Raw genomic sequence first — 72,089 nt, 5'->3', positions numbered from 1 at the left:
AACAAACAAAGAGAAATAATAAAAAGGGGGGCCGACAGCTGGGCCCCACATGGCAGTGGGCGCCGGCCCAGCTCCCATCCCCCCTTCCTCTGCTCTTGCCCTGCGCGGGCCAGCGCGCGGCAGCGGGCTTGCGGCGGCTCTGCCCTCGCCGGCGATGGCCGGCCGGCGGCGTGGCTGGGCTGAGCGGCGACCAGGACAGCCGGGGGTGCGGGGCGTGCGTGCTGGACAAGGGCGCAGGGGCGCACGGCAGCGGCAGCGGCGTTCCGGCTGGCGTGGTGCAAGGTGGCGGCGGGAGTGGGCGGCGCGAGCTTCAGGGAGGCCAGGCGGCGGTGGGGCACACGGCGATAGCGCACGGCCCCGCGCAAGGAGGACCGGCGGCATGCGCGGGCGGCGCGTAGCGCGTCCGCGATGGCGCGGCGGCAAAACGGCGGCGGCGGCCATGGATTCGGGTGGGGAGAGGGTCGGGGAGGAAGAGTAGGGCGCGGCCGATCTCACCATGGCTCGATTTGAGCGGAGGAGGTCCGGAGGGGGTTCATCGGCATGTGAAGGCGAAGCTCCAATGGTGGACGGCGGCGGCGGCTTCGATTCCGGCCGGGTGACGGCCCAATCGAAGTCGGGGCGGTGCTGCAGCGGTGCGGGGTGAGGTGGAGGAGGTTGGGCGCGCGGGATCGAACTGCGGCGGCGAGGGTTGGCCGGCGCGAGGTCATGCGGCGGCACTACACGGGCTCGGCTCCACTCGCGGTGCGAGGAAGGAGAATGGCGAACCAAGAACGGAGACGGCACCTCGATTGGATAAGGACGCGCAGCACGGCGTGCGTGGATCGTCGACGGCCGATGCGTGGAGGAGGCGCCGACGGCCACAGTCGCCGGTATGGCCGGCGTGCGACACCGTGGCGAGCACAGTAGAGAAACAGTGCCCCGTTTGAATGAATTGATTTGATCTTTGACTAGATAAAACTCTAAATTTCATATAGCCACTTGGAATTTGGCCAAAATTAAAGTTGTAGAGGAAAAGAAGATCTACAACTTTTGTTTTGGGCGAAAGTTGATTTGGAGCTCGGATCATCGAGAAAAACTGGGTCAAACATGGCTAAAACAAAGATTACTATGCGAACACGATTAATGCTAATGACATGGTTAGAACATGATTAGCGATTAAACATGGGATTAGCGTAAAATTAACACAGGAGTGTTACACATGACTCTGTCCAGGTGCAATTCTTATCCTTCTTGAGCAGCTCTGTCATGGGCCGGGCCACCTTGGAAAACCCTTCAATGAACCTCCGATAATACCCAGCTAATCCAAGAAAGCTTCTGATTTCACTAACATTGGTTGGTTGTTGCCTGTTGGAGACTGCTTCGACTTTCTCAGGGTCCACTACTACTCCCTCTGCGGTTAGAATATGACCAAGAAAAGCTATTTTTTCAAGCCTGAATTCACACTTTCTGAATTTAGCATAAAGCTTATGTACTCTCGGTTTTCCAATACTACCCGTAGAAGTTGCTCGTGTTCCCGAACACTCTTGGAGTAAATAAGTATGTCGTCAATAAAGACTATGACAAACTTATCTAACTCGTCCATAAACACCTTGTTCAAAAGATTCATGAAATATGCAGGTGCATTGGTGAGTCCAAAAGACATCACCGTAAACTCAAACTTCCCATAACGGGTGACAAAAGCTGTCTTTGGAATGTCACTTTCTCTAATCTTGAGCTGAAAATATCTTGACCTCAGATCAATTTTGGAGAAGTACTTGGCTCATTTTAGTTGATCGAAAAGGTCATCAATCCTGGGGAGGGGGTACTTATTCTTGATGGTAACTTCATTCAGCGCCCGGTAATCTACACACAACCTCATACTCCCATCCTTCTTCTTGACAAATAGGACTGGGGCTCCACAAGGCGACGAGCTTAGCCTGATGAAGCCAATTCGTTGTAGTTCTTTCAGTTGCTTCTTTAGTTCTACCAATTCAGAGGCTGCCATCCTATAGGGTCTCTTGGCTATAGGAGAGGTTCCAGGGACAAGATCGATGACAAACTCTATATCCCTATCTGGTGGTATTCCGGGAAGTTCTTCAGGGAAAACATCTGGGTATTCGTTTACTACCAAGACTTCTTCCAAGGACTTGGCTTCCATGCTAAACACCATTGGGTCAGATCCATTTCCCTAGGTATGGCAGGTCACTCGTACTCCTTCTAGGTTCGTTAGGTGTACCACTTTGTTAGTACAACCTATGAGACCATTGTGTCGGCTTAACCAGTCCATTCCAAGGATCACGTCTATTCCCTTAGACTTAAGTACTACTAGGTCTGCTAGAAATTCTACCCCACTTAAATTGATCCTTACCTGTAGACAACCCAATTGACACTTGATGTCACCTCCAGGCGTCCGGGTTAATAGGGGTGTTTTTAGTAGTAATGTAGGTATATTGTGCTTTTCCACAAAACTTGAGGATATGAACGAGTGTGATGCTCCAGAATCAAATAGTACTATTCCAAGAGCTGAGCTGACTAGGTACTCACCGAACACTACGCCCTGAGCTCCTTGAGCCTCCTGCGCGGTGATGTGGTTGACGCGGGCTCGTCCAAATGACTACTGGGGCTGCCTCATCTGCTGACTGTTGTTGTTGGTGTTGTTGTTGTTGCGGATGGGCACTCGGTTGGCACCTGACAGAACTAGCCTTGGTCCATTCACAGAGTTGGAGAATGCTGATGTAGCAGGCTTGTTCTTGGCATATGGGCAGTTAGCAATGAAATGTCCTGTCTCTCGGCAGTTGAAATAGGCCCTAGCATTGCTGTTGTTGGTGGTGACTTGGCTGGCATTGCTCTTGGGGGCCTTCATGGTGTTCTGGCTTCTGAACTGTGTGTTAGGGGATTGGGATCCCGTCACTTGTGACTGGGTCCAATACTGCATTGGGGCCTGATATCTTGGTGCCATGTAGCTGGAATTCCTTGGTTTCTGGAAGCGGTCCTGCTGGCGGGCCTTGCTTTCTAGAAACTTGCACTTGTTATCCTTCCTTTCTTCCGCTTTGGCTCTTTCTGTGAGAATGGCCTTGTTCGTTAGAGTGTTGAAGTCCGGGTAGATCTGAGGGGTAAGCAAGGTTTTGAGTTCTGGGTTCAATCCCTTCTTGAACATGTCCTGCTTCTTTTCATCATCGTCCACTCCCTCTGGTGCATATCGGGCCAGTTCCATGAACTGGTGGGTGTACTCTTCAACTGACATGCTTCCTTGCTGCAGTGCACGGAACTCATCCGCCTTGCGCTTCATGGTGGCCGAGGGGATATGATAGCGGCGGAACTCCTTCACAAATTCCTTCCAAGTGATGGTGGAGGCATTTTCGGCAGCGGCACAGTAATTCTCCCACTAGGCTAAGGCGGTCCCGGTGAGTTGGTGGGCTGCCAGGAGAACTTTGTCTCGATCTTGACATTCGAATGGCTCGAGTTTCCTCTGGATCACACGCAGCCAGTCGTCTGCATCCAAGGGGTTGATGGATCCGGCAAAGGTGGGCGTCTTGGTCCTCAGAAAAGCTGTCAGCTTGTCATTCATGGTCTGCTCTCGTGGCCGCTTGTTGACAAGGGCATTGGCCAGTGTTTCCAGTATGAGGGTCTGGTTGTGTATTATCTGTGCCAGGTCCCCGAGGGGTGGTGGTGGTGGCAGTGGCACTTCTCCTTGATTTTCTCCTCTATTCTGGCTCACTTCCTATTCTTCTTGAGGAGGGTTCTGTCCATTAGGCTGTACTCCTGCATCAGCGGCCGCAGGGGTCCGGTTGTGGGAGGCCCTCGTACCGCTTCGGGAAGCCATCTGTAGATTGAGTAGAGTTTTTCTGAGATTGGGATTAGGATTAAGTGATGTTTAAGTTGTTTAATTCATATTTTTAAAAAGGCATAATCCACCTTCCGCCAAAAAGTACACAGTCATACAAATAAGCAAACAACAAGCACACACAACTTTATTACTACAAGGGAGGGTACAATACGGGGGCAAGACTAAAACGTGTAACACACGTCCGGGTACCGGTTCACACTTAAGGGTACAAGTTAAGCCAAAGGGACTGGGAGGGTATAACACTAGGGTGGCGTCGGGTGTTCTACTCGTGAGGCGAGCCTCCTTCCGAGGCGGAGTGTGCGAGTAGTCCTTGCTCGCCGTCCTCTAGGTTTCCATTTTCCAAGGGTTGCGCAGCAACTTCTCTTTCAACGGCGGCAGTAGACCCTTCAGGATTCTCGGGTGGAGCTTGTGGGCTTCTCAAGAGTGGTCCCCATCCTATGACGGGCGTCCCGAGTAGAACATGGTCTTCCCCAATTGCCGGGACTGGCGTTCCACTTCTAGTCCATTCTTGCATACGTCGGTCCCGGGCCTGCCTGAGGCTCTCCTGGGCGACCGCTTCGCTGCTGACTGCGGCTGCGGCTCTTGCCTCGGCTTGGGCTGCCCGGATCTGTTGCAGTCTTACAGCGAGCTCTGCTTGCTCGGCTCGATGGGTCTGCTCCCTCAGGATGCTGGCTTGCTCATCAAAGAGCTGATCCAAGGAGGCTTGGTAAGTAGCCACTTGGTACAGGGGGTCTTCTTCATGGCGGCGCCATTCCAGGCTTCTCATACGAGCTTCCCTAACTGGGGTTCTGATGGCCGGAGGGAGGAACCTCATTGGTGTGGGGGCTAGGTGTCTTTCAAAAATCCGGCATAGATAACGGAGCACCTTTCTGATGGCCAAGGGATAGGTGTCTTGGTGCCTAAACCCTGTGGCGGTCACTCGCCATGGCTGGATGTCGGGGTAGTGGTCACTTCTGGCGATGACCAGGATCACCCTACAGCGGAGGGTACCATGGTGCTCGTACTCTTTGCTGTAGTACCTTGGGCGTTCTGTAACGCCAAGGCTTTCTAGGGCATTGATCAAGAGGCTGGGGAAGCCAGGTGCAGCTTGGCAATTGCCCTGGGTCCATCCTTCCTCAGCCATCTGAAAACAAAGATAGGGTGAACAAATTTTGCACAAGTATTTGGATACAAAAGGGATAGATGGTACTTATTATTACAATATGGAGGGGTACAGTTTCCATGGATACATGATTATTAGGATAGGGGTTCTCGCTTTGAGTACTACTCCTATCATGGGGACTCTTCCTCGATCTGGATAGGGCACTTCTTTGGTGGAAGACACTGCTCTATCACATTATCTTCGGTCTGAGTACCTCTATCCCAATAGGTTTTTTCGGGTTCTTCTTCTATCCACCCTCCTACTCCTTTGTGAGCCTCGTGTTCTTGCCATTGGGCTTGGAGAGTGGCTAGGGAATACTCGGCTCGCACGGCTCTAGTCCGTTGTTCCTCAATTTCTTGGGTTGCCTTTTCTGCCCTATGGATTTGGTGCTTCAGTTGTGCCGCCTGTTCGCGGTAGAGTTCATCCAGGCCGGTGAGGTAGATGGATAGGTGGGAGACCGTATCTTCTAGGTCTTCTTCTTCTCTTCCAAGTCCTCTCATTCGGGCAATCCATGAGCGTCCCCTTTCTCCAGTAGGCGGAAAAAATCCCATAGGAGTCTGCTGAAGATGATGCCTGTAGATCACACGCAGACGTCGCAGGGCTTTTCGGGCAGCTTTTCGGTAGGTGTCTGGGAAGCGAAAGCCAGTGGTGGAGATGAACCAGGGATCCACGTCAGGGTAGCGGGTGCTCTTTCCCACAAAAATCATCATGTCACACCGAAGAGTGCCCCTGGAGTCGTACTCCCGGTAGACGTACTCTGGTGGGTCCACCACTCCGATGCGTTCCAGGCTGAGTATCAATAACTTAGGAAGGCCGGGCTCTGCGTGGCAGATTCCGCCACTCCATCCATTGTCAGCCATCTGGAACAGAACAATAGTCAATGGTGAGTGTATGAGTGGAAAAAGGATTAAGCAAAGAAAGTAGTAATGTGGAAAGGCTCGAAAAAGGAGTCTCGATCCTAGGGTCACGTCCTACGGCCAACCTATGGCTCTGATACCACCTGAAACATCCCCTCATAAGAGAAGACTTAAAAGTGATACAATATCAGCCCGGGAAGCTGATAACACTTTTATTACATCAGATGGTACATCATCGTACAACTCTACGCAGAGGTGGGCAGTGAAGCGCCACTATCGTGAGGATAACAACTAACATCGTTTGTAACAGCCTGAAAATTCATACTCAAAAATCATTTGAATTCAAGATTTTTTTTAAAAAATCTAATTGCATAAACTCTTTCTTGAGCTCAACTCCTTGTGCGCCTAACCTTCCTCAAACTTAATCATCATTGTCTCTCACACACACTTGAACCAATCAGCATCCCATTATCTCCTAATCTCTATTTCTCTCTTCATCAAGTGAGCTCACACGTACCCCATCCACACATGTAGCAGCACACTTAAGCATGCGCATGCAGCCACTTGCATGGATCCGGCTTCATGGACCAAACTTTACACCACTTGCTCTCGAGGTCACTGAGACGCATCGGCAGCATGCACGCGCACACTCGGAACAGCGTCGCCGGCGTCTTTTACTTCTTGGCCTCACCTGCCTGTCACTCGCGACCACGTGCACCACAGTTCGCTCTGCCGCACCCGTCACCTCACCACAGTTCGCTCTGCCGCACCCGTCACCTCGCAACAATTCCCTCTGCCGCACCCGTCACCTCGCCACAGTTCGCCCTGCCGCACCCGTCACCTCGCCGCAGACCGCCGCGCATCCTGCTGCCGGCCACCAGTGCGCCGCTCCACGCCAACCAACCGTCAAGCACAGCGCCACGTGAGGCCGCACATGCCCGGCTGCATCCCCATCCCTGGCCTATAAAAGGCGATGCCAAGTTCTCTTCCCCGCCGCGCCATCCAGTGCTCGCTAAGCCTTCCCGCTCCACTAGCTAGTCCACCGCTCACAAGAACCAAGAGTCGTCCCCTCGCTCGAGCTATTCCCGGTGAAGGTGAGACCCATGGCAGCTTCTCTCATCAACTCCACACATCCCCATCGTAGCCTCCTCTCCTGAGCCGAGCTCAATGAAGCTCAGGAAGCCACGGCCATGGCTGCCACACGGCCGGAGCCGACTTGCGCCTCCCATGCTCGAAACTGCCAAACCGGAACCCCCTCGGCCTCCTCTTTCTCCCCATGTTCTCAGTTTCTTTTTACGATGGTCGTGCTGCCGTTTGGCAAGCTGCAGAAGCTTCACGTGCCTCCCATGGTGGCCAATGCAGGGAGCACGAAGCCCCTGTATGTCGTGCCCTTTCTGTTCCTTTCTTCTTGGGCCAAGGTGTTAATCACATCTAAAAGCCCAAGTACAGATAACACATGCTCAGCCCATCACGTACAAACCATGCCCATGATTTGAGCTGATCCATTTTATTTAACCACCACACCCTATATTACACTTCTCGTATTTCACCCACCCAAGCTCCAATTCAATTAATTCTTTTTCCTAAATTTTTTTCTTCTAAAATCACATACTATCTATTACTCCTATTTTATTTCCTTTCCTATCGAGCGCATTTTATTTTTATATGTTGTGCTTGTTTGTGTGCCGTTGTGCCGTTCTCGCTCGTAGCCGACGGAGTGACTGAGGAGGAGAACGCCCAGGAGTTTGGTGGACAGTACCGCGAGCCGGAGTACGTAGAGCAGTACTGCGAGCTGGAGCCCGAGAACGAGTACCGCGAGCAGGAGCTCGACTTTGTGAACGGCAAGTTCAATCCCGCCCTTTGATGCATATTTTGTCCTAGTTTTTATAAACACAACCTATTGGCCTATTTTATAAAATTGCATATGTTTTGCCTGATGAAAACATGGTTGGATAGCCACCCCTTGATTTTTTATAACCATTCCTTGACCACCTAGATTAATATCTGAATGTGATTTGTTTGGACATTTATCGCTGCTAGAACGCTTAGGACCTTATACACGGTACAACTTGTTTTATAAAGAAAATGCGTGAGTGTGTGTGGGAAGGGAAAATGTGGAATTTCGAAAGATGAGTTTAGACGGGATGGATGACACTTCTGTGTGATTTGCCGAATGGTGTACTCGAACCTGTGTGGTTGAGCAAGGGAGGGAGATATCCATCTTGTCATAGTTAAAGACCGAGTTGGTGTGTCATCTTGCCTAACTCTACTATCGTGCAAACCACTCGACCGTTGTTTGGGCAACGGCTTAGCATATACCCCACTAGTTAGTCTGATAGCCATCAGGAGGGCTGAGAGCAACGGGTGACCAAGGAGAAGGGATAAGCTCTGTGTGAATGATGCCCCGGTTAAACCTCGGTGATAGGTCGATGACCCCTTAATGGATCCCGTGGTGGCTAGTCAGGTATAGCTAAGGTGGGTAATGGCTTTGTTGGTATCTGCACCGACACCAAGGTGATCGTGCTGTGGTACCCCGCTTGTGGGTAAAGTTGCACACCTCTACAGAGTTACAAATCTATTCGAATAGCCGTGCCCACGGTACTGGGCGAGTTATGGTTTGGTCACACAACTAGTGTTTCTTCTGGAAATGAACGGGTTGGCGTGAATAGTTTTGGGAAAAGTGTCCGGTAGCTGTGCCGTGTGCTACGGCGGACGAGGAGTCCAGTAGCAATTTAAAACTGGGATCCTGTGTGGATCAACCCCATACGGTGACAAAAGAATTACTCTAAGAAAAATCTTTTCAAATAAACCCATGCATAAAATTAGCTTTCCGCAAAATAAACCCTAGCCTTATCCTTGGTTTATCATGTGCATTATATTATGTTTAAACCCCCTCCGTGGGTGTGGTTGGACTTGCTGAGTATGTTTGTACTCACCCCATTCTTAATTTTTACAGAGGAAGATCCAGACTTCGTTCCTGAAGACGTTGAGTAGAGGTTCTGTCCTGCACCCAACCTTGCCTGTGGATAGGGTCACCCGCAGGAAGTTCCGTATGGCGCAAGACTCTGGCGACCCCCTCTTAGTAGTTAATATCATTGTGTGGGTGTTAGTTGTTATCCTCGCGATAGTGGCGCTTCACTGCCCACCTCCGCGTAGAGTTGTACGATGATGTACCATCTGATGTAATAAAAGTGTTATCAGTCTCCTGGGACTGATATTGTATCACTTTTAAGTATTCTCTTATGAGGGGACGCTTCAGCCTAGCAGTATCGTTGACACCGGCGCCGCTATTGGCCATGTATAGGAGGATGACGGCCGCAAAGGCGGCCACTTTGTGGCCACCCGCGACATTGAGCTCGAGATTCTCATCGAGGAATGGTAGGGGTGTGATGACAGGTCCATAGAAGACGACATGCATTCCAGTGATGAAGCAGGCCTGCAGATTGTCAACTTGGGCCAAGCAAGGAAGGAGGGTGTGGTAGCCATCAGGGTTGTCCCACACCATGTTGTCGAACAACCGCTCTACGGAGATGCGCTGGCTAACTTCAGTGTTGCGGCACACGGAGCACATGAAGTAGCAGGTCACCCAAAGTATGTGGAGGTCGTCCATTAGGCATACCGAGGTTGCAGCAAGGTGGCCCGTCATCTGAACGACCAAATCGGCAGGGAGATCCACTAATGACAACTTGCACTGCCTTGCCACCATGAGTTCCGGCATCGACGATGTTGCGGAACCAAGAGCACGAGACGAGGCCATTACCCGAGAGTGTGGATGGAGTTGCGGCGCGTGGACGGCGATGTGCCGAAGAGCTAGATAGGCATAGCAGTGAGTCATGCGATGCTCGAAGAGGAGGCGGTGGAGGGGGCTGAGCGGGACTACAATACGAGTTATTGAAAGAAAAACCCTCGCTTGGAGCTCTTGAATGCGTCATTAGGAGGTTTAGGCGGCACCATGTATTGGGGGGAATGCCAACCACGTTGGGAAGTCGCGGGGTACAGGAAACCCATCGTAGCCTTTCCAACCTTTCCGAGCGATTCTCTCTGATCGTTTCAACTGGGGCTGGCCCATGTTTGATCCTTTGGAGTATATTCATTCTGAAAATGGAATAAAGCACGTCCAAATTAAATACATTGAAATTTCTAACATCGTAAATATGTTCTAATTTCTAATTTTTTAGGATAAAACAAGATCATGGTTATCAATGATACACATATATATTTAAATTATTGGATTCACACATATATTTTTTGGGAACCTCAATAGAAAAGTGGGAATAGGAACTGTGGCATGGGGAAGACCAACATTTATTTGCTTCAAAGAGCATGCGATTAAGGAGCTGGGCAAAAACACTCGAGTAGCGCGGTGGTGGATATCAACCGCCAAACTGGATTTGACCTTGTTCAATCCCATGCATCACCAAAATTTTTCCTCCATTTTTAGGGCTCTTTTGTGACACCTGTTTTCACAACGGGCCTTTTCCTCTTCCTGGGATGGATCGAGTAGATCTTGGTGGCTCACTTAAACCTGGGTTGGCTCCATAGTATTTTCTTTTCGGGCCTGACATTGAAAGAGACACAGACCTTATTATCTGCAACCACCACCATGACACGTGGCTACGATGTGGACAAGCTGGATCGGGCAAGCAACACGTGCCTGACTAGCTGTACCCACCACACGCTCTGGGGCCCACATTAACACGTGTTAGCCACGTCAGCCTACTGCCCCCACCCCCACCACTCATACATGTGGATGACCAGGTCCCACCTATGCAGACGATCGAGTTCCAGTCAGCACACATGGCTTCTAGGTAGACATGTTGGACCAGTCAACCGGGACGTACAATTACATGTGTTAGCCATGTCAGTCTACTTGGCCTGCACTCATGCACATGGATGTCCGTGTCGCACCTCTCCAGTGGACCTGCGTTGACATAGTTGGCCCACAAGCCTGGGACATGGATCAGTGAGTCCAGGTCGCTACACGTGGCAGCCGGTCTGGTTCTATGACGTGTCATGGTCAGTGTTGATGGCCATTATTTCACATTTGACAATCAACTTCTTGGAAACAAATTAATCTTTACACTATGTTTCATTCATATTTTATTTAATTCTAATGAGTTTCACAAGTTTTGGATGAGTTTTGATTTCAGGAGCAAATGTGCCAAAATTGAAGGAAAATGGGTAAAAACCTAGGCTGCTCGCCCTCTCTGTTGACGCTCATTACAAACCATTTTTGAGCGTCAATATGATTAAAATAAATAGATGAACTTGCATTTCTTACACTCATGTCGCTAATAAATTACCAAATTTCACATGTCCCTCTAGAACTTTATGAGTGCAGGTTTTAGCTGAAAATGAAGGGCAATCATACCCTTTGATCCAAGGAGCAAGATGCCATCCAATCATGCATCACCATACGAGCATTACATGGATTGGAGGGCCCACCAGTGAAGCAAACCGACTTAAGTTGAGCCATGTCAGCAACCAGGAACAAGAGGGCCCACAGGATAGTGTCTCGGCCAAAGAAGAAGGTAAGTGGGGCCAACCCATGGTCGGCCGAAGGCCAATGGGCCCCACTGCCTTTGAGCTGCGACATGGCAGCTCTACATTGGTCCTCCATGTCGATTTTGGGTGATTCCACTCATTTCTCGGGCACGAAGCTGATGGTTCCCTCCTATAAATACAAGTGGAGGGGCTCCAAACGAGACACACCAAGAGTTTCAAGATCAACACTCCAACACAAGATGTAGCTCACATCTTCACTTGTAGAAGTCTTAGGGCTAGTAGAATTTAGGTGTGGAGTCGTAGTTCAACGTCTCAGGGTCTTCATGAAGAGTTCAGTATGTCTTATATCTTCTCTTCATGTAGTTTCCTAAGTTTGTACTAGAGTTTATTCATTTATCTAGCATATTTGGTTCATATGCCTTGGCATTGTGTGTATGTTCCTTGTCATGATTTATCTGTGAGTTGCTTGATTCATATGCTGGTTGAGTGCTTGATTCATGGCTTTGCTTCATCCCCCTCATATCGAGCGCTAAAGAACTAAGACTCCAGATAGACATGGATGTCCTTGCGCAAGGCTAAAGTGGTTTTCGTTAATGCAGACGTGGTGTTTGGGTTAATGACTATGTTTGAGTGCGACTCTTCCCACGGCTTGTAGGGGTAGCCTGCAGCTGGTGACAGCCCTGTTAGAGCCCAGTAATCCTCCATGTTTGGGTAGAGTGGTAGGAACTCCATAAAAAGTCGTCTGGTTTGGTTGGATTTGTCTTGCCAAGCTAGCCCTATCCATGTCTCTAGGCTCAACCTTTGTGTATGAACAAATCAACCCAGCATAGTTCATGAATGTTAGCTAATAAATTAACTCTTGTTATTCTTGTCCTCTCTCTAATGCCCTGATGTCCTAAGGTGAGTGTGGTTGAGTTGGTTTCTCTTTTGTCATACTACCCCTTTTATCGTAAACCATTTACCCCTGCTTAGCTTCTGAATAATAATTCATAGCATTTTTCATAACTTAGTAAACTCTTTACACAGCCGCCTTCCCTGCAGAAATATAAATGACACCTCGGGGTACTCTTGGGTAAAATACTATAGCGGTACTTCGTGCGCTTGTGGATTTATTCGTGATATGCGAAGTGCCCGACACTTGGCGTTCATGGGCGTTGCCGTCTGGGATCACCCAAACCTAGCGGTGATGTTGGTGAGCACCAACACTCTCCCAGGCTGGCCAGCCTGGGTCCTCCACACAATGTGCTAAGGGGCACACCAACATTACCTGCTTACAACTAACGCCAAGTCATCTATCGGCCAAGAACCGACCCTAAAGTGCTATAAATAGATCCTCATCCTCACTTGTACACACACACATACCTCAAGGAACTCTTCATTCTTCACTTTCTTGAGTAGGTTAGTAGTTTGGGAGTTAGAGTTAAGTCGAGCTTGTCTCGGATTTCGAAGTCGTCAGAAGTCTGGTATAGCTCTTGTATCTTTCTTTTGACTTTATTAATATAAGTTATCCTCTTTACTTTTCTAAGTCAGCTTTACTTTTTGCATTTATTTATCCTTCCAAGTCAGAGTGTTCAGCTTGTGCACGGAAGTAAGTTTCTCTTTAGCATTAGACTAACTTATCTTTCTTATTTTTGGGATCTAATCTTGCGAGTTTTCTCGCCCGGACTAGAGAACTCAAATTAGTTCTCTAAGTTGAGGGGGATTTTTCTTGAAGGCCTTAAGAGAAATCCTAACGCTGAGTACGGACGTGGTGTCTGAGCTCAGTGTAAACTAGAAAGTGTGTTCCACCCGACGGTACCGCTGTGGTAGGCGGCATGTGCTCAACTAACATCGGACTCCCTTCTCATCCTAGTTTGAGTCCTTCTCTAAGGCCGCTGAAGTAAGCTCTAGGTTTCCGATAACTAGTTAGATGCTAAGTTTGATCTATAGAGGCTAGCTTGATAGTTCAGAAGTGTATCAGATTTCTTTTCTCGCTCGTTGTCCTCCTAGCTGCTACCTCCTTAAGGCGTTGAGCCTCCCGTGTGTCAACGGTCATTGTCTGGCCACTTATCTTATCTACCTATCTGGCTTACCCCCATCAAGTTAGTCGGTTGATTTAACTAGTACGGTTGTCAATCGATTCATGATATTCTTTACCTTTGCTTCCCTGAGGAAAATTATGATACCCTAGAATACTCCAAGATGAAATGCTACAGCGGTGATTCTGTGTGCTTGCGGAATTCATATTATATTGGGCATAAGAAACACAACAATCAACACAGGTACGGGGAGTTGATGGTGCACCATTTTGTGATAATATAAGATGTTGTTTTGTGACGCTCGTTTTATTTTCATCATAGTTCTGCAGGGGCTAAAGGTTGCACCGATGAACTATGACCAAACAGATGCTGTTCCGTGACGCGCTTTTCACTTTCTTCACGGTTGCATAGTGCCTGAGGGCTACCGCCGAAGATATATGACGAACCTGTGATTTTTGTCATAGATGTGGCCTCTTCAATAACGAAGTTTCAGAACATCACGCGCCAAACATCATTGAAGCTACTATTTCTACTGGTACAATCATCAGATGCTGAGTCGCCTCTTCATTCTTTTTAGTAGTGGGAGATTAGGTCAGCTGATTAATTATGGTGGAATGCCACTCTAGTTCATCTCTCCGCCCAAATTACTTACATAAAATATCATTCTAGTTCATTTTATCAACTTTCTAGATCGATCCAATGACCCAAATATATATAACTTGCATCCCTAATTATCTCCTAATAAAGAACTGAGATCAAGGTCACATGCATAGTCAAGCCACCACACCGGGAATTACATAATTAATCACAAGCAAAATCGAAAGTAAATTTCTCTTCGGTGGACAATTTTGGCCCAGACTATGCGATTCAACCGACCACCATGCTATGTTGGCGCCTTCGCGGTACGGTGATACGGTGATAAGATAATAACTAATCTAAAAGATATACTCAAATGCTACTTTTACATTTTGCATCATGTCAAATTACAACCAACCGTACGTGCCATATCAATTAGAGCCATAGTGAAAGTAGATTAGATCAAGCCAAACTTACTCTTATCCCTTACAATGTGACATATATACGTTGTAGTCATGGCTTCGCCACTACCTATCTTGCAGTGTTCTTCGCTAATGATCTAAGTAGCAAGCAAGAAAACCAGATAAGCTTGTAGTTAGTTGACACCAACCAAAGATACCACAAAAGCACTAACTGAATGTATGAAAACTTCAGAAATAAAAACCTATAGTCTAACCACCATAGATTTCGTAGAAAAGATCAACGTATGATGATCAACTTCAGAAATAAAAACCTATAGTTGAAAGAAATATAAGCTACAAATGTTAACTTCAGGGAGCAGCTATTAGATAAGCAGGTCTTTGGTCCATATTGACTTGCGAGAGACCTACCTAAAATGCACAACATGAAGCAAAGCACCACCAGGTAATTTGAAAGCCCAGTGTAGGCTGGCCTCGTCAAATATTCCCAGCAGCCCAGCCTATTTTTCTTTATATAGGAATTAGCCCGATTTGTGGTGAATCACAGTATCTATGTGAACGGCCCAGATTTTGTTGGGCCCATATATCTTCAACACATCACAAATTTAGAGTGCATAATTTGTTCGGTGGAAAATAATTTGATCTCCTTTTCTTTTGTCACAGTACTCCGGAATCAAAAGAAAAATCAGTTAACGACCTTTGGCATCACATTTTCACAGGGTTAACCATACCATACTTCCCACACACCTGAGTCGGACCCCTTGGCTTCATCTTGTCCAATCAACTGGAACCTTTATGCACAGTGCATGCCAGGGCAAAACGGGTATATCATCAATCAGTGTCCTGGAGATAGCATCAACTGGTGGCGAGGTCAATTCTTGCAAATGTTAGAATTCTTTGGAACATCTAGGTTTAGATCGAGCAGGTAAATTAGACTTCTTTACATAGATGAATACCTTTCGGTGACCACCGTTACCGCCTGCCATGGCGCCGCCGTGGAAGGGTGACGAAGTCGCGGCGCAGGGGCTGATGTAGCAGTGGTAACGGCGTGGTCGACGGCGAGATGTGTAGGGGTGCCGGTGCGCAATACCGTGACCCCCAGGAGACAACGACGAGCTGGTGGAGCTTCCCGCCGCTTCAGCACATCCCTAATCGGCTAGGGTTTCTGTTGGTGGGTAAAGGGCGACGAACTTTGGACATTGTGCCACTGACCCCCCACCTCTTCCTTTTATATGTGTGCTGCGCGTCAGGGGCCCACCAGCCTTCCACAGGCTGGGCACCCCCGATCAGGGCGCGAGTCAAGGCCCGTTTGGTCCGTTGGGCCCAAACGGTGGAGATCAACAGTAACATTCTCCCCATTAATCTCATCTTATCTTTTAACTTATCTCAATCTTTACTTTCTCCATTCTTAATTGTTTATCTACCTACTCATCACGGATTAGTGCATATGAGCATGCCTCATCGTCACGGTCAATAGCCGATGGACTTAACAGCTACAACACACCTCTCGGTTCTGAAACAGATACTTTAACTTTGGGCCCTTTATCGTCCGGAAAACATAGGCTATACCACAAACTCATGTCGACTGTGTGTTCTCTGTACACACTGGGCGGCAAGCCTTTAGTAAGCGGATCCGCAAAACACTTTTTGTCATTTATACTCACAATGCATTTCATCATGATTCCGGACTTTCTCCTTTACAACGTATAATTTTATGTCAATGTGTTTGGCACCACACTTCACTCGTTGTCATAGGAATAAAAACTATTTAAATGGTTATCGCTACTGTCAACCATTATCAACTCCGGGTACAGGTTTCCTTAACCATTTTGCCTGTCCCTGGGCCTCGTATCATGCTATACCATGTCTTTGCATCACATTGATGATAACTGTTTCATTTTGGAGCTTTTCCACACAAAACCTCCAAGTGTGAAAGTTAGCGACAATTGTGGATTTCGCTACACATTCCACATGTTCTACTTTTGTATTCACAATTTTTTGAGAGTACTTGATCTTTCCAACTTAGCACGAGGCCGACATTCTCAATTTTATTCCAGTGATCTATATCTGAACTGAACTTTTGCCAAAATAACCCGGATAAACAAAATATGTTAGGGTAAGTTCTTTACTTGCGCGCCTATAAAGCTTCCAGCAGCTGAAGCATTTGGAATTATTTCCATTTCACATTGGTTCTTGGAACACTAAGGTTCCCAAAACTATTACCCTTGACGATAGGAACAAGCATGAGTTTATTCATATGCATACTTCATTTCTTTAGAATCTTTTCCAAGTATGCCTTTGTTGTAACCATAATACCCCTTCCTTTTATCTCGATGGGTTTCAATTCGTAGAATGAAAACCCATCACCGAGATCAAAATTTGAGGACAAGAATTCTTTATCTATAACAATATTTTAACACCACCACTAGAAAGTAGGATGTTATCTTCATTTAAGATGAGGAAATCAGATTTCCCATTCTTTTACTTTGCTTAAAACTATTGTCCTCCTCAATCTCTTTAAACCCAAAATTTCATACTGTTTTATTTAAACTTTAGATACCACCGTCTCGTGGCATTCTTCAATCCATAAATGAATTTACTATTGTGGTATCCCATATCTTCTTTCTTATCTTTGACTAAAACTTTTATTACTTACTTCATCCACATGATCACGACATGCAAAATCAAGTAATTTATTACTTTGTATGGGAGTACCTTTTACTCATTTCACTTTAAGAACTCAACAGAGTCCTTTATTTCATATGACAGTTCTTTTCCTCATTTCACTTTAAGGACTCAACATAGTGCTTTATTTCAGACCTTTTTGCAAGTCACGCTCGCATATCATTCTTATCTTGAGGTTCGTATGTGAATTTTCGTTCTTCTTCAAACTCATTGAGTGCTAAATCACTGTGACACAATAGAAGTGCCCGATAAATTCTAGAATAGCAAAGCTACTCCAAACTTTTCTCCCAGTGTGGGATAGACTAGCACATGAGTCATCACAACTTTCTCCCACCATGCAAGATTAGCACTATGCCAACTTTACCCTGTCATGCGGGTATTATTTCATACTTTTTCCAAACATAAATGTCAGGATTGCTTCATATCAAATTCAGAAATAAATATGAATATTTCATGACACACATGCTTAATCCGACGTTGGTCAAATTAAACATGTATGACTTATCACAATTTTAACTGAACTCAAAATGAATTCTTCTTGATCGAGAGAACATAAGAGAATTTCCTGAACTAAGCTCTTATTGCTCTATCTTCTTTTCTTGGATCAATATCCACGAGTACTTTTCTTTTCAAGCCATTCTTTACAGAGATCACATTCTCTCATGCAATGGCCTTCTTTCTTTCTGAGTCATAAGTACCCAGTACATTTTCTTTCGTTCTTTCAAGAAGAACATCATGGAAATCTTTGTCTGAAAAAAAAATTAATATAAGTTCTATTCTATATCACCGTTGGGCAGAAATAGAATAATCTTTTAAATTAATTCTGTATCACCGTTGGGCAGAAACAGAATTAATGTATGGAAAACTCAATAAACTTTAAAACCATATATCTGCTCCTCAAAATTAAATTCTCCCGTTGGTTCGAATTTAATTAGAGGATAATCAACTTTATTGCAGCGCAAACTAGAAAATACATTTCTCTAGTTTTAGAGCAGTTCTTTAGCTATTCTCTGAAATGGTTACTTTGATGCAACATTTACCAGAGACCTTAAACTTCAAGGTATGATTCATGAAAAAATTATAATAATGTTATCATCAATGTTGGTCAGAAAATAACAATACCATAATTAACTTTAAATTTCTCTTCCGTGAGAAATATCTTTGTGATTCCAGTAATGCTCAACTTTGAGACTTCAAATGGCAGAATAATGTCAAAACTCAACTTTTACTTTAAACAGCGGAAGCTTTTCTAAAGAGTAAACTTTAAATGTGATTTTTACACATAGGGAAAAACTCATCTAAGACTTTTTAAACTATCTTCAATTAAATCTTCTCGTTGGTTCCGATTTAATTGAAAGATAACATCACTATAGCAGTGGAAAACTTTTTCATTCTATATGGCAGCGGAAAACTTTTCTTTCTTTTCAAAAGTATTTATACTTCTAAACATTTGTGTGCACTGATTTGTTCTCTAAACAATTTATCTCGTTGGTTCAAAATTGAGTAGAGAATCAAACTATACAAAATTCATCAAAGAATTGCTTTTGAAAATGGGCAAAACCATTTAAAATTTTACTGTGCAAAACTTTACTTTGCAGCCCAAACCAAAATTTGGCCTGCGGCCCTTTATTCTCTTTACGTGACGCGCACCACGCTCGGCCCACGCGCAGCCGGCCCATTCTCGGCTTTTGGCCCGTGGCCGAACTGGCGCACAGCCGCACCCAGGTCCCAACCTGGGCCTGGGCCGGAAAAGGACCTTCCCTCCTGGGCCCAAAGAAGCCCAGTAATCGGCGGCCGCTCCTGGACGTTGCCCTCCGTGACTTTCGCGGGATCAAAAAACCCGATGATCGTCTTCTCCACTGAAACCCTAGGTTTCATTCCTTTCTTTCCCTTTCTCTTGCACAGCCGCCGCAGACGGCCAGTGCGCGCGCGCCGCCAGCGTCATGCCGCCGCGCTGCTCGTCCAGCCACAACGCCATGGCCGGGATTGGAGGCTTCTCTTTCTCTTCTCCGTACTCTCGCAACGACGCTGAGGAGCTGCGCACTGTCTGCGGCTGGAGGGGAGTGGCTCCGCCGCTGCGGGGCCCTTCGCCGGCGCACGCGCTCGCTCGAGGGTGAGCGCGCCGCCATTGAACAGCCTTTGTGGCGGTGACCTGATCCCCAGCGCGCGCTTGAGGAGTGGCAGATAGGGTCTTTTCCCCGTGACCGTGACCGGTGGTGGTGCGCGAGCACAAGCCCCGGTTCCGGCGATGCGGCGTCGAGCGGCGGCTCGGCTCATGTTCCCGCCGGTCAGCTTTGCTTTGCTAGGGTTAGGGTTACAGATCGAGTTCGATCTCTTCTTTCCTCTGTTTTATTTCTTCTTCGATTTGATATCGAATCTCACTTTCTTTCGTCTCTGTTTCTTTCGACTCGAATTCGAATGCAGCGCCATTTCGAATCCTGTCTTTATTCTCTGATTCGCATCGAGATGATGCAGTTCTTTCAAATCCGCCCCCAAGTTTGATCTACTCGCTAGATCGGCTCTTGATACCATTGTTAGAATTCTTTGGAACATCTAGGTGTAGATCGAGCGGGTAAATTAGACTTCTTTACATAGATGAATACCTTTCGGTGACCACCGTTACCGCCTGCCATGGCGCCGCCGTGGAAGGGTGACGAAGTCGCGGCGCAGGGGCTGATGTAGCAGTGGTAACGGCGTGGTCGACGGCGAGATGTGTAGGGGTGCCGGTGCGCAATACCGTGACCCCCAGGAGACAACGACGAGCTGGTGGAGCTTCCCGCCGCTTCAGCACATCCCTGATCGGCTAGGGTTTCTGTTGGTGGGTAAAGGGCGACGAACTTTGGACATTGTACCACTGACCCCCCACCTCTTCCTTTTATATGTGTGCTGCGCGACGGGGGACCACCAGCCTTCCACGGGCTGGGCACCCCCGATCAGGGCGCGAGTCAAGGCCTGTTTGGTCCGTTGGGCCCAAACGGTGGAGATCAACACTAACAACAAACAGTATGAGCAGCTGGTAATGTTCGAAACGGCAAACAGTATGAGCAGCTGGTAAGGGTTCGAGTAGTTCTAATACGGATGTTCGCATTTTTTTAAATTTATTTTAGAATTTAACCAGACTTCATCTTTTACCAGTTGACATCGAGACGTTTATGGTGACTTCATCAATCTCGACCAATTGCTGACTCAGCCTCTCAAAAGTGCTCATAGAAATAGAGTTAGGTGCGTGAGTTTATGTACGTGTATTGGAACGTCAGCGTCTCCATTAGTCTATTGTGTTCGGCAAAAAGAAAACGGTACGAACGCACCCAAAGCAGAGCACTGCAGTGTGCAGTAGTACTAGTGGGGGTCCAGAATTTTGACACGTCACGGCAGACGTCTGCTTGTACGAGCACGACGTGAGCAGGTGACGACGATGCGGCCGTCGCTGGTTGCGCGCGCGCGAGCGTATCTCCAAACGTTGGCCTCTCGCGGCCCGCCGTCCTCGCTCGGTCCGTCGCAGTTTCGTACTTGTCCGGCCGAGCGCCCCGGGATGCCGGGGGCGACTTGGGTAGGCGAGTAGCTAGCGTGCAAGCCGTTGAGTTGATGAGACGAGGAGGGACGTACGGATGGGCGTTCGTTGGCGTGCCTACGTACCGGCCGGCCGGCCGGCACGGAGCGAGGCTCCTCCCTGGCCGTCGTTCGTGCTGTACTTTGTATTCATGGGTGAACAGTAAAATGAGTCTGGTGCTACAGTATCCTCTGCAGTACTGTTCATCATCTGCAGTTACTTGTGGTTGTCATCCATTCCTCCAACCTCACTCTGTAGTTGTTTTCATCTCGTTCCGGATTGTGGTTGTCACATTGTTCAAGAGCTTCTGGTACTGCAAATTTTTTTTTGGAACAGCTTCTAGTACTGCAATTAGGTGGCAGTGGAATGTGAGGCCTGAATTTCTTATTTATTATCGACATTTAGACAGAAGTTACTCATCCGTTCTAAATTATAGTTTGTTTGACTTTTTTATCTCAGATTTGACCACTTGTCTTATTCAGAATTTTGTGCAAAATATTACTTTTTCTATTGTGATTTGCTTTATCAATACAAATTCTTCAAAAGTAGCTTAAATTTGACTATGGTTACATAAATTTTTTTAGTAAGACGAGTTGTCAAACTTGATCAGAAAATTCAAACGAACTATAATTTTGAACGGAGAGAGAGAGTACTTGAAGCATAGAAAAAAATATTACTCGTAAGGAATAAAGAAAAGGTTTTCGAGCTACTCAAGTGTGGACCTGGGCTTTATGAGTCAGACGCCCTGTGCTCGAGCTCGATCTCGTATTAAAAGAAAAATATGAAGTATACAAAACGACATATATTTAAGATCGGAGTGAAAGATCAGTATTCTGTCTAATCTTAAATGCGCGTCGCATTTACAGTTTTTCTTACAATTAATATATCACATTACCTTTACTTTTTTTATAGCCAATTTCTCGAGAAAAAAAGGAACATATTTTCCTCTAGACAATCAATTGATCCCTCAAATGAAAGAGTAATACCATCTCAAATAATACCTGTACAATATCACATATTGCACACATACTAATGATAGCTAGAAATGACACATAAATCTAGCTAGAGATAAAGATATGGTGTGAAGCCAATTTTATATGCGTAAACACCCAGATCCCACTTGCATTGCCCTGTTTTAACCCACTCATAATCAGTGGCCCGGCGCTGCCCTCTTTACCAAAAGCCGGGGGCATCTCCATTTGTTCGTCCGGCAAAGCCTCCTCGTCAAGCTTCGTAGAAAAGCAAGCCACCGGCCGGCCCGGTCGGAACCCGAGCCCAACGTCTCGGAGAGCCTTAAACCCCCGACCCAGACACAGCCTCTCTCGACCCCCATTCCATCCAGCCGTTTCCAATTCCACCCCAATTCCTCCCATTCCATTCCATTCCGTTTCATTTCCACCCCCTATTCGTTCGTTCTCCTCCCCCGATTCCGGATTTCGATTCGATTTGAAACGGGCCACGGAATGCACGACCGATCCCAGCCGGCGGAGGCCGGCAGCGGCGGCGGGGGCGGGCCGGCCGGCGAGGGCGGCGGGAACGTGGATCGGGTGTTGTTCAAGAACCTCGTGGAGATGGTGCCGCTCGTCGAGTCGCTCATGGTGAGTGGGTGGCGCGCAGATCTCGCCGGGGTCCGGGGGCCAGTGGCGCGGCCGTTTGATTTTGCTTGGGGCTCGAGCGCCGTTTGACCGCTGTCCTGTGCTGGTTGCTCCTGGCTGCAGGACCGGAGGGCGAACCCGTCCTACTCGCGCCGCGCCTCGCTCGTCTACACGCCGGCGCCGGCAAAGAAGGTTCGCTGCGGGGCCTCCATGCCTTCCCCTCCTTCTCCCTTAATTAATCCTGCCCTGTGCTTCTTTCTTGGACCCCGTGGATTGGTCAATTCTGTTCCAGTCCCTGTTGCTTATGTTTCAATCTCTAATACCTTTTTTCTACCTTAAATTGCGATTTTTCTTCGACTGTCCCTCTCCGGTGTTTAGTTACGATTACCCCCCCCCCCCCCCCCCCTCCCCCTCATGGTTTCACAATGGTAGTTTCCGTAGATCTTGTAAGCTTCGGATGTTTTGTAGTCTCGCTGGCGATGATTGATACAGCTGAATCTTCAATGAATGTGATTCTCCTGTGAAATTATCGTGATAATTGCTCTTTGGCTTTGGTAGCGATGTTACTTAGAACCTGAGGATGGATGGTTCATTCTTACAGGCGAGCGATTTGAAGAGCGTCAAGTCCCCACAGAGCGTGTCTGCAAAAAATCGGAGAGACCCGGTTGATGCAGCCAAGAAGAGCACCTCCGATTCCAACGGCGAGAACGGCTCAGTGGTGCCGTTGTCTCTGTCGGGGGCTGAAAATAAACCCAAGGATGAGGTTGCCATGCTGCGTGAGCAGATCGATGACCTGCAAAAGAAACTGCTTGAGAAGGAGGAGGCGCTGAGGTGTGCTCAGAGCTCGGTGAATGAGATGAATGCGGCATATGCGACTATTGATGAGCTGAGGCGCCAGGTGGCTGAGAAAGAAGCTTTGATCAGATCTACCAATTCTCAGTTGCATGATGCAAAGGTAAGCTGCTGCCAACTGCTCATAGATAGTGATTTACTAGTGCTCTGAAAGTCTGAATCAATGAGCATGGTAATACCTATAAACCTGTAGAAATTCGATATTTTCCTTGTAACTATGACATAAAAAGGAGTGAGATACCACCCACCATCAAAGTTGGCATTATGTCATTTCCCTCGGAATGAGAAAACCATGTTCTGAATAGCAGTGCACAAGTAATGAATGGTCACCCACCTTACAAGCTTTATGTATAAGTGTTCATGTACCTGATTTTACGAACAATTTAAATGGATATGTAAACACTTATACAGTAACAAAATAAGTGTACTGTACATATTTCCTCAACATAAAAGGGAGTTCCTAGCAATTATGCACGGCAGCAGCTTTTAACAAAAGATTTCACAAATTTCTTGCTGTTACTAGATTTTTTTAACAGAAAAAATGGCCCAACTAAACAAGCAGTGTTATCCTAAACGCTAAACGCTAAACGATCGGTCAGCTTCCGTTTAGTGTGTAATCGGACTACACGGGTGTTTAAACGGGCTAAAAACGGATTAAACGGGATTAAACGGATTAAACGGCCAAAACGGCCTACACAGCTGCCTACTGTGTAGCGTTTAAACGGCGTGTAAACGGTCTACACGGCTGTTTAGGAAAACAGGGTAAACAAGTAACATCATTACCAAAGCATATAATCAGCTTCTATTTAGTTTGACATAATGGATAAAGGCTATAACAACCTCTATTTAGCACAGTAGTATGAGGGTAAGAACATCCGTCTCAATGCCTCATGCATAAATCCACCTCAAGTAGTATTGTCTTACATTGCATTCAACCATTCACACTTCACACACACATAATTCTGCTGGTGTTTTACAATGGCAGTTCGAGTTCGAAACCTGGGTTATTGTTTAATGGCATTATGTGCTGTTTGTGAAAAGTTTCTTATCCTTATTTTGAGTAAACTGCAAATCAGCTACGCCTGCTGTTCTGCACATAATTGCATCACACTTGGTACAATTCTAGCTGATTTGATTGAGACATTGGGTAAATTAAAGTGTAGTTGTTCTTTTGCACAAATAAATCATTTTGTGGGTTGTAAGTATTCCCCTTTCAGATGATTTATATATAGTGATTTTCTACTCACACATGCTATGCAAAAATTTTAAATATTTTTTGCTTAAGATGCTAAAATAAAATGCTTGTGGGTTTAAATGATGCAAAAAGCCTTTATTTTCATCTTTTCTCTGTCCTTCCACAGATTATGCTCGCGGACAAACAAGCTTCTTTAGAGAAGTTGGAATGGGAGGTACAGATGTCGAATAAAAAGGTAGAAGATCTTCAAGGAGATATGTCCAATATGGAATTTGAGATAAGCTCATTGATGGCATTATTCAAGAAAATTTCAGAGAATGTTTCAGGTGACTGTTATGATGGCAGTATGCCATCATCATATGAATTAGAGGCACTTCAATCAACGGTAAGCACACATCCTGGAAGTACCATGGACCTACTTGAACCATTAAAATTAGCAATAGAATGTTAGATAGTGTTATGGGTTTTATAGTTACTCATTGCTTGTTGCTGACAATCTAATTGCATTTTCTGAAATGTGACCTGCTTTTAGAAACACTCTGGCGTTTACCACTGATACTTTTTACTATCAATCAGTGTGAGGGGTTCTTCGTCTGAAAATTTGTATAATGGAATAACATTTTTCATCTTGCAATATTGTTGTTGATGCTGAATATGGAAATATTAGCACAAAGAAAACTGAGTAGATGCTTTCCCCAAGCATTGACTATATCAAGCTAACAATTATTAATTTGTTCTCAGACTGAAATCGACAAGATTGAGGTTGACAAGATAGAGCAGGAAAGGGTAACATATGCTGAGGCTCTCGCCGCTGCAAGAGAGAACCCTAACGAGGAGCACTTGAATTTAGCTGCGGAGGCACGGTCGAGGCTGCAGGTCCTTGTCCTATAATCCCCCTTCTGATTGTAAGTGTATGTATGATAATGTTGAACTGCTGATGTAAATTGTAAGTGTTGTCTTGAGTTGAGTTGAGGTGCTTGTGGAATCGATCTGGTGGTGATGGATTTAGCACTGGAAACTGGCTGTTATTTCATTTTGTAATCATATTTATTCAGTCCTGAGCCCTGTGTTGTCTATCAGGAAACTTCAGTTATAGTTTAGACTAGAAAGGCCCGCGCGGCAAAGAGCCGCGCGGGGCTTGTATTTTGTGTCATAGATTCGTAGTTCATTCATATACTAGTTATGGTATATTTTGGACATTCTATCGTCGTGTCACTATCATTTAAAGAAATATATTATTTTGGGTATTCGAAATAGGTCATGACTTATTTTTGCTATATTCATTGTGGTGAAAGGAGGGCAAAAATTATTTATTAGGTAGGGCAGAGCATAGTTAGCTGGAAGCTTATTGTATTTGCATGAGGAGATTTGAACTTGCAATCATGTGGCAATTAATAGGCGTGATGGTATTTCTTTTAAAGAGAGCAGTGATTATATTAAAATATGGCACGTTATTTTGGAGATAGCATGAGAACCTATAGAAGAATGGTGGTACCATATTATATTTTTTTAGCAAAATAGGATCGTATGTTGAATGGATTACAAAAACACTTTGAATATACAATTTTATTGGGTAGCGAAGCTTTAGTTTTTTTTGAAATTTTGAGAAACTTTTATATTGAACATTATTTAATTTAAAGATGTTTTGGTGTCCAAATTGTGGGTAGAATGGATCGCACGTAAGCATTTGTGCAAACTAATTGCGAAAGCATTTTGAATTTTAAAGTTTGCTATACAACAAAGTTATAGTTTTCAAACTTTTGACCAAATTTTATGTTGAAAAACTTTTGTTTTTGATGCGTTTTGGTGTTAAAATTATATACAGTATTGCTCGTGAAGAAGTAACGAATGGAACGAGTAGTAATTTGATTCAATGAGAATCTGAGGGTTTTTCTAAACTAAATCTTGAAAGAGGACCAGGACGGCAAGTTGATTTTATAAAAATTTAAGGTTTTATTTGCAAAGTTTCTTGAACAGGGAAGGTTGGACTGCGGATTGATTTTGATAAAAGTTGTGGGCTTTTTTGCAAAATTATCTGTGAGAGAGGGGACTGGAGTGTGGGTTGATTTCACTAAAGATTGACGGTTGTTTTGCAAAATGATCGGGGCTCGCATGCTCTAGGCTATCTGCCCAACCGATCCGACGGCCCGAAACAACCGGCGACGTAGCCACACTGGGTTGCCTTCTTTTTGGTGGAGCGATCAGATATAGTAATACCTGAGATAGTATTTAAAGATGTGTGCCAATGGCTGATGTTGTTTATGCAGATTGTTCCTCATCTTAATAAAATTTGAGAAGTGACTAACCCCGTGATATAGCTTATTAGAAGAGCACAATATTCCTATCAAAGAAAAAAAAGAGAAGCTGACTGAACCATAGTCCCTGCTGAACCGTATGAGTTGTGAACAGTATTGCCTCGGTACACCTATGGGCCTAATGGAAATTATCATCATCTCAAGGAACAAGGCTGCAGGGCCAACCAATAATTTCTTGGCTTGGCCGGTAGATAGAGGCCCATCCAACACCCGCCATAATAATGGGAGATACCCCACAAGCCAGTGGATCACTAACCGTTTGAAACAACAATGGCGCGCAACGCAACAACCGGGCAGCCTTCGTCCCCCAGGCTTCCATCCCCACCTCAAGTCTGCCCGTGAGTTCCTCCCATCCTCTCAACCTCACCAGCATGACCCCTATAACAATTCTTCCCCATCTTCCTTTGCAACTCACCCCACAAAGCAAGAAACAAATCTTGCAACCCTCCCTCCTTCACCACATCCAGCCAATAAAAATGTCGCGCGTCACTGTGGCGATCCTCTTCTGCATCCTCGCAGTCATTACCCTCAGCGCTGCGGAGGCCCCAGCGGAGTCACCGAAGGCATACAAGGCTCCTACTCCTGCCAAGGCACCTGAGGCTGCTAAGAAAGCTGCGCCTGCTAAGGCTCCTGAAGCCACCCACTCCCCCTCATCGTCTAGGAAGGCTGGTCCGACTGGAGCGCCGCCGACCACCACCTCTTCACCACCTTCTTCCATGGACGAGGAGGCATCAAGCCCTCCCCCACCATCCACCTCTGCGGCATCCCCTGCCGCCGAGGGACCCGCCGATGGACCTGCTGATGATGATCACTCCAGCGCTGCTACCCTCAGGGGTGGGGCTGCCATGGTCAGCATTGCGGCTGTGGTTGCTACCACAATCTTCTACTAAATTCGCTGAGGGACATGTCATGGTGAGCAATTAGGGTGGTTATGTACGGCAAGAGGATGGAAAGATTGACTGTGTTGTAATTTCTCGTTTGATCGGGAGGGATCGAGTGTTTCTTTGCTTTGCACACATCGTTTGCGCTTGCGCAACATTATTATGGGGTCAATCGTATATATAACTGAATGGAAATGATTAATTTGTAAAGCTTGTGTCTGTCATGAATTATGATGGCTTGTTATATTTCTAGTTTTATGTATTATAGTTGACTCAATGCTTAAATTGTAAATGTCTAAAAAGTTCTTGAAAAAAAAAACCTAAACACATCTCTTGGAGAATAATATCTTTTCACAGCAGGGCAAATAAAAGTGGGATCACACGTTTATGAGTGACGACCTGCGGAAGTGTTGCTAAATGTGAGAATCATATGTGAAAATTCTAAAAATAAACTACCAGAACAATACACAATTTGGTTTGGTTAACAAGTATTAAATTTCTTCTGGACCACATAAATGCAATATTGTAGTTTAATTTGATCTCCAAATCTACATGTCTATAGACCATGCTTTCTTGTTTTTTCTTTTTTTTGTTTTGCGATTTTTTTCCATATCTATATTCTTACAATTTTCAAATTTGAATCCTGCGATTCTATTTTCAATGGTATTCAATTAGTCATGAACAAGGACGTCTACCGTCTTGTTAATGGTACAAATTAAAGCTATTGATCTTGATGTGGGCACGTGATGATCTTATAATAATGATGGGACCCATATACTACTCTTGCAAACCAATGAAATTTAATCAGATGAAAGATCAACACATATCAGATCACAAATGGGTCAAGAAGAAACCACTAAACAAAACTGCAGTTTTTCCAAACAAGTTCTTATGCTTCTGATTAAAACCACGTGGTTTAGGCTTGGTAAATGAGGACTAAATCACTGGAAGGTAAATTCCACCAAAGTTGCCAATAAAACGTCAACATCACTCATGTGAATTCTTCCAGTATAGGTCCTCAATTACTATACTAATCAGAATTATATTATTCCACCAACCAACCTTTTCCAGTAGTGTATCCTCTGGATGAATTTTGCCCACCTGTTTAGTCATGTACATCTGTATCACAACGTCTTAAAGGTAGGGGTGGTAATGGGTCATGATCCTAGTGGTCACTTAGCAGCCCAACTTGACCTTTTAATTTTTTAGCTCAAAATTATATATTATTAGAGTCCGGCCTTTAAATTATCTAGGCCAAATTGGAGGGCCCTTTACCACCCCTTATAAAAGGCAACCATTTTTGGCATACGTGCTGGCAAACATAGCATTGGTTGTAATACAAACAAAGCTACATCTCACATTTTTCACTCCCCACTTGAGCCAACATTTCCTCACCTTGCATTTCAAGTGTGCTCCAGTGTCATCTTGCCAAGATGTGGAGAGATAAAACGGGAACTGTACGCCAGCTAAACATCAAGGTGTAGCACAAATAACATCACATCTGTATATATTGGTTTAGATTGAGGAAGAGACATTTGTGATTTCTTCACTGGTGAGAAGATTTATTTCTAGGTGAGTTGTGAGATCACACCTGGATTCTTCTATATAAATCACTGGAATTCAATTTGGAGCTATGGACCTCGTGAATTGGTGTATGGGGACATGATTCTTGTCGTGTCTCATCGTGGCATGAAGTGGTTAATTGGTACACCTTTATAGTCTTGTAGGATCCTAATAACTGGCCAGGTTATTGTTACTGGCTTTTATAAATTAAATCGCAATACAACTTAAGTGTTTAAAAGAAGATATATTATATATTTGGATAAATTAAAACTCTCTTTGCAAAACAAGGCAAGTGATCACCGCTCTTATGTGTAAATATATAGCCCGTGAAAATGCGTGAAATATTTTTTTCATGAACAATATGTTCTAAATGCTGCAAACCTGCTAATGGGAAAACCCCATCAATGGGTTGAGCTATGATGGAAGTCAGCATTAATGTCTCACCTTATTTTGCATTTTCAGTTGTTTTCTCCGCAAGGTGGCAAAAAAAAACACCTGGTGACTACCTAAACATCAGATAGCACAAATAGCATATCTTAAATGCAAAACGACACTTTATTGTGTACATTTATGACATAATATTTATCTGCCAACATGGTTGAACTTGGTGGTCCGTTGGATCTTTCGATATGGGCAGATGATTAAGACAAATTCCAGTTTCAAATTATCGGGTGAGTTGTGAGCACACTGTTTTCTTTTTCTCTTGATCGTTGATATCAATTTCAGAGGCGTCGATCTAATCATTTTTTGATGCTACTTGAATGTCTTGATAGTTTATGCTTATCTATCATGTGACATTTGGTCATTAATTGATACACTTCTCTGTCATGGATCCAAATAGCTTGTCCGATTTATGGGTAAATAAGTTTTAAAATACGCTAAATATTACAAAAGTATAAAATGCACAAATATTCTTAATGTATAATTTGGGGTTTCCCTAGGATCTTTTGGAGACAATTTCTTAAGATTTAATTTGTATCCAAATACCTAACTGATGGAGTGATAGGCAGACTGAGACATAAAGCCCCTCGATGCCCATGAACCACCAGCAACGCTCATGTGAAAACTACTATAGATGGACTAGTGGAAACTGCATCGTCCAACCTTTCCAGCATTGTATTCTGCAGCAAATTTGTCCATCTCAACAAACGTCCTACACAGCCAACCATTTTTGTCATTCATACTAGTAAAGATAAGATGGTCACAGGACAGCAGAACACAGAATTGCAATACAAACAAGGGCACATCTCACATTTATCACTATGGCTTGCACCACCATATCTCTCTCTTCAATGCCTCAACCTTGCATTTCCAGTTGTCTGCTCCACTGGCAGCCTTCCAAGATGGTGAGAAAGAGGAATAATTACAAGACGCCAGCTAAACATTAGGAGAAGCAAAAAAATGGCATCCACTCATCCTACACGCAAAAACATATATAGAACTCATTGACGCGCATTTGAAGTGCGGTGTTTGTGCATCTACGCGAAACTATTGTGGATGTGATGCGGTGATCTTGGACCGTTGGATCGTGTCGGATAGTCTAGATCTGTAGGCGAAAGGGAAATGCTCGCTTTTTATCCCCTTTATTTGCAACAAAATGACTGTTGGGGTGAGTAGTGAGATCATATCTTGATTTTTTCCCCATCTGCATCACTGGATCTCGATTCTGGAGGTATGGACCTTGCGATTTTAATTTGATACCATTTGAGCTCCACATTTGGTTTGGCACGCTGTGGGTTTACATATATGGGGGCTAAACCTTCCCTTTCCTCAGCCAAACCAAATGGACCCCGTTAACGCGCGACTGGTCACGCGGAGATGGAGCGCGCGACCCCTTCCACCAGGCGTGCCCTTCTACTCTGCTTCTCTCTGTACGAACCGCCGCAACTCCCTCCACGTCACGTATCTTTTCAGACCTTGCTAGCTCTATCTCCCACCCATGTATTGCATGTTGGTGGAGCTTTTTTAACATGCAATTTGCCTATAAAAAATATTTTATTTTCTTCATATGATCTCCATTTTGAATACTGATTGCACTGTTGTGTTCTATGTGATGAGACGAACAAAACAAGATCTCACTTGCATATATTTTGCACTAGTAGCAACTTATATGTAAATTTGAATTTGATATTATTGAAGAAGTTTCTACAATATACATATATAAATTGCCACAAATATAAGATAAAGGTTCCCACAAAAAATATTTATAAGCTGTCATAAAAATAAAATTGTCACAAAAGCATAATTTGTTATAAGTATAAGTTCTCACAAAATAGAATCTGTCATATAAATGAGTTGTCACAAAAACAAGATATCATACATATAAATTAAAAAAAGAGTAAGGTATCGTACACATAAGTTCATATACGAATTGTCATAAAAATAAAAGTTGTCACACATTTAAATAGAAGTTGCCAAAAAAATAGAATCTATTATACACATGAGTTGCCACACATATAAGATATAAATTACTACAAACAAAATATATCATACACTCATACATATAAGTTGACACAAAACAAAATTGTTATGCACATAAGTTGTTACTAAAGTAAACTAATATACACATAAGTTGCTATAGAAAAGTCACATAAGCTACTACTAGTTTACAAATATCGTTAAAACATATGCAAGTGGGGTTTAGTTTTGTTTGTCTCGACGCATAGAATACAACATTGTAATCAATTTTCCAAACGAAAGTAATATGAAGAAGATAAAATAATTCTATGAACAAGCATTATTCAATAAAAAAATATGCAAGGGTGGTAGAGAGGGAGGGGAGGATGTGATGGAGGTGTGGGCCATGTGCGCAGCAGGCCATTATGCGCGCTGCATGCGTGAGGAGGGAGGGGAAAGGCCGGCGGCCTGTTGGGCTGGAGAGTCGCGAGTTATTGCTGCCGCGCGACCCATCGCCGGTTAGCTTTTTCCAAACCAAATACCCACTCAGGAACGCAAGAAACCTTCCCTGTTCCCCAAAGCACAATGCGTCTCGCCGGAGTCGCCTCCGCCTCCGCCGTCCTCCTCCCTCTTCTCCTCGTTCTCGCCACGTCCCCGTCGTGCCATGGCGCCTCAAGCCACAATATCACGGACATCCTCGCGGCCCACCCGAACTTCACCGAGTTCAGCGCCGCCCTGACAAGCACCGGCGCCGCGGCGGAGATCGACCGCCGCACTACCCTCACCGTCCTCGCCGTCGACAACGCCGTGATGGCGCAGCTCAAGGCGCAGCAACTCCAGGCGAAGGACCTCGAGCACGTGATCTACCTCCACGTCCTCTTGGACTACTTCGACGCCGCCAAGCTCGCTAGCATCCGAGGCGGTTTCGCTGAGGAAACTAGCCTCTACCAGGCCACCGGCAAGGCGCAGGCAAAAGAAGGAATGGTGAGCGTCACCGTGATCCGTGGCGGGCGGGCGGCGTTCGCCCTTTCCGGTCCCTCGAACGCGCCGCCAGCCGCGCTCTACCTGAAATCCATCAAGGAAGCGCCCTACGACATCGCCGTCCTGCAGGTGAGCGCCCCGATCTGGTCTCCAGCGCCGGTGCCACCGCCGGCGGCGCCGCCGCCCGACGCGGCGCCGAGATTAGCGGATCTCCTGTCCAAGAACGGGTGCGGGGGCTTCGCCGGCCTCCTTGCCGCGTCGGATGTTGCGGCCGCGACGTTCGAGCGCAGCGCCGGCGGGCTTACCGTCTTCTGCCCGGCCGACAAGGCGGTGTCGGCCTTCCTCCCCACCTTCAAGAACCTCAGCGCCGAGGACCAACTCGGGCTCCTGCTGTACCACGGCGTGCCGGCGCACTACTCCGCGCAGTCTCTCAAAGCGATCAATGGCGACGTGAACACGCTTGCCACTGACGGATCCAAGGGCTACAAGTACAACCTCACCGTCCATGCCGACGGGGACACGGTGAAACTGTCGTCGGCGTCCCCGAGCGCCGCCAAGGTGACCAAGACTCTGGTAGACAAGGCGCCCCTCGCCGTCTACCTCACCGACGCCGTGATGCTGCCAAGGGATCTGTTCGGCCAGGGCCGCACCGCGCCCGCTCCTGCGCCGGCCTCGTCGCCTGAACATCCACCTCCAACTGCCAGTGCGCCGGCCTCGCCGCCTGCACATGCACATACTGCACCGCCAGCCCTGGCGCCGGTCGTGGCGCCGGCGATTCCACCCACGCCCAGGCGACGCCCGGCGCCGTCACCAGAGGACACCCCTGCGGCTTCGCCGGACGCCGACGACAGACAGCCGCCTGCAGATCAGAAGAACAACGGAGCGAGGGACGCGGCGACTTGGAGTCTTGGCATGGTACTGGCCGCCGTAGTGCCGGTGATCGTGCTGCTGCTGCTATGGTGAAGGGTTATGCAGATTAGATTTTATCGATTTGGGGTTCCCGTGACTAATCATGTCGCTTACCAGTGGAAACAATGTTTTATGGGCATGTATTGGCCAGAATAATATGAACCTGATTATTGTGCCTGGTTAGCAATGGTTGTGCTACTTTGATGATAGTGTTTTCTTCGTGGTTGGATTGGCATTTGTCTTCTGAATTTTCTTCTAATTCTCTCTTTGTTTGCCCTGCCATTGCTAATTGAGCTCTCTGAACATCAACCCCAATGCTCAGTTTTTAAAATCATGAATAAAATAAAGTAAAAAACAGACCAAAACTCCACCAATCTCAAACGGGAGCACTAAATGCAGGAGCAAAAACATTTTCAGGACTTGACTGGCGACCTACCAAAACCAGTGCACTATTAGTGGCAAGAGTTTCCTAAACTTCGTTTTCTTCGGAAATTTCTAAACTCTCATAAAAATATAAAGAAAAACTTTCTATTTATCTCATCGGACAACCTGGCATCCATCTATCTATTACCTTAGTACAATAGTGTTAAAAGAAGACGCCGCGTTCACCGAGAGGATTAATATAAAAAAGAGAAGAATTTGCACCATTAGATTTCATGAAGAAGATCTAACGGTCTAACTTAAATTAAGAATTAAGGAAAATTAAGATATGACTAAAGGGTCCATGTTGAATACAATCAGTACATAGCTAAATTAGAAAATTAGCAGTTGGCCAAAGAGTCTATATCGAACACCACTAATTTGGAAGGAAATAAAAAAGTCCACGTATGGCGTATAGTTTTAACATTATTTGCGTGAGTATCAAATATTTAGCTTTCAAGCTGCATAAGCTTGTAGTTGCAACCCAAAGAGATTAAGAGAAAATATATAGTGGTAGCTAGCAGCTGAGCAAGCGAAGCGTATGTGGAGAGCTGGACCTTGCCTGTCAGAGGGCGGTCGCACACAAGGTCGACCGGCCATCCGTCATCAGAGATGGTCGGTCCGCCGTACGAACAATCATCAATCACAGCTGGAAGCTGGAAGGAATCCTCAGCAGGATGGGCAATTTTTCTCCGACCAATAAGTTTTTTTAAGGAAAATGAAAATTTCTTTAGTAGAGGAGTGCTCATGGATACACCAACCGATTTGTGTCAACTTTTATAGAAAAAATTTCCCCGCTGGCTGCCGTTGAATTTTGTATTTGTCACTCTCTATATTTGGTTGTACTACAGGCAACTTAGCATTCGACTCAAGAGGTTCCCTGCTGGAGATACTCCTACAACGGACGACCTATATCACCTTCTTAGTTCAAACCGGCAGTGATAGACTTTTATTATCGGTTCCACACCATATGGCTGTAATGATCAATAGAACAAGCGATGAAACTGATCATCACCGCCAGTTTATATTAAGAACTAGTTTAAATTTTGTGTAAAATGTGATCATCAAAGAGACTAAATGTTAGCATAGGATAAATTATTAACAGATTCCACATATGCTGGTCTGAAAATATGTGTAGATGAATTTGGACCGAAAATACAAGAAACTAGGAAGTATTATATATCCAAGGTATACATTGGAGGCCAATCACAAGCAACAACAAGGATCAAAGGACCCACGTGAGGAGAAAACACAGCACATGAGCATGAACACATAATCAATCTAAGGCAACACCTTCTCGACCAATCAGGCGTGACCATGAGGATCCATAAACCCACTAGAGCATGAAACCGACATTAGCAAGTGCCCATTCATCCACAAATGATATGTGTAATATCCCAGATTTTTCCGAAATGTTATAAAGTTGAAAAATGTGAATTTCAAAAAAAATTCGTGGCAATGCTGTAATTACCAACTTAAGTATGATTTCTGCCTCCTCAAAAATCCTAGTAATTAAAAATTTCGAATATAATTAAGGATATTGATTGCTAGTGTGAGAATATTTGGAGTTAATTGGATTTTGTTTGGCTCTACCTTGTTTAATTCGAATTCGAATTGGATTTATTTTTATTGTATGAAATTGTGTGGAAATTAAATTGAGGTGTGCCCTCAATTTAATTTCAAACGCTAACCCTTCTGTGGGATTTAATTTGAATTGAGCCATTCAATTAAATCCAAACCTCTAACCCTAACCCGTTCTGACCCGACACCAAGCTTGACGCCAACCCAAGTTCAAGCCCTATCCTTATCCAAACCCGAAACCAGCCCTAACCCAGACCGAACCCAGGTCCGATCCAGCCCGGTTGAACCCAAAACCACCTAAACCCAGTTAAGACCCAGCACAACCAGCCCGTTTCGGCCTGCTCTACCACCGCAGCCCAGCCTGCTACCTCGGCCCGCCAACCGCCTCGTCCAGCCCGCGGACGCGCTCACCAGCCCAACCGCGCGCGCCTCTGCAACGCGCCAGCCCAACCCGCCAGCCTACATGCGGTCCATTCACGCGCGCGGCCCAGCTCGCTCCGCGGACACGCGAGCTAGCCGCAGCGCCCCATCTCCTTCCCTGCCGCCCGGGCCCGCCTGTCGGGGAAGCTATTCCCCTTTCTTCCTCCGCCTGCGCCGCTGCTCTGCTTTTCGCCGTTTGCCTCCGCGTCGCGACTACTTAGTGAAACCGCCGCGCCCGCGCCCTCCACTTTGACCGCACCCGCGCGCACCGCCCCCAGAAACCCTAGCTGCAGCCACGCGATGGGCGCCACGTGCCCCTGCGCACGCCCCCAAAGCAGCCGCCGGCAATCCTCGGCATCCGCACCTTGGGAGCGCCTCGCACCGGACCCAAACCCTAGCCACGCACATATAAAACCCCTAGGTGCCTCCCTCTCAAACCCTAGCCCTTCCTTTCCCCATCCGCCGCCACAGCCGCCAGAGCGGAGGAAGAAGGAGGGGTAGGATAGGAGGAGGAGCCGAGCGCCGAAAGGAGGAGGAAGAAGGAGGAAGCCAGGGAGGAGGAGGACCGTCACCGCCGCCAGGGGAACGCCGCCATCGAGCCCATGCCCCGATCGACGACATCGGCGTCCCTACTCTGCTCTGCACTACTTCGCCTCTTCACGGCCGTGCCTCGACCCTGCTTCGCCTTGTTCCTCCTCGAGCCCACCGGTAGGTGCTGCCAACCCCCTGCTCTCCCTCGTGTTGCCTGCCTGTGTGCTGTTGAGCCGAGCCCCGCCGCCGGCTGGACCGCGGCTCTGGCTTCCCGGATGCCCGCGCATCCACACCAGCACCCCGACGAGCCCAAGGCCATGCTTTTACCCGGCCTAACCCTACCCTCGCCACAGTTGCGATGTGACCGCGCTCACGCCGCGAACGCACATGCCCCTTGAACACGCACGCACACGCATGCTAGCCTTGGCTTGGCTTTAGCCCACCATCGCGTTGTGCCCTCGGCCACGCCGAGGCGCCCACGCGCATGTTCCCGCCGCCACGGCTGCGCTGTGGGCACGAATCCCTAGACACCTGAGCCTGCATCGTGACATCGTGCGCGCGAACACCTAGACACCTGAGCCGAGCACCGCGCGCGCGCACCCTGGAACACCCCCGTAGCCGGGCCATAGACCTGCCCGGCCTGACCGTCGTTTCCGCTGCCGCCATGGGGAGAGATCCGTCGTCGCTCGGAGTGGAGGAAGCCCGCCAAGCCGTCCAAGCTATGCTCCGCCGCTGTGAAGCCCCGCCAAGGATCTTCGCCCGAACCTTCATTGCTGCCCAGCAAGCCTCGCCTCGCCATGACCGCGCTGCCGGGATGCCGTCTTGCCCTGTCAGCTCTGCCCTGCTGCCCGGTTCGCCACGGCCCGGCCTCGCCAGAGTTCCGTGAGCGCCGTGGCCAAGCTTTGACCTTGCCTTGCCCCTCGCCTTCCTCCTGCCTCGACCGTGCTCGCCGCTGAGCCGTCGCTCCAGCCTAATCCCGCCGCGCGGCCTTATGCGCACGCCAACCCCGAGCCTCGGCCTCGCCACGGAACGCAAAGCCGCCTCGCCACTGCGCCGTGCCCCGCCGCCAAAGCGCCCCGTCCTCGCCGCCGCCGCTGGAGCTGTCGCGGAAGACGAGGTTGGACCTCCACCCAAAAGCCCCAGACATGCCATCGGACCCCGCCGTCACGCCGTGCCTCGCCGCCGATGCGCCGCCGGAGGAGCACCATCGCCAAGCCAGGGAGAAGGAGGTGCTGGACAACGTCGTCGCCGCAGCTGCTCTCCACCGTCATCAAAGCCCGGCAGATCAGACCGTCCACGGAGGAAGCAGAGGAGGAAGTGAGAAGGGAGACGCTGACGAGTGGGCTAGACCCATCAGCCAAAGGGAGAAAGAGAAGAAGAAAAGAAAGAAGAGATGGATCCGGGCCGCTTCGAGCCCACCAAGCCGGCCCGTTCTCACTTTCAGCCCAAGAGTGCAGCCGCCCTAAACCCTTTTCTTTTTCTGGTTAACCCTTAATCGCGGGCTCCACTTGTAAGTGTCTAATGAGAGGCTGACTAGTGGGACACACTGACTTGCGGACCTACTGACCCGTTGACCAGTCAACGGTCAATGTTGACTTGGTCAATGCTGACGTCAACAGGGCCCACTGCTGGCGTCAGCATTGCTGACTTGTCTGGTGACGTCATGCTGACGGCATCATGCCACATGGCACGCCCTGGCGCTGCCATGTGTCACCTCTGTGTTTTTCCTTTTTCGATAATCATTTAGTAATTTTAGAAAATTCTTTAATCTTAGAAAATTCATAGTAATTTAACCGGAGCTCCGAAAAATATAAAACCAGTTTCACAATTCTTCTAAAATCATGATCTACGCGTTAGAATAGGTTTTGCTGTGAGTTGGTTCTCTCTTGAGCCTGTTTTGTGCATTCTTGCACTTTGGCCCCTGTATTTATATGTAATTACAATTAGGTCCTGACGTGGAGGAGTTGACCGACGTCCCGGACGACCAGAAGATCCAAAAGGACGTACCGGACGACCAGAAGACATCAGAGACTGAGGAAGACCACGAAGACCTATCAGGTTCACGCCCATTCGCGATTGAATACCTATTAGGCATTGCTTGCTACATATGCTACGCTCCCAAATTGAGTGTGATGAGATGAGCTTGCATGGCCATTAATTTACCGTAATTCTTGATTCCCATACTTAGACATGAATTGTTGTATGCTATTGCTACTATGAGAGAGATTTGGGGTATAGGAATATATGATGTGATAGTCCTTGCTTGTTGGAAGTTGCCTCCACATATATGGGAGTTGGTGATTAGGTAACAGTGGGGGCGAGCGGACCCTTTTCTCTGATCTTCGGATCGAGAGTCAGGGATTGTGTGTTGGGCACGATCCTGTGAGCACCTGTGATGGGTGACGGGCACCTGTGGCGGGTGCCAGACTGTTCCTGTGGGAACTTTAGTAGAGGCGTAGTTGAGAAGCCGATACTTGTGATGGGTATCGATTGCAGACTGTGTTTACAGAACGCTACTTTGGACGAAGACGCTCGCCTCGGCTAGATGAAGGACTTGACTTTGTGGCCCTAGTGACAGAACTATGTCAAACGTGCACACCACTTATCCTTTATGAGGGGGGACCCAGCCCGAGCTAGCTATGCGCGGCATCATACCTGTAGGAGGATAGTGTGTCAGTGTTAGGGGGAGAGGGCAGGACCCTATCACCCCCGATCATAGGATCCATGGAGATTTCATTCTAGATTGCTTCACAGCCCCGGGCGACCTTCTGTGGGAGGACGCGCCCCAGACTGGGAGCAGGATGGTGCCGTAGCCATTAGTTTCGTTGACTGGTGCCTCAGAGAAGGTCGGGTCACTCCTGGCCGGATTCGTGGCGAGTGGGTACAGGTGTACACCCCCTGCAGGGTGAAAACTATACGTATAGCCACGTACTCGGTCATGTACAACTCTTGATCTGGCACCACAAATGTAGTTAGATCCACATATACTTTTCTACCTCCCTCTAGTACCACTTTTCCTACTTGGATAGCAGCTGAGGTGCGGGGAGAGGGAGTTCCCGCACCGACCCAGGGTTGAGACAGTTATAGAGGAAGATAGGAGACCGGGAGTTCGGGGATGCCAGAGCTGCCTATGTTGAAAGGTGTTTTGGATGATTTATATATATTGCTTGCATAGGAAAATATAGCCTATCCTTGGCATTACTCTTATACCATTTGCATCCACATACAGCTTGCATACGGATGGTGACGTGAGCCTATCCCGTCCTTGGGCATAGCTTGATAGATGCAAGATCCGAGTGAAGGAGTCGACAGGACGACAACGGAAGATGACATGAAGGATGGCCCGAGCTACTCACCGAGCTGCCTGTGGAGAGGATTTGTGAAGATGAAGTCTGCCCAGAAGACTAGATATCGTTTCCGCTTTCTGTTTGTTTTCTTTTAGCCCAAAGGGCTTGTACTCTGAGATTCGTATTACAATCCTTTGGATTATGTATTAAATAAACATATGTGATGTTGTAATCGTGAGTTATGTCTGTGATATTCGATTGAAATGAGTTCTGTATGTGATAGCTACTGATCCAGGGACTATCACGACGATACAGAGAGTCGGGTTCACCTTCCGGGAACCCGGTCTGTTTCAATATGAGGGTCCACATGGCAGCCACTCAGCAAAGGCTGAGGTTGGTTGGCCACAAAACCCGATCGGCCGACCAGATCTTGGCGCCAACGATCTTCCCCTTCCACGTGTCGTCTTTTGATTGGCTTAAAATGGTGATTCAGGGTGAATGCACTACAACTCTCGATCGTACAACCCATGGCACCCTCCTATAAGTACTGGAGGAGGGCATTCAAATGGAGACACATCTTCACACTTCTCCCTTCAGCTTTCACTTTCACATTTGAGTTTTAGGCTCACCTTAGAGTGTTAGTGCTGCCTAGGTAGCTAGTGCTAGAGAAATAGGGAGAGAGTGAGTGGAAGCCAAGGTGCTGGGTTTTTGGGTGCTCATTGCTCTCCGCCTGCTTGTACTTCGACGGAGAGGGAGTTCTCGCACCGACTTGGATGGGTTTCGGGGACCTGGGTGAGTCTCAAAGGTGTGAGTTGACTAGGAGTCCGGGATGCCGGAATGGCCCGCGTCAAGAGATCTGGCTGATGCTATACTTTTTGATGTTGTGCATAGTAAACCATCATAGCCTTATCTGTTGGCTATTCGTTATACTATAATGCATCCATTTAAAGCTTGCATACGGATGGTGACGTGAACCTATCCTATTTTTGGGGATAGTTTGGTAGATGCAGGATCTGACTCGAAGGTCGACGACGACATCGATGGAGGAACTATGGACAATTCATGCTTCGCTCAAGTTTACCTGTGGAGGAAGGACATCAAGATGGAGGATGCTCTAAAGTCTAGCTACCGCTTTCGTGCTCTGTTTGTTTTCTTTTAACCCAATGGGCTTGTATCAGAATTTCGTACTACAATCCGCTGGATTATGTAATAACTAAACTTTTTTTTGTCTTATCATGAAGTATGACTATGATACGAGATCGAAATGAGTTCTGTGATAGCTACTGATCCAGAAACTATCACGACGATACGGAAGAGTTGTCTTCTCCTTTCGGGACCCGATTTGTTTCAGTGATTGCCGACTACATGAAATTGAAAGAAACAAGTGATGCTTATGGTTACCAATGCCAAACAGATGCAAGCGGCACAGAGCCCGTGGACCCTGAAGTGAAGGAGAGAGATGAATCTGCCTCGCGGCAGGGTCACGAGGCACAATAACCTACAACGCCAGGCACACCGTAGCCAAAAAAAGAATGAAAAATAGAATTTCCGCTCCAAGCACGCATCTCGAGACAACCAACATATACGGTAACGAATTTACCAGACTGACTCGGTACCGCCGGTATACCAATCCCTGTCATGTCTCCCTTCCCTGAGGTGGACATCTCTGAGTGCCCAACAAATCGCCAGATCACGATACCAGCGGTGGTGCCGCTCCGCGATCGACTCCGGCGCCTTCCTCGACTTTGATGCCAATTGTTGTAAATTCCGATGAGATTTCGTCGCCGGCGATCTCTCACACCGCAAATGAACATATAGAATGAAGAACAGGTAAATTGTGCAGGGAACACTTGCTGTGTTTTCTCTGTACATTCAGGGAGACAGGGCCTTTGCTGTGTGTGCCAGGGGCATATGGCAAAGGTTATTTTCCCTACGGTAAAGGGTTTGCCGTGTATTGCTCACGGCAAACAATACACGACAAACAAACGTCGGCAAAAGGCATCTTTATCGTGTGTTATTTTTCGGGCACACAACAAAGAATTTGCCGAGTGCTAAAAAGTACACGGCAAATATTTTTTCAGAAAATCTATTTTTAAAAATATAAAACAAAAAAAATTAATTCGAGGAGGACCCCACCGGCTAGCCACTCACCCACTCCATCAAACTCACAAGTCACGGCATTTTTTGTGCACTATGCGGCCGGCGGGATTCGAACCCACGACCTCTCTCTCACGTGTGACCTCCTCTACCACTGTACCACACTCTCACTTGTGTCTATACTATATTTTCTTTCCCCACATATTATACTGAACCGAGTGTAATTTGCTTATTTGAGGCCCTAAACAAATTCAAATAAAAAACTTATCAACTACAAAGTTTTATAACTTTTTGAGATCTACAACTTTCATTTTGGTAGAAATTTAAATTTCACTTTGCCGTGTGCCAGATCTAAGGCTTGCCATGTGCCAAAGAAAAGCACACGGCAAATTTTTTTATATCAATAAAAATTTTGTAATTGCAATTGATACATTAAAATTATCAAAAGGTTCCAAAAAATTACCAAAATTTTACATGAAATAATTTATATTGTCTATTGGCTATAGAAAAAAAATTTGAAGTCAAATCCAAATTTGAAGTCAAATCCAAATTTGATGATCACTTTCATTCAAAATCTAACCGCATCCTTCTCAACTCTCTGATTCTTCCTCGTAGATGTTTCCATTCGCAAGCATTGTACGTGACAAAATTTTGAAATCCACTCAAATTTTTACCATGGCCTCCGCATATGATATCATGAGATATTGCCAAATCTCATAATTTTCAGACTTCATTTGTTTTTTTTTGAATTTTAAAATCATTCGAACACACGTTCGTGGCTGTGTTTCCTAGACAAGATGTTGAAAATTTCTTTTCATTTCACGTGTAAGACCTCAAGCGGGGCTAAATAACATGAGTATCATTTTTTTACTAATTTTATTCTATTATTTGAATCACTTGCAGTTCAAATATGACTTGATTCAAAAAATTGCTTGAAATGCAATTAATTAGTTATATAGAGCAAAAAAATTAAAAATGTATCCAATTTTAACTTGGGGTACTACATGTTGTATGTGGTGGGTAGAAAAAGTTTCGAGGTGAAAAGAGGAAAAAAATTATAACTTTGCCGTGTGCCAAAAATAACACACGCAAATTTGCCGTGTGCTAAAAAAACACACGGCAAATAAAGTCTTTGCCGTGTGTCAGCACACGGCAAAGCATGGATTTTACCGTGTGTATTTTTTTGCCGTGCGTTTTCGTTGTGGCACACGACAAAATGGCTCTTTACTGTGTGCCCGACAAAAAGCACACGACAAAGACCTAGACACACAGCATTCTAGCGATTTCCGATAGTGATTGCTTGAATATATAAAGACAACAGACTCGACTACATGTACGGCGTGCCACAATCGCAGACGCGCCATCCCACGTCCATGCACCACTCCGCGCACATCCACTCGCTCTCGCACGAACCAGAGCACATGCGTTGAGCTACGAATAAACGTGCTAAGCCTGAAGAGACTAGGCTGGCTTATTCAACACCAAACTAATACTCGCTCTATTTTTATTTACATGTTGTATTAGATTTGTTCTAAGACAAATTTAAGTAATTTTGACTAAGTGATAACTTGATAAGCATTAAGCCAGATGTGCCATGCATGCATGTTCTACTTGCTTAACCGCAACTAGGGACGATGAATTACATAGAGGTAGCCGAGTAGAAGTGCGACGGCAGCCGTGGCTCGGCGTGCAGCACCAGCGGCCTTGCCATGAAAATGTCGTGCCTCGACTCGTTGAGGTCGACGGCCACCATCCCGGCCGGCTTCCTCCAGGAGAACCCCTGCAAAGAGCATGACGCTCATAGCGGTACCGAGCGAGGCGGCGATGCAGCTGCGGCGACCGGTGCTGAAGGAGATGAACCGCAGGTCGTTCTCGGTGAGCGTGACATCGGCCGTCGGATCCGCCGGGACGTGGCGGTCGGGATCGAAGCAGAGCGGGTCGTCCCAGACGGCAGGGTTGCGGCCGAGGCCAATGCGGCTGAGGATGACGTGGCTTCCCCTGGGGATGTGGTAGCCGGCGACAGTGGCGTCGGCGAGCGCGACGTGGGGTACGTTGAACGGCACGACGGGGTGGAGGCGGAACGCCTCGCGGATGCAGGCCTTGAGGTAGTTGAGCCGCGGGATGTCGGACTCCTGCACCAGCCGGTCCCGGCCGACGACGCCGTCGATCTCCTCCCCCGCCTTCTTCAGTGTCTCCGGGCTGTTCACCATCTCGGCTAGAGCCCACTCCACCGCGTTCGACGGGTTGTCCATGGCCACGAGCGTGATGTCCTGCGACAGAGCTTTGACTTCCTCGATGGTGAGCACCGGTTTGGCCTCGGCATCCTCAAGGGTTATGAGCACGTCGAGTAGGTCCTCGAGCCCCTGCTTCTCTCCGCTCTTCCACTGCCTCCACCGGTCGTCGATCAGCACGCCGGGCAGCCTGGTCATCATCTCGTTGGCCTCCCTGATCATCTTCTGGTGGCCGTCGAGGTCGAGGCCCAGCAGCCATGGCAGGTAGTCGGAGACGCAGAAGGCGTAGACGAGCCCCAGGGAGGCGAAGGCTGCGTCCACGTGCTGCACCTCCAGCGGGCCAGGCCCGCCGTCGGCCTGCGGCTCGCCGAAGTAGCGCGTGCCGAAGACGAGGCGGCGGACGACGTTTCCACAGTAGTGTCGTGCCACGTGCCTGACGTCGACGACGGCGCCGCCGGACCCCGCTCCGGCGAGGTTGTAGACGTAGCGGGTGAGGTTGTTGGCCTCGTCGGCGCGCTTGTCGTGGAGCCACTTGTGACGGGAGGGGCAGACGATCTCGGAGGTGAGCACGCGCCGCATCTTCCTCCACTGGTCGCCGTAGGGGGCCATAATGGCGGCCATGTAGCCTCTGCTGAATGTCTCGGAGGCGAAGGTCAGCGGCCGGGAGGCGAAGTTGGTGTCCTGCATCTTGAGCACTCGCATGCGATGTTGGGGCAGGTGATGGCGACGACGTGGACGCCGCCTAGCTTCACGCATGCGATGCCGGTGCCCGTCCTCTCCATAACGTGGTGGATCCACCGGAACGCAGGCTTGCAGCTGAGCAACATCTCCGGCAGGTTGCCGACGACGGGCCACGGCATCGGCCCCGGCGGGAGCGGCGCGGTGCATGTGTTCATTCGCCGCCGCACGACAGTTTGGACGACGACGTACACCAGCACCACCATGGGCAGTAAAAGTTGGAGGACAGTGGAGGAGGAGGAGGACAAGGAGGCTCCAACCGACGGGGAGCCAGCAGCCACCGACTCCATGTTACTTCCTGATCGATGAGCTCTTCATTCGGCTCCGGCATACTCTCAGTTACGATAAATAGACCAGTTTACTTGTTGGAACCTTAACCAGGGCAATTTTTTTTTTGAACGATTTTAACCAGGGCAATTGGGGGCTTAGTAGCGTGCATATGATGATCGCACGTGAAACACATGTAACAAATAATAATAATAATAATAATAATAATAATAAAAGGGAACCGTATGTGTGTGCTTATCTTTGTCTATCTATTCCCTAGTTCTAAGCAAGCAACCAATCCTTCGTGTGTTGTGCCATCCGTTGTTTCGCACGTTGTCCGGACTTTGGCTATAGTTTAGGGGGTTATCCAGACTTTGGCTATAGTTGAGGGGAGTAATTTAGACTTTTTCCTTTTTCTATTTGGTGTTTAACATTTGGGAAATCTGCGCGGTTAACAAAACGTCGCCGCTGCAAGCGAATCACTTCTACGCGTCTCTTCCAGCTTCCGCCTTCCTCTTCGGCAGACATCAAATCGGCAATTGCGTCGGTGCTTGCTGCTGCCCACTGCCGACAGCAAACAACCATCTCACGATATACCTAATCTAAATCTACTGATCTGTAGTCAGCCAATCACCAAGCGCAACCCCAGAGTGTGGTGAGCAGCATATTTTTTTTTATCAAGCAACCATCTCACGGATACTTAACATAGCATTTCGTGTTAGCAATAGCCAGTTGCTGTATCCAGACAGCAATGGCAATTTCTTAGGATTGGTTCAGATGTTGGCTGAATTTGACCCAGTTATCAAAGAGGATGTTGTATCATGATGTGTCCAAATCGTTGATGCCAGCGTCAGGCCTCGTCAGCTCGCCACGCCGCAAAGCAGACCGGGCACGCGATGTGAAGCTTTAGCATGTAGAGGCGGTTGGCGGAATGTAGCACGAACGCCAGCTAGCGACGTTCCTTGTCGCGGATCTCCATCACCCGTCAACGATGCAAATGTTGTAGCCATCCTCATCCACCTACCTGATGCTGATGAGATTTTTTTTTGATACTTGATGCTGATGAGATTGGTGTCCAGCGGCCGGATGAAGTAGACCCCGGTGAGCCTCCTTTGATCACCCTCACCGGTCTTGCACTCGAATAGGACCATATCCCGCAGCCCTGATTGTTGAAAACCGATCCATCTCCAAAACGCATGATCCATCTCCAAAACGCATGGTGCCAACTACGCCACCAACAAGCTCGGAGAAGACGGCGCGCAACCCTATCATTTGATTGGTCACGCCCATGTCGAGGTACCAGAGGGTGTCATTGGAGGGGCCGTCACCATTGAGCTGTGCGAAGACCTTCACCTCCTCCAGATGCACCCGGGCGTCCGCCGGTCGTGGTCCATTTGTCGCCGGCGGCGTGACAAGTGAGATATGAATTGAGCTCACCCTCACTACTACATAAATTTTTTCCGAGACGAGCAAAAAGGCTTTACCGAGGCGGGCAAGCCAACTGCCTCTGATGTATCGTCACGGTTAATCGAGGTATTAACCGAGGCGGTTATGTAAACGCAACCGCCTCTGTTACTCAGTATTAACGGAGGCGGTTTCTTTAAGGTAACCACCTCAGTTAATGTATTTTAACCGAGGCAGTTCGCTATTATGTGCCCGCCTCCATTAAGATTTTTTATAATAAAAAAATCTTATTTGATTTTGAATTTGAATTTGAAAATAAATTTGAAAACACATATAAATCGTAGTACACGTGTCGATCCACATAATATTTCATATAGTATTTCACAAATTCACGAACTTGTCGAGTTCAAATGATTATAGCAGTACATGTTCAAATGATTACAAAAACTAAGGGCACCTATTCGAGTTCCGGCAACTTGCAGTCCTTCATGTTGAGTTGGGTTCTCCAGTTGCATAGCTTCACAAACTTGTCGTTTGTTGCTAGCTCACTCTCGGCATAGAAACATGTACCCTCAACCTGACAACATGCGTCAGTGGCAAACTTACAAATGTCAGATACTGTTTGGTTCATGCTTGCCTTGTCCAGCCTTGACCTGCGCCACAATCCCATGGATTTCTTGAGCTGTCGCCAGGTTCTATGGTAACTTCCGCAAGTTCTGAGGTATGCACAAGCATAGTATCCATACAAGACTGAGTTTGCATGTTGCTTCGCGCACTGCATTCATGTAAGACATAGTCATTAGGACCCATAGATTGCATACACAATGTTGTAGCACATAAGCTTCTTCATACATACCGAGAAATCTCGCCTCAAGCGCAGTTTTATGCCATACTTCTGCTTCTTGCTCTCGGACCTCCGATCATAGCAATCGGGGTCTTCCTCGTATTTCCTGTAAGCACTGTATGCGAACCACTAGTGTCAACAACAAATTCGATATATACTTTCAGTGCATAAGGAATTGTGTCGTCACTTACTATTGCAGACAGTATTTGAAATCCTTATACGCCTCCTTTTTCGTATGGCGCAAGGAGTCGAATATGACAACATTTCCATCCTGAGGATAGATGACAAATACAACCCATATAAATCTCAATACTTAAAATATGAAAAATGGTGAACCCAATAGCTATTCCAAGTATCGTATTAACTTACCCAAATTGGTGCGCAGCAAGAATACACCCATCATCCTAGACCTTCTACATGGCTTTTAAGATGTACTGTCCTTTTCTGTACATGATCTCACCGCGCATTTTAACTCGCACCTCCACTCGCCGCAGACCGTCCAAATTCATTGCTTATTTAAACAAAATTTTACAAAACCCTAAACAAGGGCTGATCACTAGGGCCCACAGGTCAGTGGGTGCCCGGCCAGCCCCAGGCGCGCTCGCTATGGCCCATTGCCACGGCCATGGCCGGCGCGGCAGCGGTAGGGCCGCTCCCGCCGGCGTGAGCAAAGAAAATATTGAGGAATTCTTTTGAGCAAAAAAAATCCTATTGCACTGGGAACCCTAAAAAGATCTAAAACCTTGCAATCGGGTTGAGCCATGTAGACCAAATGCAGAGAAAAAGAGAACTGATGCAAAAGAAAGGAAAAAATTGCTACTAGATCATGTTTAGAACTTGAGATACAAATAAAAGCTAATTAAACTTGTATTTTAAATAGAGCAAAGATTATTGCAAAACTCAAGATATGCCTGGTGCCAGGCACACGCAGGCATGACGGAGGGCTCCAATTGAGCAGCGGTGGCAGAGGAGAAGACGGCGGAGGAGGCGGCAAAGGAGGAGGAGGCGGAGGGAGGCGTACCGGAGGCGACGGCGAGCGACAGCGGAGGGGCGGCGCAGGGGTGGCAACGGTCTTCGCATGCAGTAGGGCGAGCTTCGAGCGCGATGGTGGCGGGCTCCAAGCGCGACGGTTGCGGCACTAGGGTTTGAACTCACGTGGCGGCAGCCCTTCGGGGTGAAAGAGGCGGCCGACGAGATTTGAAAAGGGCCGGCGCGGGGGTTGACCTTATATAGATAATGATAAATGCAAACATTAGTAGAAAATACGCCAAAGGTCCACCCCAAAAGTATCAGAATGAAGATGAACCGGTACTAATGCTAGTATTGGTACCGGTTCATCTTGGTACCGGTACTTTTGGGGTGGATGGGACCTATGGATGAGCCTTAGGTACCGGTTGGTAACACCAACCGGTACCCAAGGCTCTCCATAGGTACCGGGTGGTAACTTTTACATTAGTACCGGTTGTTACCACCAACCGGTGCCTGTGGATCAGCCTTAGGTACCGGTTGGTAACACCAACCGGTACCTTAAGAGCCTTAGGTACCGGTTGGTGTTACCAACCGATACCTTAGGCTCGTCCATGGGTTACTTCAAAAGAAAAATATCTATCTTCCCATCAGATGTGATGTGTAGGCGAGATGGTCAGAAAGGCACACGCGAGGCAAGTGATCTTGAGTTCGAATCCCGGCCAACTATTTGTACCAAAAAATATAGCTTTAGGCACCGGTTCTTTTACCCGGTGCTGATGAACGCGACTATTGGTCTCGGTTACCGGGTACCGGTTCAAAAACCGGTACCTAAGGCCCAAACTAACGGGTGCCTATAGGCTTTTTTCCAGTAGTGAAACTACTTCCCCAACCCAAAGAAAGATGCATTAGGTTTCGGCATATATTTATTGGACATAATTCATCCATCCATGTTTACTTTCATCTAACTTCACATGACAATTGGCTTCCTCTGTTTGGTCCTATGCCAAGTGTTGTCTGTGCATATAACTATTAGGACACGTGTAACTTCTATAGCTCTCTTTCTCTTTTAGATGGGAACGTATCAGATGCAAACCAACTTCTCCGTGCAAACTATATATGAAAACTTCAATATGTGTCATTGGATCAACATCTAAGGGGTATGGGGGGATTGAGTAATTTTACAATCTGGACCGGCCCTTGTATTGGGTAATCACACTTTTGCAAATCCCCCCTCCCACCTCTCTGCGCCCCTCTCCTTAGATGTTGATCTGATGGCCCAGATTTAAGTTTCCATAATTTGCACGGAGAGGTTATTTTGCACCTGATATATTCCCATTTTAGATTGCTATAAATATGCTATATAAGAATCTTTTAAAAATGATAAAAATAATCAACTTTGCTGCGGATACTTTCGGCTCGTAGTACCATATCTAAAACAGTCGTTCGTGGATCATATATAAAATAATATTGCGGGTGTTAGACGTTCCTTACGTGTTGGCAGGCGCATAGCATTTGCGTGCAAGCGGAGTCCACCACCGGAGAAAAGAAAAGTAGCTGAGCGAATGGCAGCTACGCCCAAGAGTATTTACTGTCATGTTTGGACTATTTTCCCAAGCTCTTTGACAGGAAATAATATTTTAGACACTGTGGTCCGCTACAAAAATCATATTTCCCCAACTACTGTTATACCCCTTGAGAAACATTAATTTTCCTAAATATAATTATTTTTTTTCAATGGCTATTTATAATTTCAAGTGGCATACATGTTTCAATTACTTTGTTTTTTTTCCTAAAGCCTGTTTACATAAAAATTAAATTTTCTTCACCCTTCAAGGTTTCAATTCATCTACCTTCAAATGACACCTGGCTTCCATTCAATGTCCTTTGACAAGTGTTATGCATGCATATATCTATTAGATATAATTCCCCCATCTATGTTCGTTGCTATGCCAAGTGTTGTCCATGCATATATCTACTAGGGCACGTGTAACTCCTCTTCCTATTTTAGATGGCTATAAATCAATGGGGTTTTCTTAAGAGAAATAGACATCAAATAGTGTCATGGATAAAAATCAAGCTAATAATCACCAAGATGGTGCAGGAGGTTAGTTTTCTTATCTTTGTACCATATGATGCTTGTAGACGCTAGTGCTACTAGTTGTCGGTTGTGAGTGGCGGTATCTAGAAGGGAGGTCCTCTTCCGACAAAATAGCGAGTCAGATTTGACAACCGCAAGATAGACACGTTATTTGGGTATGAACATGGGCCGCTACGTTTTCTTTGGATGATATTTGCATCAAACGGCCCGTGATGCAAACATGCCCTCATCTGTGTCCTAGTTTTATGATACAATTCATCATGCTTCCTCTTTTTTCTTTGGTTTGTCAATTCCTAGATAGGATGGAAAACACATCTGCCCAAGGATGCTTGGCTAGACATAAATCTTAAGTAAAGAGATGTGTAATTAAATTATCTTAGCATCTTCATGTTTATGGTACATGTTCTTATACTGAACAATGCAAGATGCGTCGGAATTTTGTTTTTGGTATCAGTTGAATTACTTCATTCTTGGTGCATACCCAATTTTTTAATACATCCAGGCACCGATCAAGCATCTGAGGAGTTAGAGCGTCCGCAATGGCTAGCTATTTAGCTAGCTAGATTTGACATGGCAATGAAAAAGTAGGAGAGAGAGTAGTTACTAGCGACAAGCAAATAACTAGTCTATTTCATGTGGCCTAAGAACATATGAGAGGAGCGTGCGGGTCCAATAGTATAAAATAGTTTTTTTTTCATCTCTCACCACCATATCAGCAGACTATGTAGCTAGTACTAGCTATTTCCATTGCGGACGCCCTTAGGATTCCAAGAGCCACTGTGGCACGCATCATGCGCCATGGCTCGCCACCGAATTCCAAGATCGCCGGCGACGCGAAGGAGGCCGTGGACAACTGTGTCGCCGAGTTCAGCCCCGTCTTAATCCGAGCTACCGTGGAGGAGTGCAGGCAGGACAGGCGCACCACCGTGACCAGCGACGACCTCATCCTCGCCTTGAGCAACCTCGGGTTCGACGACAGCGTCAGGCTCCTGGCCTTGTACCTCCGCCGCTACCGTGAGATTGAGGGCACCAGGCCACGCGCCCGGCACACCTTGATGGTAGCGCTGGAGCACCCGACGGCCCCGGCGGTGGAGGCGGAGGTGCAGTCGCCGGCGCCGCCGTCGCCAGGTCTGGACCTGCAACTGGGCCCGCCACAGGTGCGTGACGTCACTGAGCTGGGCCCGCACGCCGATGTGTGCGCGGTGTGGCGTGCGGCCGATGCAGCGGCCGCAGCATGAACCTTGCAGGCGCCAACTGGTGTTGATGACGAGGACGAGGACGAGGAGTGAACTGTGAACTGCCCTGTAGATGGCAGATTTGACTGGATTGCTCTTGAATCGGTGTGAACGATAATAAACATTTGTATATTTCCATTAGTGTTCGAATCCTTGCCGGTTTGCTTCCACCCTTGTTGGTTGTAATCATGGCTTGGATCTTTGTACCTTGGTTAATGAAATCTGCATCATACAACCATGGTCAGTCCGGTTGTAATCATTATATTGTTTGGATTTTTGTTCATTGATCAACGAAAGCACACAGCTTGTTTCCTCTATGCAGACCACACGGCTGATGCTCTCTTCTCTTCCTCGTTCTTGCACAAGTAGGGGAGGCGCGCCAGATCCGGTGTGGGAGGGAAACAAACCAATGGGATTTTGCTGGTTTCTTAGCGCCTCGGCACGAGCGTAGACTTGGTTTCTCCTCCAGAAAACGGTTTCTTCCTATTCTACTCTCTCTCTCTCTCTCTCCTCGATTAATCTCTTGCCACGTCAGCAAAATATTATTTCACAAGCACGGAAAACCTACAGCACGAAACCCATGTCCCAGGATCCTCGAGGCCCAACCAGGGTTTACCTTTTCGTTTTTTTCCGAATCCCGCCGTTTGCCGGAAACGAAATTTCGGCCGAAATTTCGCCGAAATTCGCTAATTCCAAACGGAAAGGGATCTCAAATTCAAAAAACGAAATTCCAATGAATTCCGACCGAAATTTCGGTGATTTCGACCGAAATTCGGTGATTTTCGACCGGAAAATTATGTAATTTGTGTTTTTCCTACTGTTCCCGAGGTCAAATGAAAAACTTTTGAATACCAACTTTGTTCAGTTTTTCGAGATCTACAACTTTTGTTTTACGAACTTTTTCATTTGAGCAATGGTTTGAAAGTTATTTAATTATTTCAAAAACTACCAATTAAAAGTCTTGTCATTTCATGTAACAACTTCCATTTTCTCTCTTAGGCCTCAACTGGACTTTTATTATTTTGTTATTGCGGATATGCCTATAAATTATTACAACACAATACATCCAAAGTCTATTAGAATTATTACAATCCAAAGATACAACAGAGGCAAAGACATAGTCCATACTAAGTCCATGTAGCATATTCTCTGCATTTAAATACAACAGAGTACACCAATTGTTATATATATTCATCATCTGACAAGGAAGCTTAATTTGTGTAACAATGTTAGAAATTATTCTGTTGACTGCGCATACATTGTAAAATAAGAAAACAAATCTAATCTGTCTCGGTAGTTTACCATCATTGATAGGACAAAGATACTTTATTCGTGCGTACAAGGCAAGCAACCTATATAGTACAAGCCTAGCAATCAAATCTCCAGACAAACTTTTATTTTAAAGTGTGAGTTCGGTCATGAAAAACATATTAATAGCTGGTTAAAATTTTCAAGTTCTCAAATACTCCAATCTGTTTTACTCCTACTACTTGCCATCCTAAAATAATTACGGTCTCTCACAAATTTTGTCGCTAACTTTAAGGAAAATCATGCATATAGATATTATTACAGGGAAAAAAACAATTCACATGCATGATACGAACGGATTCATCGTCAGAGTTAATTCTACATTACTACAACTTCTCATGGTTTCTGCGTATAGCTAGCAGAAGCGACATAATTAAAGAGTAAACGTGAGTATGTATTGCACACCTGCCCATGTCATGTCCAAACCACAAGCAAATTCCTGACAAATAAAGAAGAAGCAGTTTATGTGCGTATGAAATTGAATAGGTACCTCACCAACATCATGATAAACCAAGGTCTAGTTGAAGTCGAGGGGAGAAAACAAATTTTTGCACATGAAATGACGAGTCATTCAAATTACGGTTTCAAATGTTAATTTTAGCCTAGCAAATGATCTTAGATTTGAGTGTGTTCTAGTCCTATTTGCTTAGAAAAAACACCTAGTTTTTTATCATATTTTTTTCCAATTTTTTATAAATTTTTTTGAATTTTTGAATTTTGAAACGAAATTTACCGAAATTTACCGAAATTCCGGTTCCCGGTAACTAGCGAAAACGAAAAAAATACCGAAATTTCGTCGAAATTGTAAACCTTGGGCCCAACCCAGTGCTCTGCTGGTACCTACCTCGGATTCCTCACCGTCTCCAGCATGGACTTTACATGCATTATTTATTTCTCATGAGTACTCATATTGATTACATGCATTCTCATGAGTCCAGGGTTTACCGGAAGTCTCTCTGTCACCCTCTTGAATGAGTTTTGGAGCCATGTATGTGCAACGAGGTCTGACCCCGGCCGGTGACAGCATGCTGCTAGTGCTCCAGGGGAAACTGCATGCAGCGCGTACGTGACGCCACTGTTGCCGTAGAGCGGCTGGCGTCGGAGGACGACATTGTCAAAGGTGGGTACAGACTGGACTTGCTTCTACTTCCACTGCGCCAGCAAAGCAATGTTAACCCAGGAAAGTTTTATTTGGACACTATTTTCCTATCCTCTTTAAATTTACAAGAAACATATATTTTAGACACTACGGTCGGTCTACAAGAGAAACCATATTTTCCCAAATGATGATGTGTTGAACTACCAGAGGCAAATTGTTCTATACTCCTTGTGACAAATTAATTTTCCCAAATATAATTATTTTGCTTCAAGGGCTATTTATAACTTGAAGTGACACATGGGATTTATTTGTCATTTAAACATAAAATTAAAGAATTAGATGCATTAATTTACACCTAATTTTTTTTTACCCCCTAGACGTTTCAATTCATCCACCTTCACACGAACATACGGCTTCCATTCAGTGTACCCATGACAAGTGTTAACCATGCATATATCTATTAGATACAATACACCGCTCCACATTTCCTTCCATCCACCTTCACACGACACTTGGCTTCCTTTGGTCGCATGTATGCCAAGTGTTGTCCATGCACACATTTATTAGGACAGATGTAACTCTTCTTCATCTTTTAGATGGCTATAAATAAATGGGATTTTCTTGAGACAAAGAGACATCAAACAGTGCCATGGACAAAAATCAAGCTAACAATCTCCGAGAGGGTGCACGAGGTAAGTTTTCTTATCTTTGTACTATAGGATGCGTACATGCTTACTATAGGATGCGTACGGTGCTAGCGTTACTAGTTGTCGGTTGTGAGTAGTGGTATCTAGAGGAGAGAATCGCTACCGACAAAATAGCGAGTCGGATTTGACCCGCATAAAAGTTATTTAGGTGCGAACATGGGCCGGCACATTTTTCTTGTTTGATACTTTCAACAATCGGCCCATATGATACAAACCTGCTCTCATCTGTGTCCTACTTTTATGATAAAGTTCAAATTCATCATGCTTCACTTTTTTTTTTTGTTAGTCAATGCCTGGGGATAGGATGGAAAGCGCATCTGCCCAAGGATTCTTTGTTAGAGAGTAACTCTTAAAAAAAGGAGATGAGTGAATTTTCTTAGCATCATCATGCATATAGTACATGTTCTTCTTATATTAAACAATAGAAGAAGCCTTTTGCATATTGAAAACGAAAAAAAAATACAAGAAGCCTTCGCATGAACCTTCAACAGGCATAGCGCCCAAGCTCTTACTAATGCCCCAGCCTGAATTTTTTTTCTGGAATCCATTGAATTACTTCATTCTTGTTTTATATCTTATTTTCTAATATATATAGCAGGCACCGATCATGCACCTGAAGAGCACAGGATTCCAAGAGCCACCGTGGCACGAATCATGCGCCACGGCTCGCCGCCGAACTCAACGATCACCGGCGACGCCAAGGAGGCCGTGGACAACTGTCTCGTGGAGTTCTGCGCGGTCTTGATCGCTGCAGCCGTGGAGGAGTGCAGGCAGGAACAAGCGCACGACCGTGACCGGCGACGACCTAATCCTCGCCTTGGCCAACCTCGGATTCGAGGACTACGTCAGGCCCCTGGCTCTGTACCTCCGCCGCTACCGCGAGATCGAGGGCAACAGGCCACGCGCCCGGCACAGCTCCATGGCAGCGGCGCAGGGCCCGACGGCCCCGGCAGAGGTGGAGGCGCTGCCGCCGCCGTCGCCGGAGCCAACCCTGCAGCTGGAGCCGCCGCCGTCGGTGCGTGACGTCACGGAGCTGGGCCTGCACGGCGACGTGTACGCTGTGTGGCGTGCTGCTGCAGCGGCCGCCGCAGGAACGATGCAGGCGCCAGCTGGTGCTGGTGATGATGATGAGGACGAGGAGTGAACTGTGAACTGCCTTGGAGATGGCAGATTTGACTAGGATTGCTCTGGAATCGTGGTGACGAGTTCAGAATAAACATTTGCTTATTTCCATTATTAGTGATCGAATCCTCGCCAGTTCGCTTCCACCCTCATAGTTGTGCTAATAAATGATTGTAATCATGGCTTGGATCTTTGTTCCTTGGTCAATGAAATGTGCATCATACAGCCCTGGTCTGTCCCGTTGTAATCGTTGTTTGGATTTTTCTGTCGTTGGTCAATGAAATATTAAACCTGCATCATTATTCTACTATGAACTTTGGATGTTTCTGACCGATCTGCTCCATGTACTACCGTACCACTAGCTCGTGCACTGTAGCAAACTTTGGAGTAGTACGTAGTACTGCAAGTAGCAAGTTGAGCCTCATCTGGATGCAAATTTGTTGCCACGCTGAAATTATCACCAAATCATCAATCAATTATCAGGACACAAAATAAAAATGGACGCATGATTGAATTTATATACTTATTTATAATTTTACATTATTTAAAATAATTTTCTTTTTTAGTTCAATTTCCAAGAGGCACATGGCCTTCTTCCACCCCATGACATAAATCTAGTTCACAAATGTTTGCAAACTAAATATTTATAGTTGCCTGCACATGACTAGATTAGGTTGGTTATTTATGTTCTGTCTAATCAAGATATAATGATATTTTGTTGCGGCTGAAGATATTTTTTATCTCGAATATGCAGGAGATCTGTAAAAAAAATCATTGCATTAAGAATAATAAGAGTTTTTTACAGTGCACGTTACGTGCAGTTCCTTATGTGGATTACTCACAAATTGGTCAAAGTCCTGCCTTGCATGTTAAGACTTCAAGATACGTTGCCTGCAATAAATATGAGAAATTTAATGTAATTACATTGCTTATTTTTTTTCAACCACAAGTATTACTTCTTCCGGCTATAAATACTCTGTTTGACCAATGCAAGATTTGTTCAAACAGTTAAAACTGAACTACGGAATTATAAGTGCCGACTAAATTATAAGTTCACAGATAACTACGGAAACTTGAAGGTAACACTTCAAGGTAACCTTATGCAGTGACCCAAGGAGCATGCTGCCTGTATAATAATATGGCTCACCTTGCATTAATCCTCGGCGGTGAGCAAGCACAAGATGAAGCCATCCTGAGGCGCCACCGCAAGTCCATGAAGGGAAAGTTCATGTCAAAACAATGGCACAGTAGGTTATCTTGCCGTTAACATTCCTAACCATGCAAAGCACCGAATACGGGGAATAAAGTTCTGAAGAGGTGCACGATAATGTTCTCCTGGAGCTTGGAAGGCTGGACTTCCACCATTTTTCATTGATGGCTGCAGCTGTCACAGACTGTATTACAAAAGTATCATTGGTGGCCTTTAATTTCTTAGGAATTTTATTTGAACCTCGACAACAAGGCATACTGTGCCAATGCCTTATAAGAAATCATCAAGGATGATTCGAATCTTGTTTAAGATCTGGATTTTTGGCCGCCATGGAAAAATCTAGATTTTTATTAGATGAATTGATCTGATCTTTGTTTTCATTGACGGTACATGGAATATATGTGCATACCTTGGTGGTTATTATATGATCTCTACAATTTTCTTAGCTAGTCCTGTATAGCAACTCGATCAAGTCGTACCTTGATGTGATTTGTTATCTCGCTAAAATTATGGCTAAATTAAATAATTAGTGATACCTAATAATATAATGTGTACCAAGACAATAATAGCATCGTTATTAGTTGACAATCCATCTGCATCCAACATTTCTTGCTCTAGCTAGAGAAACGCTCGACATCTGCATTTGTACTCGACGTGATTGACAAGGGTTTTTCCACCACCGAAAGCCAAACCCTTGTCTCTGGATCCTCAAGACCCTAAACCTAGTGCTATCTTTTTTTTCTGACACGAGGCAAGCCCCATTTCCATTACTAAAACAGAAATACAGGAGTGTTCAGCCAGACGGCCCAAAGAAAAGGAAAAGCGAAGCCTAAGAGGGATGCAACCTAATCTGATTCAGATCATACACACCCTAGAGTTCGAGCACCCAGGTTCCTGTTGGCGACCAAAATTGGCAGTAACCTGAACAGACCGGTCTGACCGGTGTGTCCAGGCGGTCTGACCGGTCTAGGCGTCTGTAGACGATCTGGCATGACCAACCAGTCTGACTGGTAGGTCCGACCGGTCTGACCGGTCTAGGAGGAGTCCGAGTATAATTAGAGTTCTTAATAGATTTAGATCTGTATACAGGATTTCTTGCGGGGTAAGTCTTCCCCACCCTATAAATATAAAGGGTCACGGCCGATTGAAGGAACAACCCAATCGAATCTATCAAAAACACATCTTTTATCTTTTTTATCTTTACCCTACTTTTCCAACATCGACATGCTGTTCTTCTCCTCGTCTCCATGGCGTTTGAGGACGCCCTAGCTAGCCTGCCGAGCCTAGGGCAACCCTACACTGCGCTTGCCCCGACGGGGTCCCTCCCGGGCGAGCGTTCGTAGGATCGTCGCCGTTCTGCACGGCTACCGGTCTGACCTGGTCCCTCTAACCGGTCTGACCGCTCCACGCAGGAGGTGCTGCAAGGAGCTCCTCCTCGCGTCGCGCGACCTAGCGCGATCATGTGTTGGCCCGTAAAAGGTGTCAACATACTTTTTGGCGACTCCGCTGGGGAACGAGAATCAGGCTATCATGGCCGATTTGTCAAACCCTAGCAATCCAGCATCATCTGAAGAACTACTTGAAGAGTATCAGGCGAGAATACGACAAAGCAGTTGAAGGTCTACTGTTGTCTTGCTTTCGTATAACAGAGCATGGAGTCGTTAAGATAAAGGAGTTGCAGACACCATCTTACCATTGATGTATTAATGGAGATGCAATCTTCAGGTACTTTATCTGACATTCTATCTGGTTTTGTCAAGCATTTGATTGATAAGAAAGATAGTTCAGTTGCAATTCCTGTTATTCAAAAATCGGCTATTGAAAAGCCGACTAGTAATCCTTGCGAAATTTTGCATAATGTTGCTAGTCAAGATACAATTCGGCCGTCCCAAGCCGAAATTGTTGAGCCAAATTTCCCTAGCAAGAGCACAGAAACTAAGTTTAGTACTTCTACACTCGGGGGGGGGGGGGGGCAACAAAACATAGTCAAAGGTTCCGGTTGCACCGCAACCGGTCTGACCGGTTATCCGACCGGTCTAACCGCCTCGTCTAGGGTTTCACCAAATAATTCAAAACCTAAGATGGTTAAGCCCAAAAAACCCGAGATTGGTGTTTGGAAAACTGTTGAATCCAAAGGCCGTCACAAGCATCAAAAGGAAAAGCCGAAGCCCTTTCTTGGAGATCTTCCGGCTAAATTCAGAAAACTGAAATAATGATGCTAGTCGGCTAAAACATCCAAAACACTCAAGATCTACTCCAAGACAACAATTCCATGATCGGAATCGGCAGACAAATAATTTTCCTAATTCAGTGCTGTTTTCATCACATAGGTCGTATACACATATACCATACGGCATGCCTTATTTTTATCTATCATGGTATTTTAATTCCTATATGCCGTCCCTTCCTACATATTTGTGCCCAAATTATATTACCTATAGGGAGCCGGCAATTAGTAAGCCACCACCTACAAATAATGGCCGTTTTGATCCAAAAAATCGGCATGTGGAGAAAAAGAAACACATGGTGATCAAGCAAGTTTATCGTGTCAAAAAAGATGGACGATTGAATAAAAATTCAGATTTGACACAAGATAAAGAAAAGCCGACCGTTGAAGAAACATCGGCTAGTTCCGTTGCTCAGATTGTCCCCAATGGAGACCATACTTCAAACAATATAGTCGAACAATGTTCAAGTTTGGCTGGGGGGCAAGATAAGAGCATCTATATTGGTTCTGACAGGACCGGTTTGACCGGTTCGTTAGACCGATCTGACCGGTCTGAACCTGGAAAGTTTGGTGGTGCAAAAAATAGGATCAAGCCAACCTTTGTGGAGCTTCTGGATAAATACAAGAAGATATCTGCGCAAAAACAAAGCAATCAATTGGAAGGCAAACTGAAAAAGGAGTTCTTCATCACCAAGATCAAGAAAGCATCAACGGTCATCGTATTGGTCTTCGTCATTCATCTCGTCGATGCATGTACCATGGTCTGCATATTCAGGTTTGCTTAATCCAGGGTTTGGTCATAATCCTTGGCTGCCATATTATGATTATCAGTTTTATACTTTACCAAGGAGCTATGATTTGTATAATCGGCCGCATTGGCCGTCTCAAGATTTTTGTTATTGAACATGCTAAGGAATATAAAGCCGAAATATTTTGTTGATCGTAAGCTAGAAATTGTTACATGCTAGTTCTCTTAGTTCGGCTATTTTAGCATGGTTAAATATAATGTATGGCCGATGTATTGTTAATTGTCGCCCTTAGACAATTTTAGTCCAGAGAAGTGTTCTTTGGCACGCAAGCTTTGCCAAAGAACAGGGGGGCATATGTTGACGACCAAAATTGGCAGTAACCTGAACAGACCGGTCTGACCGGTGTGTCCAGGCGGTCTGACCGGTCTAGGCGTCTGTAGACGATCTGGCATGACCAACCGGTCTGACTGGTAGGTCCGACAGGTCTGACCGGTCTAGGAGGAGTCCGAGTATAATTAGAGTTCTTAATAGATTTAGATCTGTAAACAGGATTTCTTGCGGGGTAAGTCTTCCCCACCCTATAAATATAAAGGGTCACGGCCGATTGAAGGAACAACCCAATCGAATCTATCAAAAACACATCTTTTATCTTTTTTATCTTTACTCTACTTTTCCAACCTCGACATGCTGTTCTTCTCTCGTCTCCATGGTGTTTGAGGACGCCCTAGCTGGCCTGCCGATCCTAGGGCAACCCTACACGCGCTTGCCCCGACGGGGTCCCTCCCGGGCGAGCGTTCGTAGGATCGTCGCCGTTCTGCACGGCTACCGGTCTGACCGGTCCCTCTGACCGGTCTGACCTCTCCACGCAGGAGGTGCTGCAAGGAGCTCCTCCTCGCGTCGCGCGACCTAGCGCGATCGTGTGTTGGCCCGTAAAAGGCGTCAACAGTTCCCTAGGTGAAGGAAGTTTCAATTGCATTACAAAGAGTTTAACTGCCAATCAGACAAAAGAAGAAACGACAACTCTCATACAAGGAGAGGGGGATAGACGACGAGACAATACTAACAACCGGAAATGGGAGACGTTCCCAGCAGATTCTTGGAGACGTCCTTCTTCCTAGGTCGCCTCTTCGTCTTCATCCTAAACATTAGCTGACGTAGGTACAGCATGACCTCTTTGAGTAGATTGTTGGGTTAAGATGCCACATGCCACACTCATCATAATCTTGATCCCCTTGAGCAGTGTACCATGGGATAACGAGTTACACACACCTGCCCAATAAGACATGAAAGAACAAGCATGCATCACAATATCAATCGGATTTATTAGAGGTTCTTTTGTCAAAGCAAACTTTATTTCTGCACTTCTAGATTGCCCAAAAGATTGCAGCCAAACCAAATGTGTAAAAGTGCTCTCCGCCAGGCAGCCAATGCGTTATTGTTGTAAATTTTGGGGAATGTTAGTAGCCCCCGAAGCAGTGGGCGAGGATGCCCCAGATTCATTTTACCAAAGGACACTGGAAAAAAAAAAGATGTTCCACCGACTCATTCTGTGAGCAGAAATAACAATTAGGGTCACCCACCCATTTCCTCTTGATCATGTTATCTTTAGTCAAGATAGCATTTTTCTCCAGCAGCCACACAAAGACATTAATCTTGTTTGGGATCTATGATTTCCAAATATGTTTAAAGATGGGCCAGCAACTGTTTTAGTTAAATGTTCATATACTGATTTTGTTGTGAAATGGCTAATTTTTTTACCACTTCCAGCTCACCACATCTTCTATATTGTCAAATTTGTAGTTATACATCTCTTCTACCACATAAACCCATTCTTCAAAAAGAACGGTTGGTAGCCATCTTCTAAATGTTAACTGTCCATGTACAGATAGAAAGGAATGCACATAAATTTCCTTCTCATTGCACAAATCATAAAGGAATGAATGTGTTATGCGTAGAAGATGTTTCCCCAGCCAGGTGTCCTCCTAAAACAGAGTTGACTTGCCATTTTCGTACAGATAATTTCCTCCCCTTGATGTAGATAGGTTTAACTTTCAGCAAGTGACGAGAGTCTCCTAGTTTGAAAGTTACAGAGCTAATTGTTTTATCTTTAAGGTATTTGGCTGTAACCAACTCCTGCCAACTCCCCTTTTCATTCTCCAACTTCAACCACCATTTGCAAAGTAAACTTAAATTTATTTTCTGGATGTCTTTGACACCCAGCCCACCTTTCTTCTTACTTTGGCAAATAGTTTCCCATCTTACAAGACGGTATTTCCTTTTCTGCCCCCCTTCTTGCCACAGAAAAGTTCTTCTTTGCTTATCAAGCTTCTCTAGCACAATTTGAGGGAACAAATACATGGACATATGGTATATAAAGGTGCTTGTTAGCATCCTTTCATCGTGTGAGAGGAGCTGCTCCTCTAGCCTTCGCAAGTGCTCTCAATCCTCATTCTTCCTTCTTTCCTGGCTTCTATATGAATCAATGTAATCCCTGAAACCAAACTTCCATGGAGCCACTCCTTTAACCCTTGTACAGGCCGGATGTTCCGGATTCTAAAGGGTGTAAGTCATCAGCTCATCCTTTTCTCTATCGGGATGAAATGGCACTCGCAGGTAGTATAGTTGATTGGATGGGCTTGTGGAAGGGTATGGTGGATTGGTACATAGGATAAAACTAGAATCACTCAGAGATCACTCAACAAGATCAACTAGCACCAGAGATTACTCGACGGATTTCTCAACTAGGATAGCTCGGAGATTACTCGATGCGGATCAACAAGCACTGGATGTTACTCTACGGGTTTCTCAAAGAAGAGCCACACTCAATCTCATATCATATCAATTCATCAACTGACACATATCATCCCTTTAGAGACACTTAATACTTGAACTCTTGGAAACTAAAAGGATAGATAGGAAAAGACTCACTAATTAATACTCTTAGACACTAAGAAACTCTTGGAAAACAAAGAGATAATGAAGAAGTTAATAAAGAGTCTTAAACTCTCACGCAGCTTCCTGGAAGCCTGCACACCTTCCAGTTAAATGGTCATAACTCTTAGCTCAGAAGTCCAAAAGATGCTCAGTTTGTTGCGTTGAAAAACTTAACTCAAAGACCCTTCCAATGGCGCATCATATAAATGCTGAAACCACGTGCATTAATGCCAGAAATTCATATAGCATAGAGACATTTCTGCATGATATTTGGGCTAGAGTAAACATGATGTAACTGATGTCGGGTTACTTTCTCGTGTATGGTTTACATTATAATGGACACATCATCCTCCCCTGGTTGAAAGAGAACTCGTCCTCAAGTTTGGATTAACTGGAAGCAAAGTGAGGGTTACTCCATCTTTGGTGAATGAATATGTATTCTTCTTCCCATCATGTATAGTATGCCGATCAAACTGCCAAGGCCTCCCTAAAATTAGATGGCAAGGTGGCAAGGTCCATCGGTATCACATCACAAAGCACCTCTTAATGATAGATGTCCCCAATAGAGAAATTACAAGACACTGCTGATTCACCTTCTTCTTCTGTGATTTATTTTAGCCAAGCTAAATTGTATGGAAGAGGATGCTCCACGGTCACAAGTGCAAGTTTATCCACCATTGCTTGAGACACCACATTCTCACAACTTCCACCATCAATGATGACATCACATACTTTACCATGGATGGTGTAGCATGTGTGAAAAATGCTCTTACGATGTCAATCATCTTCTAAAATAAGAGCAGTATTAAGAATATGGCGTGTGACAAAAAGTTCACCTTCATCAGCATGTATGGCTACTCCCTTCTCCAATGGATCTTCATCAAATATTGTTGGAGAATCATCTTGTTCAATAGTTTTTCCATCAATTGCAAGATGTTGACACAGAATCGCGCCAAACACACTCGAATGCGCTAGTACGCGCGAACGATCGTTAGAACGATCAACACCCATGAAACTCTAGGCCGGCCGGTCAGACCGGTGCCGCCGACTAGTCAGACCGGTTCGTGCAGGGCTTCGCTGAAAGCCTAGAACGGCGAGCTCGAGAGGGACCCCGTCGGAGCTCGTCACGCTAGGGTTGCTCTGAGGTCGGCAGGCCACTTAGAACGTCTTCAAACGCCGTAGAGACGAAGGAAGAAAGAAATCTAGTGTTGGAAAAGTCTAGGGTTTGAGAGACAAAAAGTAATGCGATATTTTGATTGATTCGATTAGAAATAACCTCAATCGGCCTTAGCCTTTATATTTATAGGCCGGGGAAGACGTACCCCTTCACGATTAGGATTACAAAATGACTCTTTACAAAAACCCTAAATCTACTCGGACTGCACAGACCAGACCAGTTGGCTTCGGCAGGTGCCAAATTTGGCTGTCAACATATGCCCCCCTGCCTTTTAGTGAGTTTACAAGCTAAATAGAAAACAACAGAAATATGCTATACAATACTAGGGCCTAAAAATACTGCTAACGACGATTTTCACAAATCAGCCATCTCTTCTTTATGCATCTTGCCACACGCTAGGGTAGAATTTCTTCAAGTATCTTCCATTGATAGCTCTAGGTAGTCGATCTCCTTGTAGCATCTCCATCATGTAAGAATTCCCGAAGATATCTTTGACAACTCTATATGGACCCTCCCAACTTGGTGACCATTTACCAAACTTATTGCTTTTCATCCCAAGAGGTAATATTGTCTTCGAAACTAGACCTCCAACTTGAAAAGATTTACCTTTTACCTTCTTGTTGTACGCTCTAGCAACCCGAAGTTTATCCTTTTCAATCTCTTTTAAAGCCTTCATTAGCTTGTCGGTCACTTCATCAATATTATCTATCATTGAATTATAATAATCAATGGCAGAAAGATCATTTTGCTTAGCCAATCTATAGGCGTCCAGATTTACCTAAACGTGCAAAACGGCCTCTTGACCATACACAAGCTCAAAAGGAGTAACTTTAGTAGCACCATGATGAGATATGCGATGAGCCCAAAATGCGTCGGATAATACTTCATACCACCTCTTAGGATTTTCTTCTATTTTCTTCTTGATAAGCTTGATCAAAATCTTATTACTTGACTCGGCCTGTCCATTGGCCTGAGCATAATATGGAGATGAATCGAGCAACTTGATCTTATAAGATTCGATAAATGCACGCACCTCCTTTGATATGAATGAAGAACTTTGATCCGTAGTTAAAGTTTGAGGAATACCGAATTTATGAATAATATGCTCGGTTATAAACTCAATCACCTCTCTATGTGTCATATTATTCAAAGGAACCGCTTCGGTCCGCTTGGTAAAATAATCTGTAGCAACCAACACGAAGCGATGTCCCTTAGAAGATGGAGGATTAATTTGCCCAATAAAATCCAACCCCCAACCTCGGAACGGCCATGGTTTAATAATAGGATGCATTAATACAGCGGGTACCAGTTGCAAGTCTCCAAACCGTTGACATTCTTCACATCCCTTATAATATCTAAAACAATCTGAAATCATGGAAGGCCAATAGAAACCGGCTCTCCTAAGTAACCACTTCATCTTAGGAGATGAATGATGAGTCCCACAAATGTCTTCATGAACTTCACCCATAGCAACTTTGGCCTAATCCGAGTCTAAATATTTGAGAAGTAAATCTTCGGCGATTCGATGACAAAGCTTATCATCAATTAGAACATACTTAAACGCTGCACGCCGAATATTCCTCTCTGCACCACGACCAGGATCCTTAAGGTAGGAGATTATAGGAACTCTCCAATCCTGATCTTCAGCCTTTGTCATAGCCGAATCGGTGTTTTCTGCTGACTGGGCGGTCAGACTGGTCTATGGACCGGTCAGACCGGTCGCTGCAACCGGTCGGACCGGTTCGTCCAGAACATGTAGCTCGGCTTTGATTCACATCGGTTTTCTAATGTTGAATTTTCCTTTTCCAACACTGTAACCAGATGCTTGTTGAGCTAGAGAGTTAGCCTGTCCATTCTCCTCTCTTGGCAAATGTCTTATAATAAATTCATCAAAAGAAGAAATAATATCGAGGCACTTATCAAGATATGCATTTTATGAACCACTATAACATTGGCATACCTTGGATACTTGCTGCACAACGAGAAGCAAATCACCAAAAACTTCAACATGCTTCACGCCCATGGATTGCAAAATCTCCAAGCCAAATAGAAGTGCTTCATACTCAGCTTGATTATTTGTACAATATACTTCTAATCGGTTTGAGAACTCCAAAATAGATCCACTCGGAGATATAAGAACAACACCAATTCCTCTCCCATCATCACAAACCGATCCATCAAAGTAAAGCTTCCATGGTGTGCAAACAATATAGCCAACTTCTAAATCATGCTCATTATTAATCCGATGCTCAACAATGAAATCCGCTACAATTTGGCCTTTCATAGATTTCAAAGGTTCACAAGCCAAATCATATTCTATCATAGCATATGCCTATTTGCCGATTCTACCACTTAAAATCGGTTTTTGTAACATATGTTTTATCACATCAGTTTGACACACTACTATGCAAGTACTAGATAGTAGATAATGTCTCAATTTAGTGCAAGCATGATATAAAGACAAACATAACTTTTCAATAAAAATATACCTTGTCTCCGCATCAATAAATTGTCGGCCTATGTAAGTGACAACATACTCCTTGCCTTCGGTTTCTTGAGTCAAAACAGCACCAATAACTTTATCTTCGGCCGCTATATAAAGTTTAAAATGAACACCTCTCCTAGGTGTTTTAAGGACCGGCGGCGAAGACAAGCAATATTTAATTTTCTCAAACACCTTTTGTTGTTTTGCCCCCCCAAGTAAATTCGGCTTCATTCTTTAACCGAAGTATATGAGTAAAAGCATCAATCTTTCCAGACAAGTTAGAAATAAACCTTCTCAAACAATTTACCTTGCCTAGAAACTTTTGCAAATCCCTTTTGCAAGTAGGAGCCTCAACTCTCTTCATGGCGTCAATTCTCTTAGGATCAATCTCTATGCCCTTCTCATGAATAATGAAACCAAGGAACTTTTCAGCCGATACTCCAAAAGCACATTTGAGTGGATTCATTTTCAAACCATACCGATGCATTCTTTCAAGAGCAAGTTTCAAATCGGCTAAATGATGATTTAAACCGGCCGATTTAGTGACAATATCATTAATATATACTTCCAATATGACACCAATCAAATCATGGAAGATTAAATTCATAGCTCTTTGATAAGTTGCACCGGCATTTTTCAAACCAAAATTCATAACCACCCATTCAAACAAACCAACAAATCCGGGACATACAAAGGCCATTTTAGATGTATCTTCTTCGGCCATGAATATTTGATTGTAACCCGCATTACCATCAAGAAAGCTAATAACACGATGTCCCGATGCTTCATTAATCAACATATTGGCTATAGGCATAGGATATTCATTTTTGGGAGTAGCTTTATTGAGATATCTAAAATCAATGCAAACACGAATCTTACCCGAATCTTTTTTTCAATGGGCACAATATTAGAGATCCAATCCGCATAACGACACGACCGAATAAAACCAGCATCTAATAGTCGATTAATCTCTTCTTTAATTCGGTCTTAAATGCTAGGATTGAAATGCCTAGCCGGTTGCTTATATGGTTTGAAATCGGCTTTAATTGGTAAACGATTGTAGCGAAAATGGCATCTCATGCCATATTTCAATATAATGTTTTGGTGATTGATATAGACAACACAACACTTGGACTAATATGATTGTTAAGATGACCATTATCAGGCTTTTAGGTTCAAGTGATGACAAAGAGAAGATAGGCGTAGAGAACTTGACACCGGATTAACCGACGTTGGGTGTTTTACACTCACCGGTGTAATGGACTTGGAGGCCGAAGAGACAGCAGGAGTTTTACAGGCACCAGTTAAACCGACAATCAAGGCAAAGTGAGCGTCGGTGCAGTTGTCCAGAGACTCCATTTTTTAGGGGGTTTCTGAGCTTGCACTCACCAGTTAAACCGACGATGATTTCAAGAGCGTCGGTGCAATTGATCAAGTAGCCGTTGGAGCAATAACGGCTAAGTTGCTGGGAAAATACACTCACCGGTTAAACCGGTGATGACATAAACTGAGCGTTGGATCAACTGGCATTAAGGGATTTCGTCAGCCTTTTCCCAACGGCTCTTTTGGGGTGTGTGGCCTATATATACCCCCAAGGCCGGGTCATTTGCAAGTGCTGGAGTTGCTGAAAGCTTACTACACTTGAAGAACATCTCCAACCACCATAGAGCATCATTGTACATCATATAGGCTTAAGCACACTTGTGAGAGTGCTTAGTGCTTATAATAGGGATTAGTTCTTGCGAGAGCTCCCTTGAGAGAAGCCTTGCTGCGGCAAGCAATCATTGTACTTGTCGTGTGACCCTCCGACTTGGTGTGGAGTGGCAACGACACTTTGTGCGGGGAAGGAGACCCCTCTTGGTGAGAAGCTCCGATAGTGAAGACGGTGCCGTGGGTGACGCTTCAAGAGAGACGGTGGCGGTGGCCTTGTCTTGGTGACTTGGGGTCACTTAGCCTTTGCTTGCCGGGAGCCTTGGTGGCGAATGCAAGACGGTGATCAAGCGGAGAGACTCGGCATCACACTTGTTCGTGTTGGACAAGTGGCCGTGGACGTAGGGAGGGACTTGGTGTCCTAACTGAACCACGTTAAATCGTGTGTCTTGGTGTCTTCACGGGAGTTTGCATATTCTCTCCCTTACCTCTTTACTTACCGTATTACGTTTCCGCATTTACTCTATCTTGCGTGCCTTTACTTTCCTAGTTAGTTTGATTAGTATTGGCTATAGGTTGCAAGTCTTTTAGGGGTAAGTAGAGAGTAGCATAGATAAACCTTAGTCATAACTAGCATGTGTAGGACGTGTTAGGTTTTTCTCATGCAAATAGATTGAGCCCTAGGATAGAAAGCGATTAGCGACCCTATTCACCCCCTCCCCCTCTAGGGTCGGACTCCCCGGTGATCCTTACAACGATGTTCAACAAGATCACTACTCAATCCTGGCATTTCAGAATACTCCCAAGCAAAACAATCGATGTATTCTTTCAATAACTTTATTAAATCAGCTTTATATTTAAACTATAAATTCTTGTTTACAAAAGTCGGCCTAGGAATAGTGCCATGACCTAGATCTACCTTTTCTAAAGGATCAGCCGACATAAAACCTTGGCCCAGCTTGTCCATGTCTTCTGACTCTTTAATAGTCTCACACATGTCATTCGTACGCGCCCGATAGTGTTCAATGTGTTGCTGGAGCCACTCTGCGTTGGACCGGTCTGACTGATCGGACCCACCGGTCTGACCAGTCAGCTCTGGTAGCCAATCCGAAGAAAACTGGTCTGACTGGTCGCGGGACCCGGTCTGACCGGTTGCGCCTGAGTTGCCTGCTTGACTTATTTTGATCACATCAAATGATTTAGCCGATTTTCCATCAGTTTTAGAGTAGCAGGGACGAAGCCTTCTTTGGTGAAATTGATAAGCTCATAATCGGACAGATCCAAGCATGATAAGCACTTGATATTGTCATTGGCAGCAATGGAGTTGGAATCGGCGGTAGCAATGAAGGAAGAAGTGTCACCATGCACTATCTCAACTTTGTCGCTAATCCACTGAATAAGAAACTGATGCAAGATAGACGGAACACATTGATTGGCATGAATCCAATCATGCCCAAGTATTAAACTAAAGTTATCTTGCACCTCCGAGACGAAGAAGGTTGTGGCAAGTGTCTTGCTCCCAACAGTCAACTCCTTGGACGCAACCCCCTTCGCACCAATAGGAACACCTCCACCCACGCTGCTAACCGTCATGTTGGTTTTGATCAATTCTTCATCCTTGCCGCAAAGCTTCTTGTATAATGTGTAGGGCATGAGATTTACAATAGCCCCACCATCCACGAGCATACGAGAAATTGGTTTCCCATTAACATGCCCTCTCATGTAGAGAGCCTTCAAATGGTTGTCCGATTCTTTGGGCTTCTGGGACACAGCATCACAAGGCCCAAACTGAAGATGAGCCACCTCCTCTTCGGGAATTATGAGATAATCCGAAGACATATGCACAACATTAATTTCCAAATTGTTGCCCTCCGGAGACACCTCATAATCCACCCGTTCTTCCTCTTCTTTTATTGAAGGAGCTGGTTCCACCTCATCAACACGAGAAACCGAAACAGGCACCGCTGATTCGGCTGTACTCTCTGTACTGAACTCGACCGGTCTGACCAGTGGCCCAAGGCGGTCTGACCGGTCGGGTATACCGGTTTGACCGGTCGCCGGGGTCGGTCCGACCAGTCCTTCTGCTGACTGGTCAATTGTCTTAACCTGCCACACTTTGCCTTGAGGGAGCATGGGTCTGTACTTGTTGAAATATTCATCCCTCGTCTTCTCTGCCTCCTGCTCCCTCTTCTCCTTGTTGCGAAGGTGCTGGAGCTTCCTCTTTTGAGTATGTGTCAACCCCTCTGGACACCAACGGCCCACTCTGCGCTGCCGTCTTGCTCGCCGCCACACACCGCCGCCGCCACCGCCAGTACGCCACGCGGCCTTGAAGGCTCCGTCACCCAGCCGCCGGCCACCCGTCCGGGCGGCCGGCCCGCAATTTGCTAACGCCGGCCACCCGACGGGCTGACGTCAACATTTTTTAAATATATTTTTTAGGTTTTTAGATTATATATAGGAGTTGTAGAAAATTTGAGAAATGGTAGGAAAAATTAGAAAAATTGGTAGAATAAACTAGAAAAATGGTAGAATAATTTAGTTGTTTTATTGTAATTAATTATTTGTTATTTTATTGTATTATTGGTTAATACTATTTGTAAATTATTGTATTATCGTTACGCCGCGCCGGCCACGCCCGTGCCCACGCAATTGAGCAGACGTCAGCCCTGACGTCAGTTTTTTTGTTTTTTAATTCTTTTTTATATTATTAGATAGTTATATATAGGAGTTGTACAAAATTGTAGAAATGCTAGAGTAAATTAGAAAAGTGGTAGAATAAATTAGAAAAATGGTAGAATAAATTAGAAAAATTGTAGAAAAATGTAAGATATTGTAAACTTCAAGCATGCATTATATGTATCTTGATATTTATTGTAACAAATGTTGTATTATATGAATATATATGATGTAAGTTATGTGTTGTAGAACTTCATTTATTTAACTCATAATTTGTTATATATGATGTTAACTTGTATAACTTGTATAACATTGCATACCTTTGCAACTGTTATTTCACGGAGACATCAAAATGGAACCTTTTCGGTGTGAGGACGATGACTCATTCCTTCAAGACATAATTTGTGAAAGCGGAGAAGATGCCGAGTATGATGGCAGCCGGTATTTGAATGATACTGGTGAAGGCAATGCTAACCAGTCAGCGCAAATGACTGCGCAAGACGATAGAGCCGAAGTTAGTATATATTGAAATTTGTACATACATATATATGTACAACTTTCATGATGAATTCTGTTACTACAATTGTTCAACGTGTATGAAATGTCTATTTCTCCAGACATCCGGATCGAGGAAGAAGAAACAAAAATGAGGCTCAAAGAAATGGATGGAGGGGCATACCACCATCACCTCATTGTACCCAGATGGTGAACCCAAGTCTCCCAAGGGTGCTAAGACAACTGTCGTCAATCAATGCAGGTATTATGTGCATGAGAATATCCCCATCAGCTTCAGGCTATGGAAGAAAAGCAAAGCCACTGACAGTGATAATAACATCGTCCTAGAAACAGAAAAGGAAATGCTATGGGCAGATGTGAAATGACACTTCAGTGTTCCGGAGGAGCACGAACAACTATTTAAGGATTGGGTCAGAAGAAGATGGCTATTGCGTTTCAGACGTTCAAGAAAAACTTAAACAAAGACTACATTAAAAAGGGCCTCACCCCAGACTTTGAGAAGAACTTCAAGAATCAACGTCCTTATTGGGATGCATTTGTGCAATACAAATCGTCCGAGGACAGCGAACAGCGAACAGCACAAGACAAAGAGAATGTGAGCAAGAAAAAACACTTCCATCATCTTGGCCAGGGAGGTTACAAGGCGGCTATTCTGATGTGGCAAAAGATGGAAGAGGACATCATTGCAAGAGGAATCGTACCGGAAACCTTCAACTGGCCGATGTGAGCAAAGTATTACTTTTATGCTCACGGAGGCACATTGAACATGGAAGATGGCTCGTTTGTCACTAGCGACGCAATAAGGGAAGCGGCCGACAGGCTCGATGTGGCACTAAAGGCCG

General features: G+C 45.6%; 3 protein-coding genes and 1 pseudogene across 3 annotated transcripts; 3 read left to right on the top strand and 1 right to left on the bottom strand.

Annotated features, from left to right (window-relative positions):
* Nucleotides 1-21,767: 21,767 nt before the first annotated feature.
* LOC120703374 (protein MICROTUBULE BINDING PROTEIN 2C-like) lies at nucleotides 21,768-25,295 on the top strand. Its single transcript, XM_039987421.1, has 5 exons — nucleotides 21,768-22,175; nucleotides 22,296-22,364; nucleotides 22,774-23,127; nucleotides 24,386-24,604; nucleotides 24,961-25,295. Exons 1-5 carry the CDS (start codon nucleotides 22,041-22,043, stop codon nucleotides 25,108-25,110), a joined length of 927 nt encoding a protein of 308 aa, XP_039843355.1. The 5' UTR covers nucleotides 21,768-22,040; the 3' UTR covers nucleotides 25,111-25,295.
* A 1,545-nt stretch (nucleotides 25,296-26,840) lies between these two features.
* On the top strand, nucleotides 26,841-27,658 carry LOC120705107 (classical arabinogalactan protein 11-like). Its single transcript, XM_039989630.1, has one exon. The coding sequence runs from the start codon at nucleotides 26,906-26,908 to the stop codon at nucleotides 27,422-27,424; it is 519 nt and encodes a 172-aa protein (XP_039845564.1). The 5' UTR covers nucleotides 26,841-26,905; the 3' UTR covers nucleotides 27,425-27,658.
* A 4,252-nt stretch (nucleotides 27,659-31,910) lies between these two features.
* Nucleotides 31,911-33,448, top strand: LOC120705106 (fasciclin-like arabinogalactan protein 1). The gene has a single exon (XM_039989629.1). The coding sequence runs from the start codon at nucleotides 31,961-31,963 to the stop codon at nucleotides 33,317-33,319; it is 1,359 nt and encodes a 452-aa protein (XP_039845563.1). The 5' UTR covers nucleotides 31,911-31,960; the 3' UTR covers nucleotides 33,320-33,448.
* A 9,792-nt stretch (nucleotides 33,449-43,240) lies between these two features.
* LOC120701995 lies at nucleotides 43,241-44,860 on the bottom strand (annotated as a pseudogene).
* Nucleotides 44,861-72,089: the final 27,229 nt, after the last annotated feature.

The sequence above is a fragment of the Panicum virgatum genome, chromosome 4K (assembly GCF_016808335.1).
Source record: "Panicum virgatum strain AP13 chromosome 4K, P.virgatum_v5, whole genome shotgun sequence".
Classification (NCBI taxonomy): Eukaryota; Viridiplantae; Streptophyta; class Magnoliopsida; order Poales; family Poaceae; genus Panicum; species Panicum virgatum.
This window is presented reverse-complemented; position numbering and strand designations above follow the sequence as displayed.

Excerpts from the sequence above, each read along its gene's own strand:
- LOC120703374 (XM_039987421.1), top strand. The coding sequence starts at position 22,041 with ATGCACGACCGATCCCAGCCGGCGGAGGCCGGCAGCGGCGGCGGGGGC. Across the intron at positions 22,176-22,295 it reads CGCTCGTCGAGTCGCTCATG|GACCGGAGGGCGAACCCGTC; the intron begins GTGAGTGGGTGG and ends TCCTGGCTGCAG. Across the intron at positions 23,128-24,385 it reads CTCAGTTGCATGATGCAAAG|ATTATGCTCGCGGACAAACA; the intron begins GTAAGCTGCTGC and ends GTCCTTCCACAG.
- LOC120705107 (XM_039989630.1), top strand. The coding sequence starts at position 26,906 with ATGACCCCTATAACAATTCTTCCCCATCTTCCTTTGCAACTCACCCCA.
- LOC120705106 (XM_039989629.1), top strand. The coding sequence starts at position 31,961 with ATGCGTCTCGCCGGAGTCGCCTCCGCCTCCGCCGTCCTCCTCCCTCTT.